At 39.1% G+C, this 60,165-nt stretch overlaps 2 protein-coding genes across 2 annotated transcripts; both read left to right on the forward strand.

Annotated features, from left to right (window-relative positions):
- Nucleotides 1-28,384: 28,384 nt before the first annotated feature.
- On the forward strand, nucleotides 28,385-40,330 carry Eph (Eph receptor tyrosine kinase). Its single transcript, XM_018544340.1, has 13 exons — nucleotides 28,385-28,567; nucleotides 28,899-29,435; nucleotides 29,771-29,931; nucleotides 30,031-30,295; nucleotides 30,418-30,606; nucleotides 30,687-30,798; nucleotides 30,925-30,995; nucleotides 32,160-32,225; nucleotides 33,166-33,342; nucleotides 33,441-33,910; nucleotides 34,012-34,349; nucleotides 36,066-36,359; nucleotides 39,861-40,330. The coding sequence occupies exons 1-13, from the start codon at nucleotides 28,414-28,416 to the stop codon at nucleotides 40,123-40,125; spliced, it is 3,099 nt and encodes a 1,032-aa protein (XP_018399842.1). The 5' UTR covers nucleotides 28,385-28,413; the 3' UTR covers nucleotides 40,126-40,330.
- A 5,896-nt stretch (nucleotides 40,331-46,226) lies between these two features.
- Nucleotides 46,227-47,477, forward strand: LOC108777366 (60S ribosomal protein L34). The gene is made up of 4 exons (XM_018544233.1): nucleotides 46,227-46,292; nucleotides 46,456-46,527; nucleotides 46,891-47,088; nucleotides 47,317-47,477. Exons 2-4 carry the CDS (start codon nucleotides 46,463-46,465, stop codon nucleotides 47,411-47,413), a joined length of 360 nt encoding a protein of 119 aa, XP_018399735.1. The 5' UTR covers nucleotides 46,227-46,292; nucleotides 46,456-46,462; the 3' UTR covers nucleotides 47,414-47,477.
- Nucleotides 47,478-60,165: the final 12,688 nt, after the last annotated feature.

Here is a 60,165-nt window from a genome sequence, read left to right on the forward strand (position 1 = left end):
CCCCCCCCCCCCTCTCTCTCTCCTGAAGAAAATTGTATTCAATTTTTGGTAACATAAAATTGACTTGATCGTTACAATTGATCGTGGATATAAAAGGAAATGCAACCTTTATAGCCTTTTAAACGAGGAAAATGGCCAGCGCTTGCGGTCCCTTTAATAGCCGCTATAGTGATACGGTTGAACAGTTACTAAAACGTCATGACAGTCGATTGGAATTGTTGTCAGAGTCATGCTCGTCGAAATTATTACAGAGTATACGTCTCTTTCCGCGGTCATCTGTGCTAGTACTATAGTTATCTTATTCCGGAATTACCCTACACAGCTGGTACAGCGATATAGCTATATGTGTATATAGATTGGAAGTGGCTCAGAGTAAACTCGATAGTTTCTACATATGGAGAGACATATCTCTTTCTTACGTGGCTCAAGTTTATTCGTGTCTACCACGCAGTGTCAGATCGATCCGAGAGGTTTGTCATCCCATAATTCATTTCTTCGTACGTTCGGCCTTCAAGAAATAGATATCTTCTTCAACGTAATAACATATGTGACGAGAAGGTGGAGACGGCGCTGTCTGAAATGCAAATTTGAAGAAACACTATTACAACGCCACCACGGATTGAGTCGGATGTTCGTCGAGTAAATCTCGTCAGCGTTAGAGAATAATCCTGAGGTCAATCTGCCAAAGCTTTCCGCGAAGTTTATTATAGGAACGATAAGGACGATATAGAAGGAGCAAACTCTCTCTCGGATCTTATACTCCTTGAATTCGGTTGTACGCGCGTGCCTATATATCCGAAGTTCTTCACGAGAGCACTCGAATTAGATCGGCACGCTGCAGTGCAAACTCCACTTCTGCGAGATACTCTTCACAATGGTATAGCTTAGAGGGCAGCTGATCCCTCGACTTAAAACGGAGTATCCCTTTTGCGATATTAATACTAGCCGTTATCAGATTCCCGCGCATTCCAAAATATAGGTACACGAAGCGCCAATACATCCTTTTATTTAGATAGAAAATAAAAATTGTTACAACAACAGAAAGTTTTATATTTTGCAATTTAGGGTGGAATCGCCTAAAAATTTGTTTAGGTCTCTGTTGAACCAGAACTTCGTCCCAGATTAATCCCAAAGTTACATTCGGTACAATTTTTTTTTTTGTTTTGAGCACGCGACCTGTCGCTCACACTCTGCTCCGCATCGGTCTGGATGCAGCGAGATAATTGCAGTTCGCGCGAGTGCCTCTGTCGAAACGATCGGTGGCGGGATGGGAGGTCGATGGGCGAGGAGATAGAAGGAGGGAGGATGGTTAAAAAAAAATGGTACAAACAAAAATAGATTTTACAGCACACAGTGCTCTCACCTTTGAGATTCTATATGCTGTCGGAGATGAGTGGATGAGTGTGTGTGTTGTATTTGCGTTGCGCTTTGGTTTAGAAATTCAAAAACCCGATCGCGATCTAGATAGAAATTCTCAATCGTTATTAGAGATTAGTAATGGAGTCAATCTACTTCGATGTAGGTTGAATATCGCGAAATGAGGGAAAACTAGAAGGAGAATTAAGTAACTATAAAAATAAAAGAGGAGGAAGGAAGGCGTGGAAAGAACATAAGAAAGGAACGATGAAAAGGAGATACAGGAAGGAAGGACGGACGTGCTGTCAAGGCTGAAAGGAGGAAAGGTGCTGGAGATACAAAGAACACGAGGCGAAAAGAAGAGAGGAATGTACCGAGCGCGCGCGTGGATGAGAGGCGAAGAGAGGAAGAACGGATCGGCGAAAGGGAGAGAGAGGAGAATCGAGGGTTGGTGGCGGCCCAGACCCGGTCGATACCACCATCACCACCGCCACCTCTGCACGCCGACGAGCACGAGGCAGGACAGAGCGCGGAACTTGGTTCTTGCGCGAACGTGCACCGATATAGCGGGTCTTCCCGTTTCTTTTTCCGACCTTACGTGTCCCTCTCTCCTCTTGCCTATCATCTCTCTCGAGATTTTTTCGCCCCTTGCGTTTTCAACAATCCACCATTTTGAGAGGGAACGCGCGCTCCTATAATTTCATCTCCCTTCGGTGAGTGGATTTCCTCCTGATGACTTTGGCACGTACTTACTGTCTTTCTCAAGATAAGCTCAAGTCTGGTTATGGTTTTATTTCGTATCGGCTTCTATAATTGTACAAAGAAAGAAATTTTGTTGAAGTATATCGAAAAATTTAGATAGATTCAGATCTAACAATAATTTTGTTAAATTATGAAAATAATTATTTTCGGATCTATACATGTAGCTAAATTTTTAGATACTTGAGCAAAATTGTTTCTCCGTGTAACATTGTGGCGTGTAATTATTCCGACAGGTGTACCGATTGTATGAAAGACGACAATTGAAGGAATTGCATCATATTAAGAATTGATAAAAATATAAAAAAAAGCAATATTCTTCAAAATTGTTGCTTTTTATAAGATATATTTTCTAAACAGTATTTATTATGATTATTACGGTGTTATTTCAAACTGTCAACATCGCATTTTCTTTATGATTGCAGTTGTTCTCTTGGACACGACGACGGAGGAGAAACTCGACTGGACGAGATATCCTTTTGGGCCTCAAGCTAACACTCCTGGCGTAAGTATATCAAAATTTCCATCGTATGCGTTATAGAAGACATCAAACTTGTTATAAATCTTAGATTTCTTAAAAATATGTATTTTTTCCTCGGTACGAAGGAAAATTATTCATTCTGATAGCTCGACTCGTCAAGCGATACAGCACATCGAGAAAGTAAGATTCGCCCTTCCTCGACGGAAGAACGAAACAATTTCTTAAATATCGCGAATTTCCATGGAAATATTCGACGTGCCAACAGCAACACGGGGAAATTCCCGTCGACGTAGGAATTCCACTCGCTTGCTCGCACGCACGCTCGGCATCCTTTTCTACGCGGCCAAAGGGAAATATTAAAAATGTCTCAAACATAAATTAATACTCTCTCGCGAGGTCGTTGCACGTGATTCAGTGAGAGAGCGAGAGAGAGAGAGAGAGAGAGAGGAGCTCTCTCCTCCCTTCCAACGATCGCAACAAAGGAACGCCTAGATAGAAAAAAATTCCAGGCTCTCCCGACATTTTCTTCTCTCTGTATTTTTTTCTTTTCCCCTCGCGGAGAGGAGAGATCTTTTGGAACTCGACTGGCCGGGTTCCGATGGGTACCAGAAGCACTTTATAGTCTCGGTACGCACGCGGCACATACGTGGGCTCCCGCTGGCCGATGCGCTCTCTCGGCGCCATGTTTGTTTTTCAGTTGTTAAGCGCGCAGCGGGCCGCCAGACAGGTTTAAATCAGCCTCCACCTCTCTCTCCGTTTCTCCTCTTCTTCTTCCTCTTTCTCTGCCTCTGCCGATTCTCTCCTGCAGCATCACTCCCGCCTCCTCCCGCGTCCTCCTTCGCGCTCCACGGTCGGACCGTATGCACCGCTCGCTCGGTCCGTGAGTCAGTCCAACCGGGTAACAAATTGCTTTTTGTTTGAACGGACAAATTAGTGATACAGCCGCGCCGGCAGAGGTGCCGGCCGAAAAGACAAGCGGGAGGAGGGCGAAGGAGGGACACGCGGGGTGTGTTTATTTAAACATCGTAGGCACCGAGAATGCAGTTTCGCGCGCACGGGGGACATCCTCCTTCGTGACCCTACGTGGGTGTCGGCCACGGATATCTCGCGTTCGAAGCTTCGGCTCTCGATCGTGACGATAAACTGGCGGCTTTTAATTTTTTTGCCGACTCGACAAACTCATCGGATATCTTGCGAAGCTTATTGTAATTTTTTATTATATTTTTATTACGTCCCTGTATTTTTTTCCTACCATTATTTACTCTGTGCTAATCTTTATTCGATACCCTCGTAATATTTATGCAGAACATCATTGTTTATATAATAGAAAAAGAAGACAATTTGTCTTTAAACAGACTTAATAACGCTTCGCTTGTCATCGAGATTTCACACAAGATTTTCTATTCTTTATTTGTTTTATTCAATTGTGAAAAATCCGTTTGTTGCCCTCGATCGTGAAACGATCGAATGATACACGCGTGCTCATTCTTCTTTTTCCGCTCCTTTCTCTCGCAACGTCGATTGTTAGTATCGCAGCGCTAATCGGCCAGCGTAACACTCTGTTTGAAAAGGTTCTTTGAAACTGCTGTTGATTTTTCTGGGTGCTAAACGTTCGACGCGCCTTCCCCCGCACGAAACAGACCGAAGAGGGATGGCTACGCCGGCGGACCACGCACGAGTGTCTGATCTTCTTTTTTTCGAGAATGACCCGAAAAAGAACGCTCTCCCTACACGCTTCGTTCTCCGTGAACCACTCGAGTTCACTTTGCACCTCCCATTCCATCTCACCCGTCGGAAGTGCCTACGTCCAAATACACGATCTCTCTCCCCCTTCTCTGTCTGTCTCTTTTTCTCTTCCGTGAACTCTTAAGCGCACGTGCTCCTCGTAAAAACGACCGCGATATTAGTTACACCTACGAGCCTTTAAAGTTCCTCCCAAAGCTTCGTATTCTCGGCGTTAAGTGTTGGTGTCCGTACGATTCTCGTCACCTATTGACACTCTGTGAACGTCTTCCTCACACCGGGCAAATAAAACTTGAGCATGGACGACCGTTTAGCGTTAAAATATACGTTAAAATAATATGAACCGTATAGTTTTCCAAATCGATTTTTCAAACATTCCGTCTCTTTCGAATTTTGATGCTTATCGGCGATCTTCCGTATTCGATCCTGACAAGTTCGAGTCTCCCGCTCTCGGAATTTCACGTCTTGCACGTTCCGAAGATCGATCGGATGAGCGACAAGACTTGTCCATTGCCTGACGGTCGTAGATGACGAGAGACGATGTTCCATTTCCCGGGTCGAGGAATTCACGTTTCACGTGGTTCCCCTCACTATACGAAGAATGCGTCAATGTACGCGCGAACTAAAGTGGGGAATCCTCTTAGATTAGTTCAGGCTGATCCGCTTCCTCGAGCGATCCTTTCCAAAGGAAGTCGTGTCGCCCGAAAGCAAGATAGATAAAAACGAGAATGTTCTCACGACTCGCTCTAATCAGTTTGTTCGGATAGGGCTTAGCGCGTCTCTCACGTACGCCATTATTTTCGATCATACGTGACAGGAAATTTATTTCCGTGGATGAATAATTTTCTCGGAAAGATCCGGATCCAATTAACCGCACACCACACATTACACAAACAACCGACCATGTCAACGAATAGAAAGACAAGTTTCTTGTACGGTAACGAACGAGAAAGAGTGCGAAATTATTTCTAGTTGAATACACACTTTAGTAAATGTACTCATTATTTAAGAGGCATCTAGAGCCTTGTAACTCTGAATTAATTAAGGGCAGAGATCAAAGGATCATACTTACATTTTAAACGCACGTAGGAAAAGGCGATCAAGACTTTGTGAATGCTCTCTTCCGTCATTTTAATCACTCTTCTTCGGTCGGCATTAATATCCCGAATACGATAAGTACGCGCCCTTTTATAACTGATAGCAGGGTAGTTATTAATATACAAGTAAACGGAATTAGCTCAGAGTATTTGAGCAAGTCGACAGAGGGAAGACCAGGCTCCGAGCGAAAAGATGCTTTGATGCTGGCGGCGAGGGTCAAAACTCGCATAAAGGGCCAAAGATACACGCTCATGCTCTATCGTCGTATTACATATTCTATCTCGGTACCCCTCTCGACCACGACGACTTCCGATGAAAGATGCGGGGAACGTACCGCTGGAACTAATTAAGCGTCCTTCTCGCTGACCCCGTAGCTTACTTCGCATTGATAATAAATTCTGTTCCAGGTTTTAAACTTCATTTTTAGTTGCCAGCGAGAAAATCAGAGAAAGAGAGAAATAGAATTTCTGAGTATTTGTATTTCAATTGTTTTTAAAAGCGTATATTAAATATTGTTTTTCTTGATCTCTTCTAAGAGAATATATAATTCTAAGAGAGTATAACTTAACGGATTTAGCATAATATATCGTAGCATCGATAAGTAAGATCTTAAGAAAAATAGAGCGAAAGAAGAAATCGAGAAACTTTCCGTTGAAATTCCAAACCACTTTAGGAAAGACTAACGACGGCGTTCTTTGATTTCGTTCTCGCCACTTTACTTCAAGCTAATTTCCATGCTTAAGAAGTCGTAATCCGATCATGACCGTCGAAATGAAGAAGTTTCGCTCACCCTTTGAGAATATCGACTTGCACTTGGCTGGAAATTCGATAAAGTCGTGCGACTCGCGAGAATTCAACGGATGGAAAAACATTTCCCGGTCTAGCTGCTTCTCAGCGGTGCGTTTCGATATCTTTTGATATTTCCGCGGGAGGTCAATCGTCAAGTCGGATTTCTAACAGTAACGATTCTGAAATCGGATAGATTTTCGTCTCTCGCGCGTTTCGTCGAAATTTATTCTATGAATAGGAAAACGGGATGCGATGTGATCGCGCGCGCGCACGCTTAATGGGAAGGCGAGAAACACAGAGGCCATTGGTCCATTGAGAGTAACGGTCTCTTCCTTCCACGAGTGTCCGTCGATCGTATAGTCGAAGGCGAATACTGGTGATTCCATCGGGAGATCTCTTGCCGTTCTTTTCATCTAAAAAAATTTATTGTCCTATTGCGGGCCGAGCTCGTTTCCTGATGTCACGATCAATTGCGAGAAAAGGGGAAAGAAGAGAGAGAGAGAGAGAGAGAGAGAGAGAGAGAGAGAGAGAGAGAGAGAGAGAGAAGAGAGAGCCGACATTTAGAAAGTCTAATAAACATGAATGAAACAAATTTAGGGAAATACTGTTGTATAATTTTATGTGTACTTTTATATGTAATGTCTCATTAAAAGTAAATTATTGAAGACCCAAAGGTATATATATAAAAATCGTGACGGATTTCCGAGGACATCAGGAGAAAATCCACTGGTAATAGGTTTCAAATAGACGCGCCGAAAGATTTATCTCCACGAAGATAGAAACAACTGATAGTTTTAATTCCAGACTTAATTCCCGACAATCCTTAAATTCTCGATCGATTATAATTCAGAAACCTGTTGAAGCCTCGTCGAGGTTTCTCTTTCTCGGTCGGAAAAAATCTATTTCAAATTAATAACAGAATTTGCGCCTAAAATATTATTTGCAGTTTCGAATTGGTCTTATCGAATTGTCGATTGAACGTCTGTTAAGTGACAAGAGCAAATCCTGATTGGGAGTTTAGTGAATTTTAGCGATACTCCAAATAGAAAATTGGCCAGTAACTGGCCAGGAATTTTGGTTACTAGCCAATTTCCAGTATCTGGCCCGCACTTTAAACGACACTTATTTATTTGGATAGTAATTTTAGACAATAAAAACTAGCTTCTAGCTCGTTTTTCCAGAAATTTTTACCCATGTGAAGCTGGCCCACAATATTAAAAAATTGATTTTTTTCTTTATGCATTCGTTTACTCATCGTTTGCTCACGAATGCTCAGTTGAAGTTTTCGTTTGCTCATCCTTAGTTCAAAAGATTTGTGAGCAAACGGTGAGCAAACGAATGCATGAAGAAAAAATCGATTTTTTAATATTGGGGGGCTAGTATGAAGTTAACCCCCCAAAACATAATTTTCGTATATCTTTTGAACTAAGGGTGAGCAAACGAAAATTCCAACTGAGCTTTCGTGAGCGAACGATGAGCAAACCAATGCATGAAGAAAAAAAATCAATTTTTTAATATTGGGGGGGGGCCAGCTTCACACAGGTGAAATTTTTATAAAATTTTATAAAATGATATAAAACCTTCTTTTAATTAACATAAACTTCTTTTAATTTATTATTTTGTAAAAGTATCTGAATTTGAGACAAAATTTATTTATTAATTGTATTTTTTTTATTACATTGTAATTTTTTTTACTTACTGAATTTTGAACTTTGGACCTCGAGATCTTTTATAATAACATACAATAACGATGACTCCAATATTTGATGAGCAGAACTTATCTTTATCCAAAGTTTTCGGGAACTTGCCTGCCGAAAAAAGAACGTCCTCTTGCTATCCCGTTTCCGTTGGATGTTCATAGTAGCAGAGAGTTCATTCTGCAGCTGATGAAACGTGGCTGATCGCGGTTGCAGTTCCAGCGAAAAGACCTGCCCGCCGTGATTCGCACGTGGCACTCAGGCTTCTATCTGACCGTTTCATCTTCCGCTTCCTTCATCTTCATCCATCCTCGTCTTTCACCCCTTCTCGTTGTCTTCCTCTCCGGTAGCCGTCTTTCCTCCCGTTCTTCTTTTATCTCTTCTCTTACCGCCTTTTATACCACCAGCTCCCCTTTCTCATCATCTTCATCTCTCTCTCTTTCTCACTATGACTCCGGCTATTTAACCGCGCCCGTATCTGCATCTAAATGCGCTCCCTGAATGCGAAATTCACATAGTGATATGCGACTCGGTTAACTGTGTCTTCTTCAGGGACTCGGTTGCTCAGAAAATCGCCTTCACAGAACGCGACACGACGCCCATGAGAACATAATCGTCGTGATTATCTCAATGAGAACATAATATGTATACACGTAACATAACTTTGTAGTACTCTAAAGTAACTAATTTTTCCAATCTTTTTCGAGCAACGTAACTTTCGACTCTATACAAAAACCGGTATAAGAACAGATATTAAAATATGTATACGTACGGTCGCAAAATTAATTGTCCGGACAGAGAGAGAGAGAGAGAGAGAGAAATAAAGAGATAGAGAGAATTGTCATTATATATACATCGATTTCTCTAGACTTTTCTTTAAATTAGTGCAATAACACACTAGTTCCATAATTGTTGTTTAAATATAAACTATTAATATAAATATATTAGTAATAAGCTTCACTCTGTGAAGCTGGCACCCCTAAATGCGAATTTTGATAAAATCTTTATTGCATTCGTTTGTCCACTGTTTGTCCACCCGTTATTTTCGTTTGTCCACCCTCCAAAAAAAAGTTATAAACAAATTAAAGTTACAGTATTCGTCTTCGGACAAACGAAAATAATGGGTGGACAATCACGTACGCGTTGTGGACAAACGATTCTTGTGCATAAATATAAAATATACGCACTTACTTGTCCGAAGACGAATACGATAACTTTAATTTGTTTATAACTTTTTTTTGGAGGGTGGACAAACGAAAATAATGGGTGGACAATCACGTACGCGTTGTGGACAAACGATTCCCGTACATAATTATGAAAAATAATCACTTGGGAGTGCTACAATTTTTTTTTGTTTATAACTTTTTTGGAGGGTGGACAAACGAAAATAACGGGTGGACAAACGAATGCAATAAAGATTTTATCAAAATTCGCATTTAGGGGTGCCAGCTTCACAGAGCTATAATATTATTATATAACATATAATAGTAATAATTATTATATATAACAATATATTAGTTTAAAAATATAACTAAATATAAACTATTTATTCTGTAGTGCATGCATAAAACCACATTTTATACGTCATCCCAGATAACAGTCGAAGAAGGCTTTAATTACTATAATGGCGCATTATCTGGATAATTACTTTCATGACTGTATATTTGTACTTTAAGTATGTCTTGTAGACAAATAAATATATGTGTGAAAGAGCGCGAACGTAGGCAAGAGTGCGTGTGGAAGAGCGCGTAAAAGTCAACGCAGCTGTGAGCATTCCACGACGTCGAGTGGCAATAATAAATATCGGGTTACTTTTTCGGCCGTATCTGGAATAGACTGACTATTAGCTAAATATTTATTAGCTAGATAAGCACACCTGATTTATTTTCTCCTCGGTTCTGGCTTGTTTTGAGAACCCGTCCCGCACCGACATTATGAGTATTTAAAAAAACATCTTCATCTCCTGCCGGTGGCACGATTCACCGGGGAGATTAACTGCATGGAGGATTGATTATTTAAAACCATCTTATCGGTGTGACGCCACTCGTTCGGATTCCTAAGCCTTTCGATTAACCACTTCTTCTCCCACCGCTCATTTATATCTGATTAGAAAGAAGACAGAGTTCTCCTTTGTCGTTCGTCGAACTTATCATCTCGAGTGGAAATTTAAGACATACTTGTCGCATATGTATCGCCTTTCTTAGATTACGTATGTACTGTATGTTTCATAGTGGGAGAAACGTATGTGCCTGAGAATTGTTTCACCAATCACCTTCGCCAAAACCTTCGCCTCAGTTTCGCGCTAATGCAATCGCATTTCCGTTTCTTCCAAGTAGACGTGTCTCAATATGTCCCTCTCACTTTGATTTATCGTCTCATGTCGTGCAAATGATAACAAAGAAAGCGACCGACCATACAGCCGATAGCTGATTGTGTCAATCTTTGATGAATCATTTTGTTATCAGTAAACGCGCGTTTGAAAGAATCATGTTTCCGATATCATGTTCCGAGTAGAGAAAAACCACACACGAAATATTGTTTTATATTAACTGTAGTAATGCTTTGAACATATTCAGTGGGAACATAAACACATTTCTAGTGCTAAATATTGTCGTGATCAACATAGGCTGGTTATTATAGATTTTACACAGGAAAATTTGCGTTAATACATTTTATACGTGTTTCAAACAGAGTCTATTGAAATTTTTGTATTAATTTAAAACAAAGCATGAATATGTTATAGGAAATAACACAAATATTATGTAAAAAATTAACACAAAAAAACGTAACACTAACTAAATTTGTAAACAATCATATTTCTGCGTTAAAATTAGTATTTATAATACGTTTTAACATGCTTCAATAAATTTAACATTTATAATATGTTAAATTAACACATTTTATTCTCTTTTTATCTTAGAATTTACATTTAAAAAATACTTTTATGTTATTTATTTATTCTTAAATTATGTTATTTTATACTAAGAAGTGTTGAATGTCAATTTAATACAAAATATTTAAAAATCACACGATGTTAAATTTATTCTTGGATATGTTAAAAATTCAACACAATATTTTAATAAAAACTTGAACAGATCGTTTCTACAAAAATACAACAGACAGTTTTTTCACTGTTATGTGTCTGCGAACCGTTATCCATGCATCAATACGACGTAATGTAAAAGGAGAAATATGGTATGTCTTTGATACTTAAAAGCGATCGCTTCACATACACGTGCACCTTTAACGGGAAAGTATTGAACGTGCGAATAACGCGCGGGAAATAGTAAAACTTGTTCTCACGGAAACGTGTCGGCGAGTTCTCGAATTGCAAAACGGCCGCGCACCGCCTCGTAAAGTGTCACTAGGGCTGCGCGCATCGAGACCACCCCGTATAATCAAGGTACCTCTTTTGCATGCAGGCGAAGCTCACGCAAACGAACGAAAAGTATCGATTACGGATTTCTCATCGAGTCTCGGCGGCACACAAAACAAATCGCCTGCATCCTTTAATTGCGCTACTCGGCGGCACATTTTGTAAAAGTTGTTATAGACTTTTACCGTTTTTCACACCTAATTTTTTTTTTCAAAACTCGTCTCAAAGTCGTCATTTATGGAGCAGCTTATATCAAAGTACAATATTTAAAACTGAATCTTGTACTTACTATTTTTTTAAGCCGAAAGACTGTGAAAAAGTATAATGGAAGTGATTATTTTTAATATTTTTGCAAAAATAATAGTTGAAATTTATGGAGTTATTATAGACTTGCATCTATATTTGATATAGAAATGTAGTTCATTTATACTGAGATCAATTTATTTATTGTGACAAATTACAGATATAAGTAATACGATTTATTTATGAGGAATTAAGGTCACTTTGCCATATAGTTAAACAAGACATATACGGTCTGCGTGTAATTTGATAAGATAAAGAGCGAGAACCATAAAATCTCATATCCAGTGAACATGAACCACATCATAAAAGGTAGATTTATTTTTGTCCGTTCTTTCTCTCTCTTTCTCTTTCTCTTTCTCTTTCTCTTTACTCCTCTTATAACTACTCGTCAGATAGTTTAAGAAAATTTGCCTCCATTCACTTATCACGCAACGTAAAACCATTAAGTCGAATTGACGTGCGAATCATAAAAGCAAGTTTCTTTGAGAAACAGTCGTTAAACATTTCTGAATTAATTATTAGGGACTCAGTGAGTCGTATATTCTCGTTTACGTGCACTTTTCGTGTATATAATAAAAAAATTGCGATCATTATTAAAAATTAATTGTAACAGTTCCGAATACAGACAGTTGGTTAAAGTACATATACTGCACAAAAGGGAGAAAATAATCGTTCGATATTATCCTAATTAGAGAAAATCGGTCGAAGCACAAAGGATGGGAACGATGCACGTAATAAACTTTACGTGCATATGACTTCTCGAAGCCAGACGCGTTTTTCATGTTCGTTAATCCTGCGTACTAATTATACGGAAGCCAATCCAATTATTTGCCTTCGTCGGCTACTACCGTCGGCTCTCATCCTCGGCGATCGAGAGCTATTTATCCGGAGCCGCGCAGAAAATCGCGAGCCTTCGAGAATCCGCCTCGTAAATTTCTTTGTACGCGCACGCGAAACGGGATCGAGCACTCTCTTCGTTAAGTAAAAAACGGCGTCGGCGAACTCGCTTTAATGTAATAAACAGCCTCGTTACATATAAAATGGTAGTACGTATATGAAGTAACTTATTTGAAATATTACTTGGTTAGAAGATATGTTGCTGAAAATTGTGCAGTGGCAAAGTAAAAGCATACATTTTCTTCCTTTGACAATTGCTTTTATATAATAGTCGCTATTTTCGCTACACGGAAGAACGGTTTTGCCGAAGTGATTAAAAATTCAGCTAAAAATACAGATCTGAAAATAACTTTATCGTCAAAATAATATAGGTAAGACGGAATCAAATTGGTTATTATAGAACAGTTGTTAAAATTTTTTCGAGTATTGTCATTCACGTTTAAGCACTCATAATTATTTCGATGATCCAATAAAATTATTTCAGATCTGTATCTATAAACTAAATGTAAATATAGTCATTCTTTCTGTGTACGTAATTTAAAAGATCAGACGTAATGCTGTTCTATCTTTACGCAAATACGCACCTGGTATATTTTTTTATCGGGTATGTAACAGGCGGCGAGAGTTCTATTAGTACGAGCGATTCGTTGGCGATGTTTAAAACAGACGGGAATTCTTGTCGCGTTGCGACTTCGTCACTACGTCGAACGGTCAGGAAATCTCCGGAATTCCGTTTTCGCTTTCGTCGATACTCTTTTCTCTTCCCATCCGAACCTCGGAGACACTCGACTGACCTCGCGCGCGCAGAACGAAATTAATGCTAATCCCCTGGAATTAATCCCACGGGCCGAATGATTGAATGGAGGTTGGATTATTCTGGTACGCACCATCGGTCACACGAGTCGTGGAGCGCGGCAAGAGCCGTTTCCACGGGATTAATCACTCCCGGTGCGCTTCTTTTCCTACCCGATCGTGGGGCTTTTTTTCGCATTTTATGACCTCGTGGGTGGATTACTATCGACTTTTTTGAAAGCGCGCCACCGTGCGCTTTGACAAATAATGCATGATTTTTCCTGACCTACCGCGAGGCATTTCACGAGGGAATTTTTTTTTAGAGTTTCGCCACATAGCTGACGAATGTCAATCGACACCGTCGATTTTTTTTATTATAACATTAGATTATGGTAGGTTTCGGGTCAATTTTAACACCATGATAATTTATTTGAGTATTAGTTTAACACTTAAATTTTTACAGACTATACAGTTTTGTCGAAATCAATTCAAAGAAAAATTAGAATGGAAATAATATTATATTATGTCTGTAAGATTATTTCTATGTTTAATATACTTGTAATCTTTTTATCGTGCTGTTTAATTATGAAGATATTAATTGATGTAGTGACAAGTTTGTTTTACTTATTAGATTATATTAAGTGTACGTAATGTAGCTTTATTATAAATTGTAGTACATGTATTTAAAATGACGTATTGAGTTGAAATAAGAAGACCCTGCAATGGAAATACAAGTACAAAAAACACACATACTACTTGGGATTTATCATATAATTAAAATACCAAATTATAGTACCATCTGAGTTTAACTGTTTACAATAGTTCTCTTTTCAGGAAGTTTAAAATAACGCAACGACTAGATTGCGTACAGTAAGATATTAAGCCGCATTAATAAATCGCGCAATTCTTAATTTCGATTCTCAATCGCCCTTTGTTACCACAACGGGAGATCGTGCGTTATCTGCTAACTATGGGGATGACTCGAGTGATTCACATCGACAAACGCGCGAGCTCTTCGCGGTGTTATCTATTTATTGATAGTGACATTGACCCGTGCGATGATCGTCATCACGCTCGCTCGTCGGATCATCGCCGCCGATCTCGGATGACCGATCTCTCTCTAAATCTCCCCCTCTCTCTCGCGTCGGGTGACTGTGCAGGTTAAAAAAGTCGTCTCTGCCCCACCTTCATCCTCATCGTGTTCCACGACATTAACGATACGACGGGAGGACGAAACAGACGAATGATCGTTTATTAGAACTGATAGCGTTTTAACTGGCTGAGATATTTCAGGCGAGTGAACCGACAAGAAGAAAGCCGAGAACGAGGGAGGAGAGCGAGAAGAGATCTATAGCCCATCCAGTCCGAACCATATGTGCGTCCGTATATCAGTGTGCGTGCGGATACGAGCATGAAGCGTGGGCTTGAATTCTGTCCGATTAAGATTTAATTTTTAAATCACGACCATTCGCTCTGCCACGAATCTACATGATTGCCGAGACACGTGCCATTCTGCAAAACGTGATTGCGCTTCGTTTGCCATTCTCTACGACCGCAATATCTATCCGGCGGTGTTTATTCCTGCAGGGGCGAGATTTCACGACAGATGGTTGAAACCTCGATGACGATTTGTCGATGTGCTTCAACGATTACATTCGATTGGACAAATGATTCGTACCATCCGAGCAAATATTTGCAACCGCCGACTGTAATAACGCACACATTTTGGTTTTCAATTTGAAAACGTCAAATTCGTGTGCAGAATGAAATGAAAAATCTTCAAGCGCGGCATGTACTGATAAACATTTTGAATAGGAAACGGACACAAAAGCATTCATTTGTCATGAGTGATTAATGAATGATCTCTTTTTGACGGAAACTCGGCTTCTTTGAAGAAAATTTCTTTTAAAGAGAGAAATTCTAGAACTATATAAACCCTATCCTTAATGAACCGATCTTTCATAAATCGTTGACGAATGCTGACCTAGCCCAAGTAGTGGCCAGGTCACAAATCGTCGACGGCTGCATAACAGTCGTTAGTTCCTGGGAACCAGCGCACGCGCAGCATTATGTATGCGTGTCAATCTCCATCGCCAGTCGCCTTCCATTTTCATGAGGATTAATAAAAGCCTCGTCCAACGGCGGGAACTGTATATAGAGCGTCTTATGTAAATATTGATTCTGGTATTATCGCCCCTAGAATTGTACGATCAAAAATTTCGGTGTTTGATACTGTCATCGAGCTGTCATGTCGCTTGCTAAATGCGATACGGATAAATGTGTCTATATGAAACATCTCGATTATTATGCTATCATGCACGAGTAGTCGTGAATAATGAAGCGATACCATTTGGTCTTTTTCATTGCGTTTCCCTTTTGCACTTAAAGCGGAACAATCATACATTCATATACCTTAGAGAGAGAAAATGGAACGAAAAGTTTTTTAGAGAAAGTGTAACTAATACTGTAAAGCTAATTTTCAACAAGATGTCGATAAAATTGTCTTATACTTTTCTTATTTTAAAGGATACTATCACCGCGAGCGATGACAAAAATTATAGCGTTTCGGCTTAACTTTCATGCCGCGAACTGGCTATGAACGGCCGCATCGTATTCGAGAAACGTGGATGTTACTCGCAAGATGCAGCGCACCCGAAAGTAGTTTCTACGAATTAAAATCATAAAGACGGGCTACCACGGTGAATACGAAATCTGTGGCTACCATCTGTTTCCCAGGCGAAGACGGGCGTGCCGCAGGTATAGGGCTCGCCGCATCGCATCAGTGGCATAAATCCGAGCTTATGATGTCGTTCCCCTTTTGACGGATCTCGAATTCACGATGAATTAATGGGATCGCGTGCGGAATACGGCAGGGAGAAGAGGTCGAGAAGTCGTGGCACGGCCGCGGCAGGGTCAAACGCGGACCGGAAGATGTACGGGACCTCGTCCGCGTCGCCGCATTTTACGACGCCAATTGTACGTGAGCCAGGTTGCAGACTCTACTTGCATAGTCGATGTCGCGTTTGGTGCACGCCGACGGTGTATACGTGCATTTCTTTACCGCGCGATCGTCTGTCGTCTTTATCGATCTGCCCGGTGTGTTCAGCAAATGTCGACGGTGCGTCTCTGGTGCTTTTTACCTACTCGTTAAATTCGCGTGCGAGGTTTAGAGTTTGTAATTAATAATTGACAGTGCGCGATAATTAACAAAACAGAAATAGTAAAATTTATAAACGCAGCTGAGGTAATATTTTTAGCAATAAAATTATTTACAGATTTTTTAAAGATGGTTATCAGGTTATTAAGTTATATTCCTAAGATGCTTACGAGCATGAATATTAATATTAAATTGTTTATCGATTTAATTTGTGATATTACTCCTTCCTGTAGGATTGTGTTTTAAGACTGAAAATTAAATTCGGGGTGCGCAGTTTGCAGGATTAGATATACGTAGTATGTAAATTTACACCGAATTATTTAAGTACTAAATATCGATTTTCACCGTTTAGGGCCTTTGTTTCCTATTTATTATATATTCACGTTATGATTTAAAAAAAAAACAATAATAAAAAGAAGATAAGTCATATAAAAAACATATGATTGAAAATGCTCTTTATATGACCTATCTTCTTTTTATTATAGCTTAGCAATTTAGGGCTAGATATTTGAACTGTACTTTATTTAAAAAAAAAAAAAACGTTATTCAATAAAATTTATAAATTGATATAATATAAGTGCATATGATATATGTATATATAGTAAGTTCCATTGTTAGAAAATAAGTATCTCGATCCGTATTTCTACCGTAATTTCAATCCCTTTGACTTGTAAGAAAAATAGATAAAAAAGTTTCGTGGAGAGACTGACGGTGCCTTTTTGAGTACGCCCTGCCTACCGACGAGGTATCTATTAGAATGGCAAAGCCTCTCCTAATGCATCTGTACGTTTCCCATTACGATTCGGCGCGCGTGGGTTAAACTAACGAGACCGAGTGACTGGGAAGCGAGGGTGCGCGAGGACGAGGATTTCGTAGCGGGGACGATCAGGAGATGAAGACAGAGAAACCGCCGGGTGGTAAGAAGGAGCACGATGAAGCGAGAGATAATTTGGAAACGACGAAGAGAGCGAGATGCGAATACGTTAGCACGTTGGCAAAGAGGGAGAGGAACAGAGGGCGAAAGCGAAATAGAAAGGTAGAGAAAGAGAGAGAGAGAGAGAGAGAGAGGAGAGCGTCCCACGGTTGAGTTTCCATCTCGATTGGCGCGGGTTTCCATGACGACCGGTACGTGACCACGTTGCCCATGGGGAAAACAGCGGAAAGAAAGGGGTTGCAAGCGGATGGGAGGGAAGAGGGTGAACGGCGGGACGCGCGAGAGTGTCACGGGCGCAGCGACTCCTCCGTCCTACTCGTCTCCCTTTCATCGACCCTGTACTCCACGCCGAGAGAGGACGACAAATAAATGGATACAGGATACAGAGATAAGAAGAAAAAGAAGAAGAAGAAGGAGAGAGAGAGGAAACGGTTAAAGCAACCGTCAGCTCACGTGCAAGGCGACCGACTCTCAGAAAACTTCACAGTCAGCGGAGGAAGTCCGTTAGTCGGATGGAACGGATCGTCGCGAGTTATCGGAATTGAATTCGTCAATTGTCGGTAGGACGGTGTCGCTTTGAAGCCAGCAGGATCGATCGTGCATTCTACCTTTGCTTATCCAACATCTCGACATCAGACTAGCATCGTTCGTAGTAGAGATGCCTCAGCTGTGTTACATTATCATGAATAATTTGGGAGACTACTAGTTATAGACACTACCTTTTCTACTAATTAGTATCTACTAATTAATACCGTATCCACTAAGTAATACCATAGTTATCCTGGACCCTGCTATTAATAATTAATGTCATTAATTGGCTCCGTGTGACAGCACACAAGCCGAGACTTTTATCAGGAAATTGTATCATTAAACTTCGTGAAGCGTAACTCTTCTTATGTACACGATCAGATAATACGTGGAAACCGCAAATGAAGGGACTTTGTAATAATTCGCGTAATCACTGACCATGTGACGTTTAGCGCGAGAAAAACAACGATTCGAGTGCGTACTAACCATCGAACGACCCTTCCAGGGACTTTCTTTTTTCTCTTGCTCTCCTACCCTCCCTCACCCCTCCCTCTTTCTCTCTCTCTCTCTCTTCATAGTGGTGAATTGCCAATTTGTTGGAGGGTCGAACGGTAGGATTCGCATCCATGCACTTCTCTCTACCCCCTCAAAGGACCTCCAGCAGCAGAGAACTATATCCCAAGCTCTCGGTATGCCGCTCGTATACGCGCGCGCACACGCGAGACGAAAATCCACACGCACGTACGCACGCAGGATCGATGATTCATCCCGGGGAGCCAGCGTTGCCCTGAAATAAGGAGCCCGACCGACCGACCGACCGACCGAGAGCAGCGACGAAAGAGAGAAAGAGAAAGAGAGGTGTTCCGCCAGCTTTTCTTCCCTCGCCTCGACGCGAGAGACGCATACCAAGCGTTCTTTAGTAGCCGAGGGTCGTGTGGAGGAAGCGGAATAGAAGTGACAGTCAGAGCGAAAGTCAATTTGGAAAAGCCTGACTGTGCGCGTCGAAAAAGAAGGGAAGAAAGGTGTGAGCAGAGAGCCTCCGTCCAAACCGACGTACATCAAGAAGGCCGATCGACCCTTCCTTTACGACGTCTCGTCGTATCGGCAACACGTATCGGAACCCTCCCTTTCCGAAGAAAGCTAGTCTACGTCTATGTCAGCTTGTTGCGCACTCGAAAGCGAATTCTAAACCGTAAACTCGAGAAAATTGAGGAAACCAAACTTGGAATTACACCGCGCTCAGATGTATAAGGAAGTTATAAATAGAATTCACAAAATTTAGATCTGTACAAACTCCCTTGATAGTTCCGTATCGATCTAAAGTGTATAAAGTTTATTTTACACATTTCATTACAATAATCTAGTTTTTTTGTTGTGTTTCTCTCTCTCTCTCTCTCTCTCTCTCTCATTTACACATCATATGTATACATATTATGACATTTTTTATTCATATTTTTGAAATAGAATTTTTTACGGAAATTGTATTTAATGGGAGAACTAATTATTCAAGTAAAAAATGCTAAGATAGTTGTGAGTGTTCTCAGGTAAGATGCGAGTTCTACAAAGTTTTTAAGTGCATGTAATCATTTCGTACCAAGTATCTCGCGGATGCATCAATGAAGTAGCAATCTTTCTGTAAGTATAGTTTCAACGAAACGATACTCACGTATTGAATCATTCCGAGTGCATAGCAGATCTACTTCTATCCCCAGCGAATACCTTTACTTAACGTATGCGCCTTGCTGCGCTTCCACTGCTGACCTCGAAATTCTGTGCTATATTCGCCCGCTGTGTGTAATCCGAGTAAAGAAGTTCGCGTTGTATGCACGTCGTATCGCGTACAAAGAGCGAAGTCCATCTAGACCAGAGATATATCTCGATCGGTATCGGTAAAGCGTTCGTTTATAGACCGTTCCAAGATTGAAAGAGAGAAAGAGAGAAATCTTAAGAAGATCGTGTTTAACGATCTTTTAGAGTCAGCCGGTTAGCCGGTGGTTACACCGCGCCGGATATCCTACCTGTAAGACACGCGCAATGAGAGTAACATACAGGGTTAAGCGTGTACCGGTTACATTGTATCTCGCGGTGGTCCAGCCAGCATCGCGAAGCCTGGGTAAGATTGGATCTGTGAGTATCGATCATGCATCGAGATGAGACTTGGGCCGGGGCTCTCCGCTCCATTCGAGTACTAATGGAAAGACTGGTATTCATGTGAACGGCCTTCGGGGCCTCTGCAGGCCGTTGCCTCCGCATTCGTTCCTCCTCTTCCTCCTCCTCCTCCTCCTCCTCCACCACCACCTCCTCTTCTTTCTCTTCCTATCTCGCCTCTCTTTCCTGCCCTCTCACTTCTTGTTCCTGCCGCGCTCCGTCTTCATCTCTCTCACTCTTTTGCACGCACAACCGTGCTGCCTCTTTCTCTTTTGCACTCGTTCTCTCTGTCACTCTTCTTCTACTTTCAGATCCGTATATCCGTCATCCGGACCGCGTCGTTAGACGAGACTCTGTTTATTGACGCAAGTCCTCGAGTGGCTCCTTGCTCCTCGTTTCCTCCTCGATTCCTCGGTGCCGTTTACCGTGTGCGGGATGTACGGACGTGAACTGTGTATTGCAAATATGTGGATGTGTGTGTGTATTCGCAGCTTAATGCGCTTTCATCTGAAATCTCGACAGTGCCACGCGCGTCTTTCCACGAGAATTTCGTACCGCAGGATCAGAGATAATGGACTTGGGGGAAAGGCAGTGGAATATATCGACGGTACAAAATGGAGGGTGGGCGAGAAGAAACGATGACAGTGAGATTCGAGACTCGTTTCTAAGTCTTATTAAAGTTGGCCGAACTTTCCCGCGAAACACATCTCGTTGAGATGTCATGGCGGAGGAAAGTATTAGGTAAGGGGGCCGGATGGATTAACGACTGACCGGACGGTCTGAGCGATTTTCCTCGGAGAGCAACGTTCTGAGAGTCCTTTGCTTTTATATTTAACAAACGATCAGCTTTTAGTTTTGCTCAAGAAGATCACGCGAAATTTCTCAGCTATCAAAAGTAGTATATTATTTATGTAAATCAGATTATTTTAAATGAATAATTTATCAATTTTTTGTTTAACACGTCTTTATTTTCTCGATATCGAATATATGGAAAGAACGGTTTTGCTAATGTATCTAAAAATTTAACTAGATACAGATCTGAAAATAAATTTTGTTGGATTATCAAAACGTAATCACGTAGGATGCTCAAATTAATTGCTAGAATGTCAGAATTTTTTACAGGCTTGCTCATGTTTGAACTTACTATTCTGCATATATAATTACTTTGGCAGCCAGACAGAATTTATTTTCAGATCAGTTTAGCAAAATCGTTCTTTTCGTGAATGTAGGAGGATGCGTATGCGAGTGATGAGAAATATCCTTCGACTATTGTTCCGCATTTGACAGATTCACATTGCACTGAAATTGAATACAAAGCGCGCGCGCTCTCTCGTTCGTCAAGCGAGTGATACGCGCCTTTAACTGAAATCATCAGGACTAGATCCCGCTTGGCGATAATCATCGGCGATATGACGAGCTGGTGCGTGCGGGTCGCGTCCTCCACTTGACCGACGTGTTTCGCGCGCGTGGAACGAATTTATGTACATGTTTGTGCGACGCGGCTCCGGCGTGAATGCACTGGAGGGTGTCAGGAAGAGAGAAAGAGAGAACGGCGGTCCGTTGCGCGCCGCGTTCCCTATCACGAGGAGTAATTGACTATATAATGGATTCCTGCGACTGCGATACGTCAAACTGACAGGTCCAGGGGCGTGTGTCGAGAGTCCACCGCTCGACCGAGTCCTTCCGATATTAAACTCAACCCCCAACGAGAGCGCAGACCCTCGGGCTAATTCGTCACGATTTTATAAAGCTGACGCCTCTCTTCCGCCTACTAACCGGGGTGAATGTGCGAATTAGCATAGAACTATACCGAATTCGGCTGGACCTTTTTGCAAGGCGATAGAAAAAATTTTATCGATTACACGGTATGATTAGATGTATTAATAATCGTGATCAGGAATCCCCGTGGAAGAGGGTTACAAAAACATTACGGTAGATATTCAAGTTGTAATAAAAAAAATACATATATTTAAATATATTATAAGTACACTAAAGATACAGCTTGACCTCTTTATTGTTGTTGTATATTTACGTTACGCGGTCTTAAAAGATATATACTTTGTTAAATGAAAATATGTTTATTCGGATAAAATGCATTACACAGGAAAACGAAATTACAAAATATACTACGATATTTCATGGAAGAGGACCATAATTTCGAGGAAAATTGACATTTATTTCTCTACTTTTCCGCGCCCTGTATTGTGTCCGTGAAATGTTCTTCTTAAGAGGGATCATACTCCTTTTATCTTTTCCGTGCCTATGTGGTCGATAATTGGATTTGAACTGTATCTGCTTCAATCTCCGAAGATTCTCGAGCAGAGAGATTTGCGAGGAAATTCAAGCTTGTCTGATTCAGTCCACGTGGCCCTGCACGGCCCTTCTCGTTACCGCATGACGTGCGCTGTCTCGTCAGGGGCGTTCAGCCCCCCTGACACGCGACGCTGACGACGTGCACCGCGCTAACTCGAAATATTACGACGACGGTTAAGCTCATTACGGATGGATGGTTATCATAAGACACACGAGCCGTCGACGGCCGTCCGACAAGTAGCAAGCAGCTCATCGGCGATGAATTTCGGCAAAAAAGATATACGCCTAAAAACCCGTTTCTCTGAAATGATCTTGAATCCTAGGAAGACATTCCCGGCACGTCGGAAAACTTAATGAGATTCACATAACACATGATCATTAAGTATATCATAATAATCTCGTGTCACGCAGTAGATTCTTCCTGTAAATAGATATTGAAATATGATTCTGTGATGAATGGTTATGAATTCTCAAAAGAGCACATATATATATAATATGTCGTTTAATGTACATAAATCAAGTAAGATGAAGTCTTTTTCGATTATATTGGGAGGATAATTTTTTTTGTTGTGTTAAGGAGAGCGGAACCTCTTTTTCTTCCTGAAAGCACTGTATCATCCCCAATACATTTCAGACCTGCGCGCGGCAAATAGAAACATCGGGTCATCGAATATCGGCATAGTCGAATTTTTCGCTCCCCTTGGCGAGAAACGAGGAGTCGATCTTTGCGTCGTAAATCTCGCGTCTGGAAATTGCTTCTCCCAACAGAACTTCGATTCCGCGGAGGAGAACAATTTGTCCTTTTCTGGAAAGAAGATCCGCACCCCGCAAGCATTTCCTCGGCTCGAATAATCCAGAAATAAATTCTCACCCGACACCTTCTCTCTCATCCCAACCTCCTTATTTCACCGACGATCTTTTCTCCCCTCGAACGCGTGCATACACGCATATTCGCACGCGTTTATGTAAGCGCGAGAGAGAAAAAAAGAGAGAAAGAGAAAGAAATCTCAGTTAAGTGCCAAGGAACCGTGGAAATTCTTCCTTAAACGGCCTTCCTGCCAATCTTTCGCCCTGAAATACGGTTATATCGGCTTTGGGGTGCGCGAAATAAACGGTTACATAAAGTTTTCGATTGGCGCGTGGCGTAACCACCCCTGTCCAAGGGATGGCCGCCCATCCTGCCCGGGGATACACATATGTGCACTTGTTCGCCCGTAACAGACCATCTACCCTCGTCCGGACGTTGTATTATATCGCGGACGATATTATGGTGCTATTGTATTTAAAGCGACGACCATTTCATGAATCAGACCGTGCTCCAGTTAATGAACTTCCTACGAGAGGATAATTGACAGAATGCTCACTATGTACGTACTATAAATTTGCTTTTACATCTGTCTACTGAAATTACTCGTGTCTTTAGAATTCTTCCTACACACATTATAGAAAAATAATTTACTGCTAAGAACATTTTGATTACTTTATTTACTTTTATTCTTTTAATTAATGGTTATCTTTAACAAAAATATTTTCTTGACAATCTTAAAATATACTTTGAGATATATTTGTTAGAAATTTTTTTAAGAAAAAATTATTATGTACTCAAGATAAGAGAGATTTCATTTCTTTTTTTTTTTCGAAATTAGATTATAAAATGTACATATATTATAAATGTTTCTGTTTGTACACATTTTTTCTCTTTTTTCCTTGTATGTATGTCTAATATTCGAGATTAAAAGTATCAATTTCATTTAACATTAAATACTTGAAAAGAATTTTGTTTGTTCTGGTATCTAAAAAATTTAACTGAATATGGATCTAAAGATAATGTTAGGTTATTAAAAACATTATGCAAGACGCTCAAACTGGTTACCAGAACCTGCAAACGTTGTTTGCAGTATTGCTTATGGAACTTGAATTTCCTGCATAATTATTTTGTGATCCAACAGAATTATTTTCAGATCAGTATCAAAATTAAATTTTTAGACACTTCAGCAAAATCGTTCTTTCCGTATAAAGTTCGAAGCTCTCTAATAACGATCTTTTATTCTCCGCGTAATTTCATTATGAACGCAATTAGCGTTCGGTTCTCCCAAAGGTGTCGGCCAAGAGAGATGGTAAGAAGAGCGGGGGAAAGTTCGATCGCGTCTGGATGCGATACGTGTCCGTCGCAAGAGCGGTCCGTAGTGCCGGATGCACGTAACTTGACGGAGGAGAGAGCCCTACGTGCCTGCCGATGCAGCCTCACCCCAAGGGTGGAGGGTTAACTCCCCCCCCCCCGACACGAGAGAGCTCAATATATATTAAGATCCGCGAACCCCTCGGACTAAAAGTTCGTAACGTTCCCCTTCCTGCTCATGGAAGACTTCCTACGGACTCTCGCTAACCTCCCCTATCCGACAGCTACGCCGTCGGAATTGCGATTATGGTGGCGATATTACTGGGCGTAGGGGTAGTGCCCTAACCACGAGGGTGGCAGTATCCTACGTCCACGTTTGTCTTTATAGTTTTCCTCTTTTTCCGCTCATCTCGCTAGTGCGAGCGCATTCTGAACTTATTGACTTTTACTTCTAAGCCATCGACTCCTATCTCTATTTATTTGCCACGGTTTGATCTGCGAGAAAGAAGCCATGGGTGACAAACGGTTCTTTTCCTTAGGATTCCTAGTAGTGAAAGCACCACAGGGTAGCTCTCAGGTAATTTAGGCTGTCCCAACCACATTAGTCTCAAAGTGTATCTTTTGTCAACGTTGTGCTTTTTCTCCAGCAAATCGTAAATGTCTAACCATAAAAAAAAACCAGGACAAATAGTTATAGTTGATGAGAGTTTCACCGGACAAGGATACTTGCTGTGGTCTTGACAACAAAAAATACGGTGCACAAAATAAAGACTCAGGGATGTGAGGATACGTGTAAAAAAATAACACAAATGGAACGTCACAGAGGTTTCAATACAATTTTGTGATTCATCATCCGTTGTTACCCTTGAAATGCATGAAGACTGAGGAAAACGATGTTGGTGGTTTACACGTGCCATCTCTCGTTTCGTTTCGTGCTTTCTCCGCCAATGCGGAAAATAGCGAGACACGTCTACCTACTACAAGACGGCGAGACGAGGGCGCACGATCGATACTCGACCACAAAGACGCTAACCACGGCATAGTTTTCATCGACATCAAACGATCATCAGTCGATCGCACGATACGCAAATGTTTCATACAATCTACCGGTTATACTTAATGCAACCGGATAACTATACGTTCTAGAAAAAAACTATCGTATGTATTCTACTCTACTAATCCCAATGATATTTTCACATTGAGCTATTATGTTATACCTCCAATCTTCATTCTGGAGTACGTGATATAGTATTTAAAAAAAGAATATTCTAATTAAACCAACAAGAATCCAATAAGAAATGACAATTTCACGAAGCAAATAAAGAATTTCTGGTTGTGATAGCCATTTTGTTGGTTTCATTAGAATCTTTTTCCTTCCCATTGCACAACATTATTATACACTGCTAATAATATTTTATAATTTTAAGCATTTAATAATCTCTCGTATTTGTGTCAGAAACAGTCAACTCAAAATTTTGTGTTAAATTTTAGTATTTGAGTGTTAATTTAAAATTTAATATAATTGTGTTATTTGAATATTTTGTGTTAAATTGATATTCAATATATTTTATGTTGAAATAATAAATACATAATGTATGAATACGTGAATAAATAACACAAAAAGTTTTAATGTAAATTCTAAGATAAATATAAATAAAATACTTTTATGAATAAGACGTTTAACATAATATAAATGTTTATTTTAATGCAGAAATATGATTGCTTACGAATTGTAGCAATGTTACGGTCTTTGTGTTAACTCTTTTTATATGACATTTAAGTTACTTTTTAACATATTTGTCTTGCATTAAATAAACACAAAAATTTGAGTGAATTATTTGGGACATACGAAATGTGTAACTTTTAACACAAATTTTCTAACCAAGTAAGCACATGAAAAATTACAAGATCTATTATAATCTTTTTCTACAGTACAAGTCTTACTTGTGACGTAAATCTTAACTAAGTGGAAATCTTCCATAAAGCTAGAACGAAAAAAATGTGTCTGTGCACACAGGGATGACGGGAACCGATATCATGGGATTGCAATGAAATATAATGCAGTGGCTAATCGCCTTTTCTTCCAATTCCGATGAGTAATTTCACGGGACAGTCGCGCCAGTGGGAAATCCGTCTCGCCGAAAAATCGACGCGGCGTATTAAAACAAGGACGACTCTCGGTGCGATCCAATTAAATGCCGCGCTGCGTTAACGACACCGTGTCTCTTCGTCTTTTCCTCGCAGCTTGCAGCGAGGATGGAAGCAGCAGGCATAGACACAGCCACGGAGGGCTCTATGCGAAAGGGAGGATGAATTTTACCGTCCTTAATGAAATTTCCCAGACGATAAAGAACCTCGACGAAGGCGTCGAAATAAATACGTGCGACGGTGATAGTAGCGCGTTTTCTCATTTCTCTGATAATCCTTAGAGAGAAACATCGCAATATCGATTAACAGAAAAATAAAAATAATAATGTAGAATGCTTTAAAGAGCGCGTAGCAGGTTCGAATTTTCATTCTCGCGAATCGTGTATAAAACGATAATATCCATTAATCCAATTACATTTGCGAGAGTATTCTATCGTAAAAGAGCGCACCGTATGCTTACTTTAAAAGCGGCACGAATCCAGTTTCGCAAACCTCGCTAAAAACTATTAATTGCGATCGGAGGCGTGCGAAGGGTACCGGATCGTAATTCGATGCGCGGACGACGGCGAATTGCGGAACTGCACCTCCGTGGTTCCCGGCTACTGGTACTCTCGAACCGCTGAAAAAGCTTTTTTTCGCCGGTAGCGCTTTAATGAAATTTTTTCGACCTCGTCATCGTCCCCGTAATAATCTCCCTTTTGCGACCGGGTAGCCGGCGCGGCTGAATTTATTGCAGCCCGCCTGCCGGAAACACGTCCGTGAGGAAATCTTCTGGATAAGAGGCTCACGAGCTCTACCTCGGTCTACCATTTTTTGTCACTCCTTACCTGCCGAGTCTTTCCTGGTCCGAATATGAAATACGCGGGAGCGGAGAGACGCGTAAAAAAAAGCGGCTTTGGAGGGAGGGAGGGAGGGAGGGAAAGAGAGAGAGAGAGAGAGAGAGAGTAAGAGAGAACGAAGGAAAGAGAAAGGGAAGAAAGAAAGAACGAGAGAGAGAGAGAGAGAAAGAGAGAGAGAGAGAGAGAGAGAGAGAGAGAGAGAGAAAGAAAGAGAGAGAATGAAAGAGAGCGAAAGATTTGTTAGTATTATAAGCATTAGAGCCGAGAGCAACGCCGATTAATACTGATTACGATTGTACATATTTCTTTTTCTAAATAAAACGATGGATCCTTCTTGCCCTGGTCGGAACTTTTTGCGGTCGCTCTTGGGACGAGCCCGAGAGCCAAGGGGGGGCAATAAAACTAATGGTAACGCGCGCCGGTAATTCCTTGCGGTCTGTTTGTCGCAAGTCGACGACCTGGCCTCTCCGCCTCGTCATTTACCGAGGGAGGATTCTACGGCCAATGTCGGCCGACCGACGACAATGACGACGGCGGGTGGTGCTTTCTCGCTTTCGTCGCGGTTGGTGGTAACACGTAGAATTAGGTTAGCATCGCGGATTTTAAGTGCCGGATGCTTTCCTGCATCGAAATGCGATCGCTTTCTCGATACCTTCGAAATAAGAGAGTTTCCGTTTTCGAAGGTAGAGATCATTGTCCACGCTGGTCTCATTAACTTCAACTGAGAATTAGAATAGAAAAAAAAAGGGATTCCCATAAAATACATATTAACGTAATTTCCTTTCTTTTCAATCTGTTTTGCAGTGGGTAGAGGAGTCTTTTACAAACTTCGACAAAGGTATCAATTGGCGGAGTTACGTTGTCTGCGACGTAGCGTACACCAATGTGAACAACTGGCTGTGGACGCCATTCGTAGAGAGGGGTCCGGCGAATCGCATGTACATAGAAATCAATTTTACGACTCGCGACTGTTCGTTGTTCCCCGGGAATGCTCTCAGCTGTAAGGAGACTTTCAGTCTACTCTACTACGAGTTTGACGCTGCCACCAAGGAGCCACCCCCGTGGGAACCGGATAGTTATAAACTTATTGGTAAGTGATAATAACATAAAAAGCATAACAATTAAAAAATTTACTTCAGAAGTAGGATAATTATTATATATTATTTTGGGAATAACAAATCTAACAAAATTTGCAAAAAGATTAAGAATATTTTTTTGAGGAAACAATTAAAAATTTTAACTTTGTGCATAACTAATAGATAAATTAACCCTAATACATCAGATTACTGCTAATGGAAGAATAAAAATTTTTGTTGTCGGCGGAGGGTTACTAGGTTCTTTTTTTTTTTCATGTAGCTGTTGTCGACTAAACTCATCGCTCTCAATATTTAGGTTTTACATATGATTTTACGTATTTGCAGGTCGTATAGCTGCCGGCGAGGGTAGGTTCAACACAAACACCGAGGTGGTGATAAACACCGAAATAAAGTCGATTCCGGTGACGAAGAAGGGCGTCTATTTCGCCTTTCGTGACCAGGGCGCTTGCATATCGATCTTGGCCATCAAGGTGTACTACATCAGTTGCCCTGAGATTTCGGTGAACTTCGCTCAATTTCCGGCCACGCCAACCGGTCGCGAGGTTGCGCTTATTGAGCAAACACGCGGCATTTGCGTTGCGAATGCCGTCAAAATCGCCCAGCCGACTTTCCTTTGCAAGGGAGATGGTAAATGGTATCTGCCGACGGGCGGATGCCACTGTAAACCTGGCTACCAAGCTGACACGGACAAGCAGGAGTGCAAGGAGTGTCCGATAGGCAAGTTCAAACATGAGGCGGGCTCTCATACTTGCGAGCCATGCCCGGAGCACAGCAAAGCTTCCGATTACGGTTTCACGGAGTGTCGTTGCGACCAGGGCTATTATCGGGCGGAAAAAGACCCTAAGAAAATGCCTTGCACGCGTGAGTATTCAATTAAATTAACAATTTCTACCAAAAAAAATGCTCGTCTTTTGTCATTATTTTAAAATTTAGAAAGACAATCATTTAAGTAATTCCAAGAATCTAGGAGTTTCAAAGAATATCTGAAAGATTAAAGTTCTTTGTGTCCTCGAGTGTGTCTCTTTTAAAATATTAAATTTTGTACTTTATATTTGCGTTATATTAAATGTTCAATATAATGTTTATTAGTTGTGATATATTATATTCAAAGTAAGAGTTTTGTGTATATGGAAGATGGAAAGAATTTAGAGGTCGGCGTTCCGCGAAAATCTTCAAGACTATATGTTTTTTTGCAGAACCACCTTCGGCGCCGCAAAACCTGACCGTCAACTTTGTCGATCAGTCCACGGTGATCCTTTCCTGGAATGCGCCGCATATGCAGGGTGGCAGGTCCGACACGACTTACAGAGTGGACTGTGATTCCTGCAGCATGGGCGTCAAATACATTCCTAATACCGTGAGTTTTCATCAAAATCATATATTATATGCGATTATATTGATTGCGTAGTAGTTGAATTATTCCTCGATCAAAAAATTGACTTTGCTTTTATAACAGGAAATCTTCAATGACACGAAGATCACGATAACCGGCCTCAATGCAGTGACTACTTATCGCTTCCAAGTGTTCGCCGAGAACGGCGTATCGTCGTTGGTCGGCAAATCGGAATACGTGGACATTACTGTTACAACAGAGGCGAGCGTGCCAAGTCTAGTGAGCAACGTCAGGATCACAAGTGTCAAGAGCTCAGAGCTCAGCATCAGTTGGGACGCGCCAGATATCGGTGCTGGCGGAGACAACGATCTCGTCGAGCGATATGAAGGTAAAGCTAAAAAGCCATAATAACAATATGTTGCTACGCCATTGTACGGCAAGATCAATTCTAAATTGTCACTCGATCGCTTTGTGGCGGCGAGGGATTAATAATCTCGATATCTGGTACAGTGAGGTGTTACCCGCGCTACGACGACGCCACTAATGCAACCGTCATTCAAACGTCCGAGCTGTCTGCCACGTTCAAAGGTCTCAAGCCTTCCACGGATTACGCGATACAGGTTCGCGCTAAGACCACCCGCGGTTGGGGCGAGTACACGCCGGTGATATTTAAAAAGACACCCCACGCGATGGGTTTAGGTAAGCGCGTTTAGTGATATTTAGATTTACATTTTGCAATCTCCTTTGTACCGCGCCTTCAACAGAAATGTTTCATGCAGATTACGTCGGCGAGGATGACAACATGCAAGTAAGGATAATCGCAGGGGCGATCGTTGCTGTGGTCGTACTTCTCGTGATTATTATTATCATGACCGTTTTAATTCTTAGAAGGTAATTAAATCATTTTCTATATTTGAAATATATATATATATATCTTAAGTGTCGCGAATTATCGTATACTAACGCACGAAAAGCGATTTCTTTGCTTAATTCGATTGATATATGATTTCGTTGCAGCAGGGCCTCGGACGAATGCAACAAGAAACAACCGAGCGACTGCGATACCCTGGAATACAGAAACGGTGAAGGTACGTTTGCATTTTGCTCGAAATTTCTCTTTTTAAAAATTTATTATCGTTATTACCCGCCCCGCCCCCACAACCCTGTCACTTTCATAGTTGTTTCACTATGCCCTCGTGTCTTGTGACTAACTTTGGAATCACTGGCCCCCCTTAGATCCAGCAAGTATCGAAACTATACCCCGTATACAAACAGACCCACGATAATACGTTAAACACCCCCCTCAATACCGTAGAGATTTTTTTGCGGATGAGAGTGAGAGAAAGAGAGATAGCTGAACAATTAACACCATAAAGAAAATGAATGAAGAGAAAGCAGTCGGGCTCTGAAATACGTCCGCGACAAGGACTTAAAGAGAAACGATCGCTTTCCAACCAAAATTCACATCGATCTGGCTCATTGCTTGAGTGCGATTATTCTAACCAAATTCTTTCGATTCTTTCTTTTCATGTGCGATTCCCCTAATCTATCGAACCTGCCTCCATGAAAAATCCATGAAAAAATCCAATGAAACAATGTACACAATCGCCTGCTACTACAGGACTAGTTGTGACCTACAGTAAGTCTTCTCCAAACACCTCAAGTTTTGTTTTTTAGGAACTCAATTTTGTGTAGATTATTTTTGCAACCCCTATACATGCATTACACTCTCAATCTAAGTCAGACTTTACGCTTTTGCATATACACACACACACACCAGCAAACACAAGTACACAGCGCGCGCACGCGCGAGTAACAATTGTGCACGATACCTAATTTTCTTAGATACACATTATGTGTATCGCGTATGTGCGCATTATGCTTGCGTATGTTTGTTATGTTGCATTGCTCACGTTTCAATTGCATGTGTATTTTCCAGTGTGTCGATGTTAATATCGTATATGCTTTTTATATCTGGATTTCGTCCAATATATACTGGGAAGAACATAAAAGATAAAAAGAAATTACAGATACGTTTAAAGGAGTGCATTTTTAATCAACGCGTTATGTGGATTTTTATTTGAATCCGATTACGTATTTTTACAATGGTCTTATTCGTGATCAAACAAAGATATTTCAGTATCATTTCTTGCTTTACGTCATTAAAAAAAAATCATCATCATCGTACACTCGCCGCTTCTTTTTGTTTTGCTGTTTGTCAATTAGTGTGTTGGTTGTTGTGTTGTTCACAGTGCACTGCAAAATGGACAGTTCACCGATTGTGACAACCCATACCAACAACAAGAGCAAGTTCTCGCGTAAGTCCTTTGTTTCCCAAAATAATCTCCGGCCAAAATTTTCGTGACTGAAAGAAAAACAGTAACATGTCCGGACATGTCCGCACGATATATTAAAGGCATAACCGAACGCACCGACACTCGTACGCTCACTCCGAGTTCTCCACGATTATTATAGTTTAGCTTTAGTTACGCTACACTCCGTTCTGTTCTTTCTTCACTGTCCTAGATATGCGATATGGATGAAAAGTTTGGAAGTAATAAAAGCATGCTACAGCCCCGTGTTTCGCACGCAATTGCATCATGTTCTTGCATCCAATTTTTAAAATCTTATTTTTTATTTTTCTTCAACTTCAAGCGATCGTGCTTCACGATCGCTTATCTTCTTATCACGATATATGCAAAATACTTGGATGTTTCGAGATGGCTCAAACAGAAACTAAATTGGTGTGAACAAAGAAGATTGTAAAACAAAGAAAAACTGTTTGAATCTTGCGAAACATCCGAGACAAGCGGTGTAAAAAAAATCGCAGAATTTTCCGAATATATTGCAATAATCTTCAAAATAATTTAGCATGCAAAAATTGTGCATTTTGACATATGCGCGAATTTTTTCTAACGTACATAGACACCGCCGTTCGACATTAAACACATCAGAGTCTAAGCTAGATAAACACATACAAGTAAAAAAAATGACTCTTTTACTAAAGTGGGACTGAAAAAGAGAAGAGACATATTTTAGAATCCACCTGCGTTTGGCTTTCTTGGTTGTGTCTTGTTTTTTGGAAATTTTAAACTCGCTGACGAGAGAGAATGTGTGAGTGTTTCTTTTTTGCGGGATTTGACACGGTTGGCCGAGCGATAGAGCGAATGTTGGGACACGCGGTCTAGAGTTCTGTCAAAATTTCGCACCACCGGCCCTCGTGTTAATATAATGAACTCTGTTTTCGTGACGTTGCAGTGACCACGCCGCTGTTCACACCTGCAGTGGGGGTCGCCGCGGCGGGCGCAGGCGGCGCAGGCGGTGCAGGTGCAAGGAGTTATGTGGATCCTCACACCTATGAAGACCCGAATCAGGCAGTACGCGAATTTGCTCGAGAGATTGACGCTGGATATATCACGATAGAAGCTATTATAGGTGCGATTTTGTACATTATTATATGGAACACGAATGGTTATCAAATAAGGTATTTTAGTAATTTGATTATATTCTGGACAATTTTTTTATGATCATAGGTGGCGGAGAATTCGGCGACGTCTGCCGAGGGAAATTAAAATTACCTCCCGACGGACGGACAGAAATAGACGTGGCCATAAAGACCCTGAAGCCAGGCTCCGCAGACAAGGCCCGTAACGATTTCCTGACAGAGGCGTCGATAATGGGCCAATTCGAGCATCCCAACGTGATATTCTTGCAAGGCGTGGTGACGAAGAGCAATCCGGTGATGATTATCACAGAATTTATGGAGAACGGTAGCCTAGATACTTTCTTACGCGCGAACGATGGCAAGTTCCAAGTGCTCCAATTGGTAGGCATGTTACGTGGCATTGCCAGCGGTATGCAGTACCTCGCGGAGATGAACTATGTGCACCGTGATCTCGCCGCGAGAAACGTGTTAGTCAATGCCGCTCTAGTTTGCAAGATCGCCGACTTTGGACTCAGTAGAGAGATCGAGAGTGCCACAGAAGGAGCTTACACGACTAGGGTGAGCAAATTTAAATTGCAGAGTCAAAATTAATAGAAGCCAATAAGGCTCGAATATATATTTATAATTTCTTGCTCGATTAATCTACCATTTGTATTCAGGGTGGTAAAATTCCGGTACGGTGGACAGCACCGGAGGCGATAGCGTTCCGTAAATTCACGAGCGCCTCCGACGTTTGGAGTATGGGTATCGTATGTTGGGAGGTGATGTCGTACGGTGAGAGGCCGTACTGGAACTGGTCGAATCAAGATGTGATAAAATCGATCGAGAAAGGCTATAGGCTTCCAGCGCCGATGGATTGTCCGGAGGCTATCTACCAGTTGATGCTCGATTGCTGGCAGAAAGAACGCACTCATCGGCCGACCTTCGCCAATCTCACACAGACTTTGGACAAGCTCATACGAAGTCCGGACACATTGAGAAAAATCGCTCAGAACAGGTAAAAGCGCTCATTTGTCATTGTAATCGTCAAATATTGATATGTGATAGGAAACTGCGAAACAATTTTTAAGTTATATTAGTCGCAAAAATAAAATAGGAAATCCATTTCATGAATCAAATGTTTAGCAATTGTAATTATCATACGACGTAAATCAAAGGAATATGACGGGATATGTATAATCGGCATACAACGAATGAAATTTGCTTTAAGTGCTTTGAGTGCACGTTTGCAAACAGTTATCATTGTTTCATTGATATTATCTCAACGTTCTTTTTTTTTTTCATTTATCTCCCATTGAGTCGCTCGTTCATTAATATCTTAATAAGAATCACGCCGCATGCTACGTGACTTATAAATCGTGTCCATAAATTAATTTCTCTCGACAACTAATAATTATTTTCATTCATTTGCCGAAACACTCACGCGTGAATCATGCTCTACATCCGTTTCACGCCACTTAGAATGGGATTTGGTATTGTGGCTCATTGATGTATGACGTCCCGCACAATCCTACAATCGTATACACATATATAATATGCATATGTATTCAGAAGGAAGGCCAATGTCTCGTATTCACAGGCATACTCGTATTCGCGTCGTCGTGACACTTCGACCTGATTGGCATTACTGGAAGCAGGCTACACATACTGGACAGCTTTATACGCACTTCCTTTTTATGTTCGTGCTTTTTCTGTTTTTTTAAATATTTTTTAAATATTTTTTTAAGTACTTCTCAATATTCTATCGACATATCCCTTAGGTAACAGTCCTCAAAATTTTCTACTGCGTCTATGCCATTTTAATATTTATTTGTCGACACGCACGAGAAAGAAAGAAAGTAGAATAATTATTAAAATTACCTCGAAAATTCGAATTTCTCTTCTTTCTCATTATAGCATACACTTCGCATAACTCGTTGCTATTTATATCGAAGAGTCACATTTTTATATTTCGTAAACAATACTGCTTTATGCTTCAAAATACATTTGGCCGAGTGAACTTTTCAGAGTTAGCTAGCGGGAAAATTAATTTATGGACGAAAGTCTACGTCGTCTGCGTACTTTTATTGTGTTTTGGACACCTAGTCGAGATCATGCATTATGCGACGATTTCAACAGAGCTTTTAATTGCTTTCGCCGCTTATCATTTCTACACTTCTTGAGTCTACGGTTTGCATTTCAATTATTCTTCACAAGATGCAACTATATGTTTAACAGGGGGCTAATTTTATACTTTATGTTGCTTTTCTCTTTTACTTGTTTCGATAAAATTAAGTTTTGCTGCAATTGAGTAGAGTATAAAATATCTATGAGACAAAAATTTATTTATATAGCAAGTCTAACTGTAATTTTGTGTTTTCTGTAAAAGAACTTGTAACCACAACGAAATGAGTAAGCCACCTCTCTTAGATTCTCCGAATATTCCATGAAAGAAAACATATATTATTTTGTTACATTATTATTTCATGTATCTTTTGTTCGCGAAGCGATTTATCGGTTCTCTATGCCAATGGGGCGCAATATAAAATATTTCGCATTTGGAAATCTCGTTGGTTTCTCTCCTATTCCTTCGTTTCGCCTCTTTTTATTCCCCTGGGCTAATTCTTTGTGCTTTTGGTTTTGTGGTGTCCTTTGGTACCTGACTACGAACTACTGCAACTGCAACGCAACTGCGACAACTATCGTCCACGACAACAACAACCATCGCCTACAGCGTGAGGCCGCCTGCACACAATCCGTACTATGTCACAAGCCATACAGCTGCCGCCCAGGCTGTGGCGGCGGCGGCAGCAGCGGCGGCTGCGATGCCACCAGGCCCAGCCGCGAGCACGGCGAGCCCGTTCGTAGACATAGTCGGCCATCAGGCCCATCAACAAGCCCAGTCAGCGATTGCCGTTCCAGTAATGCCACCAGGAGCCGGCCGTAGCTTACACTATCACACACACGCAGCAACACATGCATTGCCACACCAACAATCACCGCTCACCTATCCCAACTGGGTTCCATTCTCTCATTTCGGCTGAGAATGGTTACGCTTGAATTAAAACGAGCAAGAGTATCATCATCATCATTATCACCATCTCTGCCCGTCTTTTTAGCCATCAGAATTAACGCCTGGCATTTAAACCGGACGTAATCTCAAAAGACTGCATTCTATATCATTACAATTCGCATTATCTTTTATGATCGCGCTAGTCGTAGAAAAATCATAGGCGCTCTTCCAGCGAAATAGTATTAAAAAAAATAATATAATCCAAGTCGGACAGAATAGTAGATGTGACGAAAATAAAGGTATACTACAGCCGATACATTATCGGAGTGTGCTATAAACTGTATGTACAAGAGTAGTACCGTCGTAAAAGAATCTCTTCTCCAGTCTTTTTACTACGAATTATCGATAAATGCGAGGATGTAGTTATAGATATACATGTTAGACGATACAGAGAATTTCTCTATGTTGAACTAAGCAATAAACTTTACCATACAAAGTTAGAACGTATATTATCGATTAAAATTGAAACGAGATATAAATTGAAAGTTTGAGTGTTTCCAAATTTTATGATGGATAAATTCAACCATCGAATAGCAATATAGATTTAAACGCGAGCTTAGAGAATAAAAGCGAATAAACATGGTGTGCATAAAAGCAATTAGAATTTTTAAAGTGTTCTCATAATTCTATATTAGCCATTATAGCTTTCATTGATATATGCATTAAAAAAATAATAAACAACACATTCATATGCACGTACACACAAATTCACACGCATACATTTACAGAGGGTGTCCCAAAACTAACGCCATTTCTTTCGACTGCGAATTCTTTAATCAATTTGGACTCGATAAGACAAAGTCTTTTTCGATAGAAAAAAAAATCGCCTATATATAACAAATTGCTCAAAAGAACAGCCATAGTCTTATGGCACCCCATACATCATACATTAAATCGATACAAGTACTTATCGTGTAATTTATTAAAACTATCGATTTTATCTTAGCGAAAGATTTATTAACATATATGTACAGCACGCGTGCAACCGGTTGACCATTTTAGAATAGTATTTTTATACGTAATATATTAAATGGAAAACAATAGAATTAATAATTAACGGTGTCAGATCATATTTCTGCATCCATGAATCATCAAGAAATATTATAATCATATAACATTAATTTCTAAATTATTTCTACAGAATATGATGAAACAACGCCATTGTAAGAGAAACGATTAATTTACGTAATTTATTGATTATACAAAAAAAATTTGCTATTAGGCTATTTCTCTTTACGTTTTCTGAAAATATTACATTAAAAACTTGTCGCAGCATTTACAGACTGGAGGTGAGGCATTTATCCAATATAGGAATAAAAGTGATTTACCGAAATATTTTCATAGTCACACATGTTGAAATATCGATCACGCAAAAACCGTTTTTTTTTTAATTTTTAATATTGAACATAAAATGCATTTGTATAAAGTTTAAAATTATTCAAACCTGTTTGTAAAAGAAACGTGAAGGTATTCGTATCGGCATATACACGAACGATAAAACAGAGATAAAATTCGAGAAGAAATAAAATTCGAAGTCAAATAGATTGAAACTAGCCTGCAGATAAAAACACACACCTAGTATGACCTCCATCGCACTAACAAATGCTAACAATTGTCAGAATCACAGAACGGGGTGGTCCACCCTCACCCCCACCTGCCTCATCGGAATCTTCCAACGTGCATTTGAGAAACAGGTAAAGAAAAAAAGAAAAGAGAATCAAAAGCGGCATTCGCACACACTGAATCCTATTTGTGGATGAGAGAAAACAAAGAAAGAAGCGCAGAAGAACAGAAGCTCAATCGTTTCTGTTTCGTCCGGTGCCCTAGATAACACAGAATTCGTCCTTTAACATTTCAACAATTCGATTATGCTGACTGTGCTTTCACGTTCTCTCTGCTTCTTTGACACAATAATGAAATATTGCCGTCACGTAGACAGCCATCTCCCTGCTTGGTAAACCTCTTAGTTTGTGTTGCACTGCTTACCTTCATATGCACCGTAATCCGTTCACGTGTACATATACCTAAACTGTAAACTATGTATCATTAACATGTTACATATGATACATCTCTCGTCAACAATACTATTGTTAGCAGTTAGCGTTATTTCCATCCTCATCGTTGTCATCACATCGCCATTGTGTCGTCATTATTATAGTATCTGTATTATTCTTATTGTATTTGTTTTATTATTATTATTATTATTATTGAAATATTAGTATTACGAGTATTATATTAATATAATACTAATACTATTTTTGAGAATAATATATTAACACATATTAATACTTTAGTATTTTTCATATTAGTAATATTATGTTTATTACGATATAATTATTTTTTTAAATTTTATTTTTAGTATTTAGTATGATTATTATTAAACCGAAGAGAGATTGGATGTTTGTATCAGTATTTAAGTTTAATAGCGCATGTACATAACGTTGTACAAAAAATGAACCAAACTTACGAATTTATCGTATATATACATCGATTACTTATGTTCATTTTTCAAAATGTATAATTCATCATTTATAATTTACACAAAGCCGATCAAATATTACGCATATGTATATTCATAAAAAAAACTATTTAGGAATTAACTGTATATACTTAAATTACCAACTTATATATGTATATAAGTTAAGGCCCGTTTTATATACCTATCCTTAAAAACTTATCAAATAAATTATATCAATTGAATAATCACTTTAGATTTTTTTGCAGATATTCTAGAATTTACATTTTTTTAATTCTTTTTATCTCCCAATAATTTATATAACACTAATTTTGCATACTTATGATGCCTTTTTGCAATTTGTACATATATCTAAACATTTGTATGTATGTTCCTTTCTTCATGTTCATAAAAGAAACAACACGGTTAAATTTTATAGCCAATAATGCATACTGATAGTATAATTTACATAGAAGTAAAACGTAATTTCGATTAATTTAAAAATATATCAATAATGGAACGATATTCCACACATGGTATTTTGTAACCTGATAGCCTACGAAATAACGAAGATATTAGGGAGTTTTTGTAATACCGTTTATCCCAGATACGGTGAACGCTAAAGTCACGTTATCCTTTTCTTAATTAGTTGTGAAGAAAAAGATAACATGACTTTAGCGTTCACCGTATCTTGGATAAACGGTATTGCAAAATCTCCTTATTAGTAATTTCAATAATGACGAAACGTTGAGCGTCTGCAGCTGAACTATAATCTACTTTATTTCATTTTTAGCTTCTTTGTCGTTAACTTATGGCGTTGTCAATGAGTCCAAAACATTCAAAAAGTACATTTAAATTACAAATGTAAATATATTTGGTTAGCAAAAGAATTTAAAAAATCCTGAAATCTCATGTACCCTAACATCTTCGTATTCGTCCCCACTGTGAACGTTATTCATTCACGCAAAAGGAGATGTTTCTTATCTTGTTGTTTTCGACAGGGGTACAAATCCATTGGCACCAGACGCGGTGGATCTAACGCAATTGAATTCCGTCAGCGAGTGGCTAGCTTCTATCAAGATGTCACGATACGCAGAGAGCTTTGAGCGGGCGGGCGTGACGACGTTAGAGGCAGCAGCGCGCGTCACCGTTCAGGAACTCACGGCCCTCGGCATAACGCTCGTAGGACATCAAAAGAAGATCATGAACAGCGTGACGGCATTACGGGCGCAAATGTCCGCCACTTCACAGGGTTTCCTCGTGTAACCGCGACTTCAAAATCCCGCGAACGGATCGTACGTAGAAATTGACTGATCGGCACGAAACATCGCTATCCCTATGGATCTCACGAATTCGAGGTGCCCCGACGTGTCGTCTCTGCGAAAGGCGAGATGACGATCCTCCCCCATGTATCATCTAGGACTCGTAATTACCTAGTCAGAGCGACGATGTCCTCGAGAGAATATCTCTTCGCGCGAAAATAGATCCGTTGAACTAATTGGAGGTTGACAAAGCTTTTATAATACCTCCGAAGCGGTACGCAAACATCGTCTCATTTTAATCGAGAGATTCAAAGCATTCGTGCTGCAGACATTCCACGTTAGCGAGAATCGAAAGGAAATCCATTCTTCGCATTTACGACTCTTCTCAACGAGAGAGAGAGTACGAGGACCACGCATTCGCCATCTCGCATATAAAGTGCAACGACTTTTACTGAACTTGTAGAACGATATACTTATTGCGAAACTTCCGCGATTTATAAGTGTCAAAGAAATCTAACGCCTTACGGGAACGGATTATTCACGAAGCTCGTTTCAGGATGTCTTGAAAGATCATCACCATGAAAGAGTCTTAACGGGATCAATGTAATATACTCTCCCACACGAACAACGAGCGCCAATACTCTTTCGTTTCCTAGGCCGTTTCCGTGATCGATTTATCTAAAGATCAGACTGACAACGGAAATAAACGAGCCATCCTTACAATCACTGCCGCGAAATCTTTCATCACCAATGAATGTTCTCCTTTTAGTTTAAAGTATTTGTGTAATAACTGTTGGATTGTATACACTATATATTTTTCTTCGGAGACCTTCATTAAGATTTACAGCCGAATTTTGTTTTTACTATTCTATTATCGCGCTTGTTAGGTTTTGTAACATTTTGTACTAAATGGCAGCTCATTTTAATACGTATTCATCTGCGATATAGAGCATTGAACGGCGAACATATCGGCCTAAATGTCGTTCGAATATGTCTGTTCCTGGCCTCTTTTCTTAAGTATACTAAAATTACGTGTTTGTCTGTGACACTCGACATAGCAATACGCATCTGACAAGGAAAAACGACGATTAGAGAAATAGAGAACCGTATCACGAGGGAACTGTACCAAAAATCGGATCGTAATAGTTTCCGAAATCGGTAGCGTGACAACAGTGTAGGTTCATTATTTCGTGTAGTTAATGTAGCAAGTGCATTACATTATTACGCGTATGTCGCCTCGGTAATGTACACGATCGAGAGCAAGGGCGAATGTTTAGCGAGACGTCATTATTAACTCTTTATGCTAAATTACAACTTATGCCTTCGCATTACCTATAAAATGTCGTACACGCGCGGCCTACATATAGGTATACCTTTTGATTATAATGACAAACGACGAAACGAACGAAGCGAACATGTGCCAACGCGAGTGTGCAAGAGTTATTCTAGCGCGAGACTGCGTGACACGGGATAAACGAGCGGAAAATGAGAGGACGTGTGAATGTGAGTGCGAATGAAATTGCATCGGTGAGTGACGAGAATCTGCCGCGACCCATTTTTTCGCGCTATATTCATATGTACACGAGCGTGCGATCACGAAATCATTCTATATATACATATATATATAAATAGATATTGTGTTATAAATACTACACTGTGAAAAGGGACGAACGGGAATAAAACTTTCTGCCGGAAAAAGCACAAGAGATATCCGTTCGTGCCGCAGAACAAAGGAGGACATAGCGCGAGGAAGAATGATTTCATACGCGTCCCTTATTAGCAAGCAATGCGTTAACATATCAACATTATCGCGAAATGCAATGCGAGCACAAGAAGGGACGCCCTCGCGTGCGTCATTACTCGAGATCGAGTTGGAATTACTCTGATTAATCTTCAATTCTGTCCTCGAATCGTAGCGAATGACAAAAGAGAAAAGCCAGCCGGAAAAAGAGAATAACGTAAAGAGAATGAAATGTAAAGTCAGAAGGTGTAAGATATGCGGACAAAATACTCACGTATACGCGAGCGACAATGCGTGCGACTGATACGAGGCACGCGCCTTCACGAGGTAACATTTTTTTATTTTCACAGTCCGACCGAGGAGTTTCCTCGCGAAGCAACGTCCATTCCAATATACATGTATCCATAATAGGAATCCGTTTCCTTTCCTTAGAAGATGAGAGAAAAAAAGATAGAACGGACGAGAGGCTTGCTTTACCGTATCTCGTTACATCCGTATTCGCTAATTGTAAAGACTACATCCCGGGTCGCAATACCCGGGATACGCACGTTACCGGCGACTTATCTTAAAAAGAGACCAACGGAGCGGCAGACATATGCGTTCGAAAATATTGCGCGTGAGATTAAAACGGCTTCCAAGTGAGTCCGGCGAGCCACGGAGAAATTCTTTTATTTTCTAATTTAACGGTTTAACGCTAGTAATATAGTCTACGATGTATATTGAAACGACGTTGGATCGCGACAGACAGAAACGGAAGGTTGTTTTGGGAGGCGAGATTTCTCGCGTTAGATAAGATACAAGACAACGACAAAGCGAACGTCTTTCGCAGTCCCAGCCAATTCTCCTTTAATCAAAGATAAAGCGAAGGTCTTGCCTCTGCAAAACACTAGACTGGTAATTAAAATCGATCGCTTCTGTCTTGAACCGCGATTCAACGATGCTTCTCTCGTAAATGAAATGTTGCTCGAAGTCATACCGCGAGCGAGAAATGTCGGAATACGCTCTGGTATCTTTCGACTCGCCGTACCTCCTTCCGCGCACGTATCGGTAAAGAAACGGAAGGGAAGAGCGAAAAGCATCGCGGAAGGCCGCGCGGCGAGGGCAAAATCTCCCTTAGGAAAAACAAAAAGAAAAAAGAGAGAGAAGGCTACCGAAGAACGGCGACGATTATGAAGCAATAAGTGAATACGCAAATGCAGATTTTTATATAGAAAATGTTAACAAATTTCAGAAAATATTAATTATCGATAGCGCTATCTTCCTAAATGTTCGTATTAAAGATTAAATGAGAAAAAAAGTACGATAAAACATAAAGGCGAAATCTTGCGGGATCTCGGCCGAAGGGGAAACAGAAGAAAGAAGAGTCGTGCGCGCAAGGCGAATTCGCGCCACAATCTCGTTTGTAATAACTTTGGTAATAATTCGGCCAGGATCCCGCAGACGGGAGAAAAAGGTCTTAAGAACTTTCTCAAGCTGTAATTGTCTGTGTTTTAGCGACGAGTCTGCGAGTGCGACCTGAAGTTTTACGGATACAGTTAATTTCGATATTTAGATTTCATAGAGCTCTATCAATATCACACAGAAACACACACATGGCTACGTGTTAGGCACAGGGGGAGAGAAAATATGCGAAATCGAAAATATATTAGATGAGAGCGAGGTACGTCGTGTAGGACTTCTCCGAGTTTTTTTTTTTTTTGTTTTGTTTTCCTCGACTTCTCCGCAGAAATCTTAGGACCGCTCCCATTCTACAATTTTTTCTTTTTTTTACAGAAAGTGACGAAATTTCGCTCTATGCTCGCAAAGTTTTCAATCATACTTCATGTTACATATTTTAGTTTTTCCCCAAAAAGTCTATATCATTAAATATAAATAGACATATATATTTATATATAAGATATGTGTAGATGTCTTCTTTTGTATAATTTCTGTCTACATGTAGAAAGAGTAATTTAAAAAATAACTTTTGTATTATTTTTTTTTTCAAAAAGGAAAATTGCAATTACATTATACATATATATATATAATATTCTATACGTAATTTCACATATAAATTTTATATTATATATGATTTTATATGGATAATTTTTTTATTTCCTCAAATTTCACTATGCATAAATTATCCTAATAATTTTGCAATTTTTATTATTTTTCTTATATGTACGACCAGGAATTATAGAAAGAAGAGAAAGGAAACATATTTATATATAATTATATATATATGTATTTAATATTTACTTGATTAAATATGGATTTTTTATTATAGGAATTGTATACGTATAAAACTTTATTTAGAGAAACGAGATCGGAGAGAAAAGAGCATCAGGAAAAAACCTGAGAAATCAAAATTGCTTCAATTCGCCCGAGTGTCTCCGTTGCGGTGAATTTTTGTTTTTCTCTTTAGCGCTTCTTTTTTCAATTTTCCGGCTAAGAAAGAAAGCGAGAACGGCAAACGGCTGATGAAAGCAAATCGCCTCTCGCTTATTCCTGTGTAATCGATTTTATAATTGTGTACTATTATTTATTAAAAGAAGAAGAACTTATTTATTTCTTAGAGATCTGACTAAATTGCAAAACGTTTTAATTATCATAAGTTATCTATTACTATTATAGGGCAGAGCGACGTATTCTTCCCCTATTTCTAGAGTTTCTGAGTGAACTCTGTTTTGTAAAAAGAAGGTGAAACGAAGCTACAACTACAGTGATAAATATGAACGTTGTATCGAATCTGTATGCAACTAATTATATATTATGTTTAGTTAAGCGTTAATTAAATGACTTACGAGCGCGTTGTTTTCTTTTTTTTTATTTTTACTTTCCACGACTCTCTTTACAGCGAACTCTGTCAAAGTACCTGCTTCGAAAAACGAAAAGCTACGAGGAAAAGTAAAGCATTACACACAGGTACCGTCCTATATATTATACATAACTCACAGGAAGAGAGACAGACACACACGCGTCGCGCGTAATCAACACACATACACAAAACACATACATACATACGTACGATAATTTATATACACTCGCCGAGCTGAGTTTTCATAAAAAAAAAAAATTGGTTAAGCGAATCACCTCCGTGTGTCTTCGATTCATTGTATAAAGAAAAATGCAAAGGGGGGGAAAAAGAAGCGCGAACAAGGAGTTACTGTCGACAAATTTTGGAACGTGTCTAAAAACAATTTTTCCTATGGTGTTGTCAAGATGATGTTGAATGTACATAAGATATAATAAATAATATACCTTATACGATGTAAATCGCGACCCGATTTGTTCCTTCTCTATCCTTGCATCTTGCTAACGCGCTATTATATAATTATTGCTAGCATAACGGAATAAAATATCAAATTTTGATAATAGTAATATTTCTTTCCCATTTCTATCAAGATCGATCGCTACAGAATTAATTTTAATAATTATAATGCGTCACGCATCTTACTGTTGATTGTAATTCAAGTCTTGCATTGCAATTTTTGTTAGAAAGACGTAATGTAATTTAAAGATTATCATTCGTGTAAAGGAAGAAAAATTGAAACGTATCTATGACGAAAAGTTTTCTTAGAATTTTTATATAAATTGGAATAATGTTCCAAAACTCAGAAAGTCTACGTCTTTTCTTAGAATTTTTAACATACGTAAATTTTAAAATATCCTAAATTTTTTTATTCTATAATTTTTGGAAAAATTGCTTAAATTTTTTCACATTTATAATTTATTAGAAATTATATACTCTCTCTCTAGAATAAGAAGTTTTAGAATATCTCAGAGAAGTTCATACATTATATATGAAAAGTTTTAGAAAAAATGCAGACTTTCTTGGCACTAAAAAGTGCTTCAGTTTGTATTTAAAAATCTGATTCTGAAAAATTATTTGCAAATTCTGGAAAACTCGTCATAAATGTAAAAGAAATATGCACATTTGAATTACATAATTAGAAACTTTTAAATTAGAGAAAGTAACACGCCTTGTAGCGAAAAAAATTGAAAATTAAATAACATCTTGGCGACCTCTGTCGATAAAGATCTTTGCGGAAATTATTACAAAAAGTTTTCTTATAATATTATATTTTTCGAGCGGATTAATGCTTGAAAAATATACATATATAATTACTGCTTTATATTTATTACTACGTTTACATAAATCTTTATTTTTTTAAATTATTACTTTATATATAGATGATAAAACAAAATGCTAATAGTTAATATATTTTTAAGAATTATTAATTTATTGTTATATTTATTTATTTAAAATAAAAATTTTATTATCAAAAAAAGAAATAAATATATCAATAGTAAGTATTCTTAATTGTCATTGTTAACTCGTATTTTGATGGATAGATGGCAGCATCAGATAATTTGTTGTGCGGTGCGTGCGTTTCTTTTTGGAGTATGCTGGAGTAAGCCGTTTCCTCTTCCGTTTGGATCTAAATAAGGTTCGTGGCATTTTGATACAATTGTATAATATCCACATTGCGTGTATCAATCGTCAGATGCATTAACGTTATGTGCCTTATACAGTGATTTGCAGCGTTCGATTATGCTTCGCGATTCTATATAATCCCATTTTTCTCACTAACAAAATAATTAACGTTGCAGAACCAAGATGGTACAGCGACTAACCTATCGACGACGCTTGTCGTACAACACAAAAAGCAACAGAAGACGTGTGTAAGTATCTACGCAAAAATAATAGTACATGGTAGTATCAGATGAGATTCATTGGTTTCCATTCACAGAGGAATTTCATTTTGTTAATAGCGCAGTAGTATCTTGTAGTAACTTGTTGAAGATTGAGGTTATGTTTTGATCATTTGCTTTAAGTTGTGTAAAATTCACATGTGATGCACAGTAACATTATTAAACTTAAATTGTTGCTCTTATCAACATTTATTTAACTATCATTACTGCAAATATTTAATCTGTATTCTGCAAAGTATTTACAAATATCATATTAAAGTTAATCTTTTTGGCAAATTTATAAGTTATATATTATTATTATACAAATTGATTAAGATGAATTTTTTTTTATAGTGTACGTACACCGGGTGGTAAATTAGTTTACCAATACCTGAAAAAACCCAAGAAGATCCCAAGATGTGGACAATGTAAAGACAAGCTCAGGGGTATTCAACCCGCAAGGCCAATGGAACGTTCACGTATGTGCAGACGTAAGAAAACTGTCAAGCGAGTATACGGTGGAGTTCTCTGTCACAAATGTGTTAAAGAAAGGTATGTGTTTAACATCCTAAATTGCTCATATTTTAAATATATTTTCAATAAATATCAATGTTAGACATTTGACAAAATTATCCTATAATGTATGTATTATAAATACTGTTACACTGAATTGAACGATTATTTGTCTTCAAATTAGAATTAATTACTCCTTACATAAATCTGTAAAAGATCCATATTACATTTCATATAATATATACAACAAATTGCACTAATTTTCAGGATTGTGCGTGCGTTTTTGATCGAAGAGCAAAAGATTGTCTACAAGGTTATGAAAGCACAGCAAGCTTCGGCAAAGACGAAAAAGACAGAGAAGTAATCTTGTGCTTTTTATTAAGTAAATAAAACAAGTAATAAAATCCAAAAAAATGAACTGTTGCTACTTTTTTTATTATGGTATGTCTTGTTTATTGTATCATACTAACTTTGTCTTTGTGAATTATTTCATAACATATTCGTACAGTAAAACCTTTTTTCATTAAAAATCCTGTATAAATATAAAATTATTTATCTATTCTTATTCGTGTCTTCTAGTCATTTGAATTGAAAAAATTCTATTATCGCTTAATAGTTTAATCATCTGTGCTGAATGCTGCAGTTAGTATTTACATTAATTCAGTATCACTTTTCTTACAATCACATTTTTTATATATTTGTTCTACTTTTTCTATTTTCTTAATTTAATATACAATACAATGTTTCTGATCGCGACAACTATATTACTATATTATTATGATGAATATTTTTAAAAGCAACAAATCGTAGTTTTTGAGCTGTCAATATTCAAATAAATATTAATAAAAAAAGACAAATGAGAGCGAACACTACAGTTATTTTAGCATAAAAATTTTTATTCAAAGTGTATTTACTTGACTGTCATTCTATTTCCTTATAAATTATTAATTTCCTATATCGAACGTTTCGATTTTTTTTCAAACCATCTTAAGCGAGTTTACCATACAAGGAAGATACGCACACATTTTTAAGAGCAATGTACGTAATGTTACACGCAAGTTAATGACAGGCGCGGGAATGCGTGCGCAGAAAACGCATGGTGTAAACTCATTCCATACTTTGTGTATACGTGGTTGCATTCAATAGGCGCACGTATGACGAAAGTATACTTCGTAAAAGCATCACACGTAACGTCACGAATTACCACGAATCTATTTTGTAACTCTGTATAATATGATGTTTGTATCAATTTTTCAACTAAAATACCGGAGTAAAATAATAGATCATTAAATATTTCTCATTTAAACAAAATACTTTTTTAATTTGATATGATTTCACTTTCGAGATATTTATGGAATAGTACCGTTAAAGAACTTTTTAAGACTGAATTTAAATAAATACAAATTTTTTTGCATCTCGGAATTAAAAGAGGAATCATCCATTTCAAGTTGGCGAAACAGTCAGTAATCAAACTTGCGTTAGTCCTATATAGGAGATGTTGCACGAAGGACTCGATTACTCTCTCCGCGTATGGCGATCTACTTGCAAAAACATTTGCGGCTTTGGAGGGAAAGGGGACAGTCCTGTGGACGATCGACGACAGGTATTGTGCTGCCGATTATGGCAAAAGGGTTACTCGCAAAACCCGTCTCGCGGGGCCGTGAGTCTCGCTAGCCTCGGAACACAAGTGCCTTATTTGTTCGGCACACGTATGGACATATATGTACCCGGGTATACGCGCGCTATAGTTTCCACGGTGGTGCAGAAACGCGGCGAGCGGCGAGAGCTGTAAGGCTTGTCACCTGAGAATGCGGACAGCGCGGCGAGCTGGTATTAAATACCTAGCGTTCCCTATGTTATGCTACGCCTATCGTTTACCGTGTCCTGAAAAATGTTATGGCTAGAACCCGCCGGAATTTTTGTTTACCGTCAACCCGTTCGTGGCCCCGCAATAGAACAACCTGACCGATTCAAAATGCGACGAATATATAATTTATTTATATACTCTCGTATTCTTAAATGTACAGAGTGCCTTTTACTTTTTCTCAATTTTGGCGATAATTTATGTGAGCTGTTTTTGGAGTTGATTACTCTTTAATAAGAATGATTTACATTAATTTTTGGATATCAAGAACGAGACTGAAAATAACACGCTTTCGAAATCATTAATTGATGTCTGACGTACTGAGAGAAATGTTGCGTAATGGACAACCATAATCTTAATACGTGAATTACTATAATTTTATGTTTTAATTTATAAATTGTATTCTTATTAAAATTTTTACTCTAACTAAAAATGTAGAGTGCCCAAACTAGTTGCTAGAACATTAAAATATTTTACGCAGCATTATTTATTACCTTGAGTTTCTTATGTAATTATTTTGATAATCCAACAAAGTTATTTTTTAAGTCTGTATACTTAGCTAAATTTATAGATATTTTAGAAAAATCATTCTTTCCATTAGACTGAACATGCAAATTTAGCAGTTAATTCTAATTAACGCTTGGGGACGGAAGAATTCAAACAAGAAATATTTTTAAGACTGATATTATCTCACGAAAAGAACTGCATCCTTTGTGGTATTTGCGATCGCCGAGCGATCTTTGCGATCTCCTCGCAATGGACTGCGGGACGTGACGCACGGCTAGAATGTATCTTGTCGTTTCCTTCTCAAGTTAAAAATTCCTGTGTAACTTGTCCACAATGGGTAGAACGAAGAGAAGTAACATGATGACTCGACACGCAAAAAAATAGCGCGACGAAAAGTCAGATGCCATGAGGCTAATCCGATTTCATGGGATGGGTTGGGAACTGCAGGTACAATGCTCTTCGACCATGATTTAAAATTTTCCATAGGATCTTTCTCACCGGTACGCAAAACATCCTTCTCGAGGCCGTATCGAAAATGATCGCTGCGGCTGACCGTTGGTCGGCGCGGCATTTCGTCTCGGTTCAATTGCCTTGGAATCGTTGCAACCACCGCACCGCAGCTGCGAGTAGCAAGCGAGATTGGTACGTACACCTACTCACGCGCATTGCAATTTTCGATTCCCTCGAGCGTGCCGAGATGCATCGTTCTCCGGCACCGAGATGGCAAATGCATTTATGAAGGAAAGGAAGTAATATTTTTCGAAACGAGTTGTAGACAACGATATTTATAATTTAATCCTATACAAGAAAAAACATGGAAAGAACGATTTTGTTAAAGTATCTTGAGATTTAAATTAATATATTAAATGTAGATCTGAAAATAATTTTATTGAACAATTAAAATAACTATGTAGGAAACTCACAAGCATGATGAGTAATAAAATGTTGAATGCTCTCTCAAGCTGGTTGCTAGCATGTGAAAATTTTTTGTAGCTATAAAAAATGTTCACATTCTAGCAACCAGCTTCAGTGAGCATCCTACATTTTATTACTTTGATGGTCCAATAAAATTATTTTCAGATCTGTATTTATATTTAGCTAAATTTTGAGATACCTCGGCAAAACAACTTTTCGTGGATGTAACATTTTTTTCTTCGGGTAAAATTAAATATCAATTCACACACTAATGATGCGGACGGTAGCTTGGGAGAGACGAGAATGGGTACTCGTACAGTTCTCTCTCTCTTTCGATAGATACGGCAGTGGACGGGGGAGGCTGACCGCTAAATTTTGCGCTTCCATTCGGAATTATACAGGAGGATACATTGGTCACAAACAGCAATTGTCCGGTGTCACGTTTAATTGACGGTTATAAAATGTAGCACGAGAGCGTGCAGTCGAGAATAATTTGGCGTGAGACGCGCGAGCCAGCTCTCGGAGAGGAGATGCGTCGCTACGTGATTCCTATATAATTTTCTGGATCGTGTTTAGCGAAACGACAAGTAGGTGTTGTAATATGCGTGTCCCTATCATTTCGCGACATTATTATTAGATAGACGCGCTTTGCATCGCATTACGTCGCGTTATCGTTATTATTCGCGGGAAATTCTCTACTACTCAAAATAACGAGCGGAATTAATCGATGGAATAAAATCTGAATCTCAACACTTTGTTATAAATAGATAAGTATACATAATTATAAAAATATAACATCTGAATATATTTTAATTCTCTATTTCTATACAAGAGACATATCATAATAAATCATAATGCATTTAAATTATACATTTTTTGTAATACGCATAGTTGTATTAATTATATTATTAATGTTATAATGTCATATAATTTTGATTACACGTGCACACTATATTATGCAATTATGTAAAGCGCAGTACACGAGATTAGGAACAATTTGTGCCACAAAAGTGTTTCAGAAGATGCGCGTTAGCGTATGATTCCTATAATTTCCAACGCTCGTGTTTGACAAAATAACAAGTGGGTGGGTGTCGGTTTTCACACCCGCGGCTCGGCAGGGCCTCTTCGGAGAATGTAAAAAAGGGTGGTATACGAAACCGGTCCCGATGAATCTTTGTTATATGAAGCCCCCACATATCGTTTGCCGCCTTCTGCGTGTGCCTATAAGGACGAAACAGCTAGTCTCAGGACCGTATTTGCTACGAGAGATACCTATACTCTATATATTTCCAGTTGTCGTTAAACTAACTTGATGATAGTTCTTTTTCAGACTCCTAATCATATTATTATTACGATCGCTTCTTTAATAAAAAAAATCAGAGTCGACATCGACAGATTATTGAAATTATCAACGTAGATTATTACACAACGTGTCGTTTCATCTTATTCTTGATATTGACAATAGTTCAGTTGTAAGAATAAATGATTGTTAACTGGTGGTTCATCTTTATGCCCATTCAACGTCGACGAATTAAATATAGCCGTTACGTCGAATTCGCATGTTCAACGAAGCGCCAAATGCGGCGAGTCCTCGTTCATTAGCTTAAGCGCTCGATTACATCATGCCCGATTAAAATCAAATGTAAATCGTAGCTCTCACGAGTCGAGGATGTCTCATCGTAATGGTTGATCATGCTCGAGCATGAGCTTTGCAATATAACTGAAAAGGTTGTCGAAAAAAAATTGAGAGAAAATGTTCAGTCTCTATAATACTACATAATTGAAGAGAAATTTTTCAAGCAGAATTTCAAAAAATGCGTTTTGTTCAAAATTTATAATTTTCAGAAAACGAGGCAGAAAGAGTCATAAGAAAACTGTTTTACAAAAAATAACAATTCAATCAGTAAAACGTGAAATGTTCAATAAAATTGCTAAACAGTTGCTGAAAATGTTAAACAAATACATTTTGTTTGTCTCTAATTAAGGGACATAATGCACTTTAAATGTCAAGATTTTTTCCAGTACATAAATTGATTGATGTAGAAATGCTTTCAGAACATCATAAAGTAGCTTAAAATATGAATCTCTTAACACCTTTAACTAAAAAAATGCCACCTTTAACTCAAAAAATAAATTTTAGACAAAATGCATTTTGGAAGTCTGTCCTCAATTACAGTGATAAATGAATTACTGTTTTTACTGTTGAAACATCGATTTGCGTAATTTAGAGATATAGAACTTAGAAGTTACAACTGAAATATCTGTCTCTTAGTTTACACGATAACTATCGATAGTCGAATCTACTTGAAATAAGATTTCATTCATGGTATTCCAAGGAACACACAATAAATCACTTTATTTTGATTCTTAACGTTAATAAATCAATTTGGTTATCAATTTGGTTAAAAAATCAAATTTTTTAACCAAAAATCATTTTAACTCATAAATGTCAAAATAAAATTAATAAAGTTTTACATCATGAAAGTTAAAATGATGATGTTTTTGTTACAAAATTTGATTTTTTTTTACCTTAAGAAATAAAATAGAGTTATTTTAGCTTTCTTTTGATTTGATGTTAATTTTCTCTTCCTTAGGATTGAATTCGAGGATCAATCCGATTCAAAGATTCAAGAGCACAGCTCTTAAAGAGTTAAGGAAGTAACATATTTCTAATCGACAGACGAGATTAATCGATTAATCTGCTGGCTACTGTCTTCTCTCTGCGATTTGGCGGTTTGTTCTCTTTGATCAAACCACCAATGGTCCCAATTCACACCTGACTCTCAGCGATAAAAACTGCCTTTAAAGATATCCTTATCCAACTCCTGCGTAGGCACGAGTCCCGTTCCTAAGACTCGGAAGAAGTTGACTGTTATCGTAGAGAGCAGGTAGTAGTCTCTTACTGCGCGCACCATCGAGCAAATTCATTCGAGCGCTCGTCTTCTGGAAGCCACTACCTCTCTCTTTCTCTCTCTCTCTCTCCCCGCCTTTTTCTCCCCTTTACTCGCTCCTTATTCTTTTTCGTGATAAACCGTGCAGCCGCAGCATCCTTCGCCGACCACTCGAAGCGGTAGTGAACAGGACGATTAATTATCTCGGCGCCAAACAGCAATGATGAAGGTAACGACGGTCGATTAAGATCCAGCATCAAGAAAGAGAAAGAAAGAAAGTAAGAAGAGGAAGAAGAAGGAGAGAAATCTCTGCGAAATCCTTGAAGAAAATTAACAAGAAATATATACCTGGTCTGCCGGTTATTCCGTTTTTTTTTTTCATTACATCGTGCAATTAAATACTAGAATTACTCGATGGCTAATAATAGCAAGCGTGAACCGCAACATCGAACACTTATCTCTATCGATTGCTGTTTTTGTATCTCGATTTTGACGTTTGATAACGATACGAGTTGGACTCGTGAACTATTTGAGCAGCTTCGGGGACCCCTCGACTAAGTAGACACAATTACGATCGATTATCCAATGTAACCTTCCACTTCCACCGACTAATCTTGACCGTTTGTCGTTGGACCGTCACTTAAGTGAGACAATGTCCCGAACAAAAAAAAAATTATTATAGTCCCTCGTTTAAACGGTGAAGATTCGAATAATTGTCAACGTGTGTGAGTCAGCCCGGCATCCTGTGAGAGATGACAGTTTTAATAAAAGATCATATATTATTCAATTCTTAGTTAACGCAGCGTCTCATCTTCGCTAGATATTATTATACTTGTATACATAAAACAAAAAGTTACGACTGATTTCTCACGAAATTTTAACTTTAAATTTTGTAAAAGTATATATTTATAAAATGTGTGTTTATATAAGTTTTGCAGAAACTATAAATGTATGTAACACAGCGAATTTATTTCTAGTTTTTCGAAGTTTCAGGGTCGCACTACGAGGCGTACGGGACTGAGGTTTACATCGTGCGTGCAGAGGAAGAAAGAGAAAGACGAGAGGAGAAACCGAGATCCAAGGGCCTGAACGGCCTGCGGATGCTACGGTTAGTTGCCAGACGAGGACCTCGCTCTTTTGTGGCTCCAGCCGTCCAGGCCCCTCCGTCTTTCTCGACGAATGAAATATACTTCCATGGAGAACGGCCCTCGTAGCTGGCGCCGAATAGATCGGGATTTTCGGGCCCCGACCTTCTTGTCTGCTCTCACTGTGTTCGACCACTGTTGTACAATGCGCCGAGGCATAAGCACACCCGGTTTCTTCGGAGAAGAATCCTATTTATCACTGCGATTCATTCAAAATCCCTTTTTTATATCTCAACCTATTATTCGCTAAAGGTTAATAAAAAAATAATTCATGGGCGGCTAATTCTAAAATATTTTTCCAGGACACGAAAATAGTCGATATAAAATAACCCAGATTCGGTAGGAATTTCATTACTTGCAAAATTCTTTGTTATATCTGAAATGGAGTTTCTTTCTAATTGAAATTATGAACACCTTTTCAGCTTACAAATCTTAAACGTGTTGCTCAAAAATTCTGCATTAAGAAAAAAGAAATTAAATAATATTTGTTCAGATGTCAAAAAGAGAGAAAAAGTGAAAATTCTAAATATACAAACAATACAAAATAAATCTTTTTATCTTCTTTGTTGCATTTTAATAGCTTCTCAAGTAGAGAACCGTATATTATTATTCAAATAAGACTAAATTGAAATTCGCTTTAAATTGATTAAAATACATATTATACAATTCTGAAGTCCGATTTATGAAAAATTCATTATTTTTCGTCATATTTTTTTCCAAAAAGAATGTCTCTACTTAGTTTGCTTTAGAATTTGAATAACTTGTAATTCTTTTTTAGCAATTTTTATAGGCATCGGTGTGTGTGTGCTGTGAACGAAGAGGATTGACAAAAATAACACCATGGAGCGTCTTCTCCTCCGTTCGAGGTGACGTGAAATAACAACAATAAAAGTTGACGGGGGCCGATCATGGTAATTGTGTTCCGCCGCGTCACGTCCGTGCACAACAAGCTGCGGCGTTCTTCCTTTTGGCAGCTCGCGTCCGTTGCCTGCCAGTGTAATATATTTTCAAGCGAGACGAATGGATCGTGATTTCGTGGCCGCAGGATGGACGAAGCACGATTTCGCTTGCCTTTGTTATCCATTGTCGCTGTTCCTCGAAGCCGACCGGCGGACAGTGATGGTACACGAAGGCGAGATCACCGTCGCCCTCGCCCGTATAAAACGAACGCGGCTTCGTAGAAGGGGTATCTGATTCTAATCCCGAAATCCGGTTCGAAGCTCCGGATTGTCGGCGCGATACTCGTCCTTTTTCGTTAACACGGCGCTTAAAAAGGTCTCTCGAGACCGACATGACCATCCCGAGGCGTTCATGAATAAGAGATGGGCACGGGAGAGATCAGATTTAAACATAAAATCCGTTTACGGTTGTTTATAAAAATCACGATAGAAACATGGCGTTTTAATTTATCCTGGAATCTAGTTTATACCAGAGTTTTTCAACGTCTTCCAGGAATAGCGTGAGAATGACACTCTCTGCAATTAGGGTTACCATATTTGAATCACAAGAAGAGAACATGTATACTTTTTTAAAATATAATGCTTCGAGGAAAAAAAGAAAAGCCTATAATTTTTATGCATTAAATGTAAGTGTTATATGTAATCAAATAAAATAACTTTTATTGACAATTTTTATTAATATAATTTTATTAAATAAGCTTTTTAATTAATATGACCAAAAGTTTGACGAACTCAAAAAGAATACACCCTCTTATATCCATTTTAACTTATTTTTTATTTTCTTCTGGTTTTAAGAATTTGAAAAAAAAAAATGAAATACAATAACTTGAGATTAAAGCTGATATATATATATATATATTAGTAGAAATTTGAAAAAGTAAATGCAATGGCTGGTAACTATCCGCAATTCATAGTTCCGTTCATAATCGTGAAAATGCCTGCGATGATATAGCATCCGCGCACTGTCATTTACCCGCCTCGTCCTCCCAAGTTTGTCAGAGTTGCCGCGGAGGCAGTTAACGAGGCGGGCTCGCGCGCAGTAATTATCCCCCGCAATTAGCAATCGTTCGTTAGTCAACTGTAGCCGTTATATTCGCCTCGCCGAACGGACGATGCATATATTCATCGGTCGCCATTCGGCCGGAGCTCCTGCCGCGTTCGTCCCGCCGATCTATAATAATTCATAATTAAGCACTAATGAAAGCCACAGTCATCGATTGTCCGCAGTCAGCGAATCGTTCTTTCGCATACGATCCGCAGCGATTTTTCCGCGAAGCGGACGATAGATCACGGCCGAGTTATCAATAGATCAGTTTTTTCTTCCATTCGCTAGACTGCACTCTCTTTCTCGCTGAATATCAAATATATATATATACCTCTCTTACTTTAACATTAGAACCGCGGCTGTGCTGTTTTCGATCTATCTGATAAGTTTTCATGTCCAGTTAATTCGAATTTGCACATGGAGCTTTGGGTTTTTGTGATTTTTCATAAATAATCATAATTAATCACAAGTAATTTTACCGTCACGGTGATGACTCTCCCTTGTAAAAAAAAAACCAGATTTACTTTGAACCGCGATTGAATTAATTCTTCTGATTGCACTGGGGTCAAAATGATCTTCCCGAGCACATTTAACCAATAATTCTTTACTTCAAAAAACGAAAGAAACAGTGAATATAGTTAATTATAACGCTCTTGGGTCATTTTGACCCCGGTGTGACCATTACAGAACTTTTAAGAAGTGTGATCACGAAGAGTTAATTTCGACCCGTAGTTACAGTATCAAGTTCCGAAAATATATACTATAGTTCAACCATAAAAAACGGATTTAATTTTTTTTCTTTCTCTTGGATGCTAGTCGTTTCGAGCGACGATTATCTCGTACGGAGTCTTTCCGATGCGCGGCCAGCGGATCGAATCGATTTCCGGCCGATCGCCGGTAAGAACGATAGGCGAGGCCTCTCACTCGAGTAGGCTAATAGCAAGAAATTGCGCGTAAGATGCTGCCATTGAAGCTAACATCATCTTTACAGTCGCTTTGACGTTTCTCGCGCACGCGAACGACTTTTATTGCGTTCTTTTACCAAGCATCTGCAAATCATTATAAGTACACGCTAGACTAGAATCATTTCTACGTAGTGCCGAAGATCGACGATGAGTCGAGGTATATTGAAGTTAAAGAGCCTGTCGTTTACTTTAGAGAAAATACCCCGTCGGGCGCGCATTAACAGTTTCCACACTACGTACTCTGCGAGCTTAATAGCGATGTTAAGTGATTTACTGTCAATCGTCGAGACTGCTTGTCATCCCGTTCACGCGTTCTCACGCGACAACGCTAAGCGCAAGTGATATTAGCATTTGCATCGATATGCAAGAACGTAAGGACGCGACATTCAAACTGAGAAATGCGTTTAATGCGTAACACGAGCCAATTCTGGGAACTGGAACCTTTCAAATGCGCCGAAAGTCCGCAGTCGTTGAAATTGAGATCCAACTCCGAGAAAGAGAAAGAACGCGCTGTACTTTTGCTCCCTCGGTCTTAATTCTAATATGCTATTTGCTCTGAAATTGTCTCAACTGATATTCGCGAGTGTACTTAAAATCAATCAGTGTAAATTAATATATCTTAAGAAACAATTTAAGCTAATTAACTTAAAGTTAATACGTATTTAATTGAACAATTTCTTTTTCATTATTCGAGGAATAAAATTATATAATTTAAAATTACGTGAAAACTGTAAAAAAATTATTATAAATAATTTTTGACAATTGAAACAAATATTTGGGTCTATCTATAAATATAACAATTAGAGTTAAATAAAAAAAAATAAAGAAACACCAAATACTGTCGAGCTGGATCTCGGCGTCTAATAACAGTTCTAGATAAATTTTAAAAATTTCAATTACATAATGTTTTGAAAATTTTCAATTATATATATGAACTGCATATCGATTAACGTTAGACTTGAAACGCTCTTTACCACACAATTATCAATTGTTTTTATTGTTTAAGTAAATATTATATTTTTTATAATATATAAAAAACAAGATTCTAATTTTTTATATTTCAATAATTATGTTTTTTGTGTATTGATTAAATATTTGGCCTTTACTTTATTTTTATAATAATTTTGGTTTGGTCCTTTTAATGAATACGAAACGTTGCTTCTTCTAATGTTAAATCTCAAATAAATTGTTAAAGAAATCAGTGACGATTTTGCTGCTGGAAAAGAAATCCAGCTTGCCGCAGCTGCGCATTGCTTTCTTGGCGCGGAATCAGCGTGTATGGACGTCTTTCCATAAAAGTGCCGAAGATCATCTCTAAAAATATAATGACTGACGCCTTTAAGCGCGAGACAGACGCGCACCCGAGAGGGTCCGGTCGCGGCTTCAATCTGGATCGCGCGACTTCACGCGTGAGCAACATACACGCAACAGGTTACGCGCGGACAAACGCTGCATCGTCGTTGTCGTCGTCGTCGCCGCTCCGCGGCGACCTAATCTCGATGCGTGCCGGCGTGTTCGTGCTCCTTCAGCTGCCGCGGCACTGAAAGAATTACCACTGGCTTTGTTCTCTCGTGAACAGTGCGCCTTTTGTTGAACCTTAATATTCACTGCATCCGAGCGGCGCTACGAATTCGTTTTTCACTTCCAGAGATGCATGTAAGACGCGCGTCGAGAAAAAAAAAAACATCCGGCGTGAAATATTTTAGGGAGGCTGCTTATCTCGCTTTTTAAGCTGTAGCTGAATCATTTTCTTACTGCATCTGAAAACGTTGAATACAGGAAGATCGAAAATTATACATACGCGACGTAAATTTGTATACAATTAGGCTTTACACAATGAGACATTTACTTATTCTTTTCACATTCGATTGTGATTGATCAATTTCTTACAGTTTATGAAACTTAAAGCTGCAAATGTTGCAGCAATATTGCTTCTAACTTCCGTACTGTATGGGAGATCGCAGAAACTCTCTTTCTCATTTTCACCAAATACTAAACACATTTACTTTATTTCATTTTAGGTGTACACTAATTCAGCTGAAAACAGACCTGTCCTAGACTCTTGTACCGACTTTCATCTTTCTTTTCTCTCTGACGCAGAGAAAAAAGAGAAATTTACAAGAAATTCAGCTAAAAAGAACAGGCCTACGTGTACAATCTCGACAGGTATCGAGAAGGATTTTATTGTGGAAGACGTAAAAAGTTTCGTGGCTCTCAGCAACCCTCGTTGAAATCGCACCACGTAATTAGGCGTCAGGTATAGTGTTCCGAAGGCGCGCGGTAGCAAGTCGCCCTCCTGAAGCGTGAAATATTAGTGTTCGGGTGCAACAATCCTCGGTGCTGAGCGCGCCGCGACGTCGGCAATTAACCAGTAATCTGATATCGATAGTAGTATACTCGCACGTCGAGCCGAGAGAGCTGAGACGAGACGGATCGCATCGGGCCGCGATGCAAGTGAATGCATGCGCCTCATCGCTCCTTGAAAGCGCAGCGTGAAACGCACCCCCGTTGCGTTTGATCACAGGCCGTCGCTTCTTTCGATTTCCTCGCCAACGTATAGATCTGCTCCTCTTAGTTACGCCTTCTCGCATTTTCTTTCAATACCGTGGAGCCCACAATACAACAGAACTATATACGCATTGAAACTTGAGGATTGCGAATCGGGAGATTCGGATTCGATCAACCATTAATTCTTGAACCTCAATCTCTGTCCCTCCTCAGCTTCCTTTGTCCCGTTTTGGTTGAATCCTCAAGACATATATTCTTCAACATGTAGCCTGAATGGACTTCCACTTCTAGAAGAGGGATGAAGAGGATAGAAAACA

The sequence above is a fragment of the Cyphomyrmex costatus genome, unplaced genomic scaffold, assembly GCF_001594065.2.
Source record: "Cyphomyrmex costatus isolate MS0001 unplaced genomic scaffold, Ccosl1.0 scaffold43, whole genome shotgun sequence".
Lineage (NCBI taxonomy): Eukaryota > Metazoa > Arthropoda > Insecta > Hymenoptera > Formicidae > Cyphomyrmex > Cyphomyrmex costatus.

Bases quoted from the DNA above. Each gene is read 5' to 3' on its own strand.
- Eph (XM_018544340.1), top strand. From the start codon at position 28,414: ATGTACATAGAAATCAATTTTACGACTCGCGACTGTTCGTTGTTCCCC. The intron at 29,436-29,770 runs GTGAGTATTCAA...GTTTTTTTGCAG, and splicing joins TAAGAAAATGCCTTGCACGC to AACCACCTTCGGCGCCGCAA. The intron at 33,911-34,011 runs GTGAGCAAATTT...ATTTGTATTCAG, and splicing joins AAGGAGCTTACACGACTAGG to GGTGGTAAAATTCCGGTACG.
- LOC108777366 (XM_018544233.1), top strand. From the start codon at position 46,463: ATGGTACAGCGACTAACCTATCGACGACGCTTGTCGTACAACACAAAA. The intron at 46,528-46,890 runs GTAAGTATCTAC...TTTTTTTTATAG, and splicing joins AAAAGCAACAGAAGACGTGT to TGTACGTACACCGGGTGGTA. The intron at 47,089-47,316 runs GTATGTGTTTAA...ACTAATTTTCAG, and splicing joins CACAAATGTGTTAAAGAAAG to GATTGTGCGTGCGTTTTTGA.